The 72089-nt window shown below is 37.2% G+C and overlaps 1 protein-coding gene across 1 annotated transcript; it reads right to left on the bottom strand.

Moving 5' to 3' along the window:
• Positions 1-24593: 24593 nt before the first annotated feature.
• LOC126817109 (ankyrin repeat domain-containing protein 13C-A) lies at positions 24594-50165 on the bottom strand. The gene is made up of 13 exons (XM_050543922.2): positions 50048-50165; positions 48535-48576; positions 47237-47341; positions 45979-46110; positions 45289-45355; positions 44520-44664; positions 43723-43854; positions 40485-40552; positions 39118-39202; positions 37307-37456; positions 36159-36187; positions 34651-34751; positions 24594-33891 (listed from the first exon to the last, which is right to left on the bottom strand). Exons 1-13 carry the CDS (start codon positions 50163-50165, stop codon positions 33758-33760), a joined length of 1308 nt encoding a protein of 435 aa, XP_050399879.1. The 3' UTR covers positions 24594-33757.
• Positions 50166-72089: the final 21924 nt, after the last annotated feature.

Raw genomic sequence — 72089 nt, 5'->3', positions numbered from 1 at the left:
AATATGCAATTTAGGTGCATGGATTGACGCAAATACATTATTTAAGATTTTTCCCTTCTATACTCAGCCAAATTAAAAACTTGACACTGATGAATTTCAACAATTTTTTTTCTGGTAAGTCAAATGAATTTTAAAGTGTTTCTAACGATAGTAAGTAGTAAGAAGCCTTTAATTTCATAAAATTGTGGATCACGTGACTTTTGAGCATATAAAGATGAAGACCCTGACAAACACGTGCAAACACAAACTCGTGAGGTCAATCGATGCAAATTATCTTAAACTGAACACGCACACGTAACTTGAACTGGAAAAGCAAATTAAAATTATTTTCATCTTTGTTAGAAAATGCCGCGCCTTTCAAATGTAGAACGTCTACGTGCTATAGGTAGGCTCTATGCTGGTCAGTCTGTGGTCACTGTTGCAAGAACCTTTAATTGTTCACGCCAGACAATAATTAATCTTAGAATGAGAGTGCTTTAAACTGGAACTATTGCCGACCGCCCAAGGGCGGGAGCGCCGACGTGTGACGTAACTCCAGGATGATCAAGCAATACGATTACGTCATCTTAGAAAAAGATTTGTCACTGCAACCTCCACAAGTAGAGAGATGTTTGGTGGAAGGGTAACTGCACAAACTGTTCGAAATTGCTTGCAGGCTGCTGGTCTTCGAACTCGGAGGCCCTATAATGGACCAATATTGACACCTCTTCATCGCCGTAACCGACATGTGTGGGCCACAAGACACATTAGATTTACTCCAAGACAGTGGAATTCGGTTGTCTTTAGTGACGAATCTCGATTCACTTGCCGATGGCAGGGTCAGAGTGTACCGCAGACGAGGTGAACGTTACGCTCAAGTATGTGTCAGAGAAGTTGACCGATTTGGTGGCGGCAGCTTCATGGTTTGGGGTTCTTTTTGTGCACATGGACGTTCTCCTCTTGTTGTTGTCCAAGGGAACTTAAATGCTGTCCAGTACAGGATCAGATTTTGCAACCTGTTCTTCCGTTTATGCAGAGACAAGGGCCTGGACTAACGTTTCAACAAGACAATGCTCGACCCCATACAGCAATTGCTACCTAGAATTTTTTTAAGAAATGCCGGTGTCCAAGTCCTGGATTGGCCGTCGCTTAGCCCCGACCTTAATCCTATTGAACACATCTGGGACGAACTGGGTCGACGTGTTCGTCAGCAAGTGAATCCACCACTGACGTTGCAGGACCTTCAACATGCCCTTGCTGAGCAGTGGCGACGTCTTCCTCGGGTAGTGTTTAATAATGTTCTGAGATCCATGAGAAGACGTTGTGTGGCAGTACGAGACGCTAGAGGAGGCCACAACCGTTACTAAACACTTTATTCCGATTGTTCTCCAAGTCTGTGAATTTCATTTTGGGGGGTACTGTGACATCACGAACGTTATCAATGTCAAGGACTTTCGGCGAGACGTATTCTTGCTTTCTGTTGATATCAAGGTCGTCTGTGCACAACATAACACTAAAATAGTTGCCTTAAACCAAATATTAAAAATCTAGTCCCAAAAATCCCGAGTGTCAAGTTTTTAATTTGGCTGAGTATATTTTGGCACTGTTTGTTTATGTCATTCATTCATTTAATCGCCGATGCATAATTGTGAGACCGACTGTACCTAATTTACGACTGACTGCACTTATTTTGTGACTATCTTTTTCCCAGGGGTTTTCACACACCCCCCCCCCCCACACATTTACGCCCCTGGCTAAAAGAAATATCAGTTACATAATGCATCTTTAAGTATTATAATAAGGGTTTCAAATTACCTGGGTCTGTTATCATTAACACAACTACAGACGATGTTACTAACATGAACATGGTCACCATAATCTGAAACAGAAGTTTTGTTTGATGTCACCGAAATTGTTGTCTTTTCGTTCGTAATTGGGAAGTTGGGTGGCCGAATGGTTAGCGCGTGGGTGTTGTATCATAAGGTCTGTCATTGAGTCAACTGGCGTGGTTTCGATTTCCCGGTTGTACGTGACATGGGGTGTGTTTTCTCCGGTTTCCTCCCACTGCTAAAGAGCCCTACGCAAGGTCATTTCGGGACTAACACATGGTTCAATTTTATTTCAATCATTCGATTGCGGTCTTTATCAGTGGGAGGAAACCGGAGGACCCGGAGAAAACCCATGAGGTTGGACAGGCGACCTTACTCCTTGTCACGTACAACCGGGGAATCGATGACAGACCGTATGATACAGCGCGCGCGTGCTAACCATTCGGCGGTCCAACCCCCCCGTGTAAACCATTCGGCCATCCAACCCCCCCCGTGTATGGCGTGTCAATAATCAGATAATGTGTTTCAAGCACCAAGTGACTGCCGAAGATCCAACACACCAAGATTCAGATCAGTTAAAATGTCTGACAGAACTTATTAGGATGGTTGTGGGGAAACAAATTCTGACATACATCTGATTAAAACACAGATCCTATTTCGTTTCATTTTTTATAGTTCAAAATTTCGTTTTACTTGTCTTCACTACACTGCAATCTGGAAGAGCTGTTATATAATCCGCGTTCTGGATGATGGTAGGAATTAGCCAATGAAACGGTCTGTTACGGCGAGCTTTTGGGTGATGTTCTCTGAACTGTGCGTAACCCACTAGAAACATCAACGCTTATTGGTTAATCAAATCCCTGACGTCATAGGGTCAAAAACCGCTCGTATGACTTCTGACGCGGACTTCTGCTACAACTGGCCAGATCTTCATGCAGTGTAGGCCATTGAAAGTATAAAAAAAAAACGAAACGAAAATCAATCTTAATCAGATTGAATTTTTTTTTATATAAGGACACGTCAATTTGAATTTCTTCCATTCCTAACATTTGTTCAAACTTTGCTTACTAATTTCTTCAGTAAATTTAAAAACCAAAAATACTTTATGGCACTTTTCAAAATCTTTTATGTCCACATTTTAAACAAAACATTTCATGCTACGGCCTAAAGTAATTTTCTTATAATATATATCGATAGGACTATAAGAGAACTGAAAACATTAGCCAAAAATACGTATTTGTTTCGTTTTCTTTTCAACGTAAATATTCATATATTTTTTTAAAATTTAAACTATATACCTACCTACGGCAAACAACATATCTAAGCGATATACCTACCCTCGTCACACAACAGGCCTGTTTATATTTAGATAATATACTCACCAACGTTAAACACCAGTCTCGTTTATATTTTAAAATGACACAAAACTATTTGACTTTCTTAACGCAACTCAAATTATGATAGTGGTATGACGATCCAAGGGGGATAATGGATCATTTAAAATATGTTGATTTCAATATGAAAAGAAAACTTACCAATATAGCTCTAAAGGTTACCTATTACTTTCGTATCATATATAAATTTGATGCTGTTCAAATCTGAGCTTTTAAATCATATTACTGATGCAAATATTATAGATTTTAACATGAAATAAAATATGCTCTATTCATATAGATCTAACGGATATTACTTTAATATCATATATATTGGATGTTTGTTACATTCATGTTTTTTATAACCACTTTTTATCCCCTCAAATAGATCTAACGGATATTATTTGAATATGTATATTGGATGGTTTTTTTTACATTCATGTTTTTTATACCCACTTTCATCCCCTCATGAGCATCGTGTTCATGTTAACCGTTATTAAATTCAAATTTCAAATGTAATAAGGGTACTCCGATTTTGATTAATAATATATGACAAAAGTGGACATCTCTCCACCTCGTACAAATGTCCGTTTCGTTAAGTTTCGCAGATAATATGATGCAATCCGATGAGTAAATAGGTTATTATTCCATATTATTGATGCAGATATTATTTATTTTACAATATCAACCGTGGAGGCTCGATGGGGGCAGACATAAACAGATTTTAACATCAACTCGGCACAAACTTAGTCATTTCGAGACTGGCACAAATGTGTTCAAAACATCTAATCGCATCTGTTACATGGCAGATGTTATTGATAGTTATCGTGCCATCTTGACACATGGTAGCAGAATTGATTTCAAATATCCTTATGGTGGCTATTGTCATCATGGGTGTCCTGATTGCACTCATTACCATAATATAAACTGATAGCAGTCTGTGTTATGTAATGCCCTTTGTCTTGCAAAGCAATCTGAACGTTTAATCTGTTATATGATGCAATATATAGCCAGCTACATAATCTCTTCGATTATCCTTTGCCTAGAAAGGGTTTAACGTCAATTCGACACAAACTAGGTCATTTTGGAACTAACACATGGTTTAATTTTATTTCAATAATTTGCTTGGAATCGAAACCACCCCAGTTTACTCAATGACAGACATTCTTATACAGCGCGCACATGCTAACCATTCGGCCTTCCACACCCCCACCTCCCGGGGGTTTAAAAGCAGGAATCAAAAGTAGATAGTTCAGAGAAGGGTTAAGGCTAGAACAAGGGCATGCAAGTCGGTTGGAATGGGGATGACGCCGAGCTGGAAACGGGGCGGCTACAAGCCAGGGAACCTGGTAACTAAGTATTATTCAAGAAGTCGTGTACATTTTACGGATATTATTCACATTAGGCGAAAGACCGAAGACATTTATCGTTCAAGTTCGTTGCAACAACCTCTGTGGGGGATTTTAATTTTATAAATTACACGTCTCTTTGTACTAATTTAAAAAACATGATCTCCACACATTCGGCATGTGCCAGTATTTAATAATTCTATTTTAAAAATGGAATTCTTTTTAACCTAATCACCTAAAAAATAAACATTACACGCGTAGGAATACACGCGAAGTTTGTTGCCGAGTGCCATTTTGGCCAATCAAAATAAAGAAAACGTTTAGCCCCGATCCTTCAATCATGGCGTATTATAGTCAACAAGGACACGTTTTTCTGGCATTCTGACCAGAAAAATGAAGTGCCTTATTCATCAGAATGCTACACACCTGGAGGCATTGTGTGGAATATTCAAAACAGTGGCAGACTTTGGATGGAGAAGAAAAAAACATTGCAATCGCGTATCGAGATGTGTTCGAAGGTATGTTTGTATGTTATTATTAGTTTATTTTATTTTATTATTATTATTTTCTTAGTCTTAGTTAGTCTAAGCCGTAAAAAGATCTGCAAAGATTATTGATCCTACAGGCGGAAATGCTATTTAAATAAGCAATTTTAGATTTTGATTTCATTTAGAGATTGCATTGCTCAAAATAAAATTCACACATGTGACATACAATTATGTTTTTTCTATCATATTTCCTATTTTCTTTAGGAACAAAGGAAGAAGCTTCAAAGGTGAATCAAAAAGATGTTCCTGTAAAGTTGCTGCTCTTTCCTGTACAGATCTATGTGGATGTAAAGACTGTCAAACTTCCACACCTACACCCATAGAGATGGCTATGGATGATAATGATGATCATAATGATGATGAAGAAGAATGTTGAATGTAAAAACTATATATTGTTACAAAGATAATAATCAATACATTCTCAATAAAAAAAATAAATATATATATTTTCATTATTACATCAACAAATATTTGTTTTAAAAGTATTGTTATTTTTTCCTTTTCTTTAAAATGATTTTCTATCCCCAATTCTTTGTACACCTTTAACCTGGCATTACTAAAATTAAAGCAATATATGGGAGCATGGATTTTATCCTCAGTTGAATGCTACATTCTCACATAGTTTATAACTCTTACATCAGGGGTTTTTTTGTGTCTGTCCCTTATGATCGGCTGAAGTTTAGTGATTTTTTTTTCTCTTAATTTCTGATGTTTTTAAAATCAAGTTATTCCATCGGATTATAATTTTGTTTTATCTTATAGTAAAACTAATGTTTTAAATCTGTATCATTAGTCGAGTTTAAATTTTGAACAGTTTTACAATTCAAGTAATCTTTGTTAATATTGAACCTATCATTGAACTCGCTATAACATATATTAACCATAACAAATTCATTATGCATATTTTGTACACTTTAGTCCATGAATGATTTAGTATAATTATAAAATCAAAATCAACATGTTTTATTAAATTTTAAAATGACTTTGTATATATGTTTTTACATACCTATTGTATGCTGATTCAAGCCTATAAATTCATATCTTATCAACAGAGCTTGTACATACTGTTTTTTTCCATATTCATTTTCATTAAAATCAGAACTTTTGTCAATTAAAGTCATTACAGTAATATTTAAAGGAGCTAAATCGCTAACACTTGAGACCTAGAAATTGACAAAAGTGGGTCGCAACGCATATAATACTGTAGTATGAATGTATATAAACTGATTTACATTCAATGGTTTCCGTTTTTACTCCAATTTCAAATCATCTATGTTCGGCGAAATAAGCCAGCAGTCTCAGGCGAGTGCAAATTTCTAGCGTCTGGTTATTCCAGTCTATATACGCCGTTTGATTTGGTGCAATGTGTCTAGCCTCATCTCTCGAGTCTCTTGATACAACTGGGGCTGAAGCGCATTATGGTACACGATTCGTGTACAAATGGTAAAATGTTTTTGTCTTAAATATTGGATATCAAAAACCCATCTTTTTTCCGGTAAGATCACAACATGAATGTTGATTTAATTTGACAAATAAATCGTGTTTTCAATGTTGAAGATTTTGGATGATATTGAGTTAGAGACTTAGCTACTTTAATGTTTAAATTTTGAACTACATGTATTAAAAATCTTAACTATTTCTTTATATATCAGACATGTGCAGCATACATATTTATTTTAGTTATTATGGTACATTTTTTCTCAGTTGTTTGATGTTAATTATCAATGAATTAGTGTATGTGTAGTGTGTACATGTGTGTGTGAGTGTATGTAATATATATATATATGTGTTTATTTATGTATTTGATTTATTATTGTAATTTCATTATGTTTTGATTGTAATATTTATATCTGTTTGTATTTTTTTTTTTTTTTTTTTTTTTGGAGAGTGGGGTTGCCTGCTCTATAATCCAATTATCTTTAATAAATAATGTTAAAAAAAATAAACTCCCATAGACCGCTCCTTTGAGCAAGACCAAGTAGTCTATATATATTTTTTAAAATAGGGGAATGAACAAACAAGGGGCATTTTAGCCAGTTGTTAGAACACAACCTGTATTATACCTATGCATTAATTTCAAAAAGTCATAATTTAGCAAACACAAATAACTGTCCACAAAACATCAGTTAATTGTCATTACATCGTCAAACCTTATTAGGGGTGCTTTTGTGGGTATATTGATATTAAAAGGTATTTCCAACCTTATATGGAGGGTTCGGGGATTAAGCAGTGTATGATTTATGCATAGTTATATTATTTGGATGCTACAGTGTCGAATTTATTAAAGATGAGAAAGGGTGGGCTTAGGGGATCTATTCTAACCAGTTAATATTAGGGTGAATTCGACAATGCAAAGTATGTATGTCTACACACGCAAAGACTACAGTAGGAAGAGAGCCTCTAATAAAATATAGCTTCGCACACCTTGATTGATTTTGATATTTGGCAATTATCTATATTTATATTCGAGTATATATAGGCTTATATCATTGCTATGAAACAACATTTCCAACCCTTCTCAAATTATCTTAATACTCGGAGCTGTGGTGGGACTTTAAACACGATCCATGCAAAAATTAATTCCACAGTGTCGTGTAGGCCTACTTTCTTAAGAATAATAAATTGATTCATCACATTTACACAGGCTACAAACAGCTTAAAATTTGTTGAGAGAGGACAAGCCCGTCAGGTATTACCGACAGCGGCTTCACAGCTTAGTTGGACTCAGAATTGTTTGGAACAAGTATATGTAGACACTGAACCAGTTCACTGCCAATAAATCTGTTTGTTTGGAACACTGCTATTAATAAATGTTTAGGGAAGGTTATGTATAACATCTTTTTGTTTGTAAAATTATAAATTTTGTCATCCAAAACATGGTTATTGAGAATTCCATTTGACAAACCGTCAAATCCCACCAGGTTCACATTAATATTAATATAAGGGAGAAGGGTTTAATATAGGCTATGTCTGTTCCGTAATGCCTATTCAGATGCATATCCGAATAAAAATATTGTTTATAAAAAATATTATTTTTAACTTCGGTTATTTCCCTCTCCTTATAGCTGGGCGCTTTGTAAATTTACTGTCCTCTTCCACCATAAAATCTTCCAGCAAATCCACCACACACCAATCCAGGGTTGTTTTTTTTTGTACGCTGTCTAAAATATCTTCGATGTACTAGAGCTATAGTATGAATTAGTATTGGGTTATTTTCCCTAAAATTTCTGTTGAAACTGGATGAATCGCTGCCTCACTTAGCCATGACCATGACATTTCCTGTATATTATAAATACAGCGCTTGTTAAACTTAGCCATCTTATTTTATTTCCAAAGCCAAACTCAGAACCTCTGCTTGAGGAAGAGAACGCGAAAAGGCGGGTTTCTGACTATGCCAAATATTATCTAGAGAGGAACGAAATTAGACAGAACTAGTCATTAGGAGTGCAATGATCCGGAATCCTAAAATTTCCCCAATCACAGAATTGACAAAGGAGTAATTAGTATCGGAATTCAAAGACCCACTGTACTTAACGACAGAAGAGCGGGACGAAATGCAATGGAGTTTAAAGTCCTGTTCTGCTCCGAAGAGCATACGCCATACAGTGTGCTATGAAGGAAATTTTGCCCGGACAGCGGCACTACGGCCTACTCTTATATCGAATTCCAACAGTCAAGGGATATTTTACGTGCACGTCAATGTGTACAAGGGACCTCGGGTTTTTTTTTTTATCCCATCCTATTATGCCAGCCCTCGACATCATTGTTGGTTGGTACTGACCGCATTAATACGGACCAACTCTCAACATCGATCACTCGGTTAAAGTACCTAAGTCTCTAACTCAGTATCATCGAAAACCTTCGACATTGAAAACACGAATTATTTGTCAATTTTAATCAACACTGGTGTTGTGGTCTTACCGGAAAGACGTCTGTGGCGAATAATAAATGTCGGCTGTGGTTGTTCCAAATATCAAATATTTAAGACAAAATAAACTTTTTACGATTGGTACACGAATCGTGTACCATAATGGGAACAAGCGACCCGAGGAACGAGGTTAGGCATACATGTATTCCACAAGCCATGTCAAACGGTGACCCCCCATATTCTTATCTGGAGAGCATGCGCAATAAATACTATCGGTGTAGACTGGAATAACCAGTCGATAGAGATTGCCATTCGATTGAGACTTCGAACATAACTGCTTTGAAATTAGAGTAAAAACGGAAACGATTGAATGTAAATCAGTTTATTTACATTCATATTACATTATTATATACGTTGCGACCCATTTGTGTCAATTTGTAGGTCCAAAATATTAGCGATTTAGCTCCTTTAAAGATCCACTGCCTTTGGATGTAGTCCATAACACTGCATACTTTGTCGTCTGTGGATAATCTTGAAAGTTGGTGAAAACTTCTGACGATGTGTTCCTTCGGAAGGAAGGGTAAGGCCATCACTCGTCGCAGGAAATTGTAAGCTTCACCTCTGGAGTTGTAAGCCTACTAAAAAGAATAAATTATACATATCAATAATAGTATTTAATGTAATACATGTTAATTTACAATAATAAGCAAATCTTTTTTTATTATTTGAAAAACATAGTTGATGTTTTAATGTTATATTATTTTATAGAAATAGAGAGCATACACATACCTGCAAACCATTTACCTGTATTTTCCGGAATACCACTTGCGACCAATGAAAGACACAACCTTTAATCGCAACATCGGGGAATACCTCCTTCAATGCCTGCCATGTGGCCACCTCAAAGTCGGCTACAAATTCCACGGTTTCCAAACTTGGTACCAAATCTTTTATAGCTTGAAAAATCTATAAAGAAAGAGAAAAAAAAAGAGTACGAATATTTTAATTGTCTAAATTTATGATCGAACATATACAATCGAAATAAATTCGCCAAATTAAAAGGAAGATTAATGACAAGAATTTTATTTTTTTAACATACCTGACAGTAGTCGGCTTTGCTCCTGTTGGACATGAGGCAAAAGACCAACGGAACCTGCTTAGCCAAGGAGCCACTGGAAATAAATCCATGAACTGGAAACAGTTGAGCAAAAGGCTTCTTTACTATACGAAAGGTGTCACCGACATACAAAATCTTGCATTTTTTCATCAGTTGTAGCTGAAAGTCTGTGGCGAATAATAAATGTCGGCTGTTGTTGTTCCGAATCTCTTTTCTTAAGAAGTTCGGAGTGTTTAACTCAAGGAAATCTTCGTAAATCTAAAATAAAAACAAAATCATTTAATGTATTTATTGTATAACATTTATTGTATAACATTAATTGTATAACTTATTGTATAACATTTATATATATTAATAATATTTCGTACCTCGCTTTCTAGCTCAGTCAGATCTTCGGGCCTTGATTTCTGTCTATATATATTAACACATCGTACCAGGTTGGAATTTTTGGTCGGCTGTGGAAAGGAGCTGTTTCTGTTGCCACGACATTAGGGGCCGAGGAGATAAAAACATCTTTGTCGGAATTCTTCCGTACCTGTAAGGGGGATCACGGTGGGTAAGGCGCTGGCTCCCTAGCCTGGAGGTCGGGTGTTCGATCCCTGCATTGGCCGAGAAAGTTCATCCAGATTTTCCGGCGTGGTTCCCCCTTGTCAGTGATGCAGGACGGAGGGCCTGACAAGGACAGCTGTCTAGTCATTCGGATGAGACGAAAAACCGAGGTCCCGTGTACACATTGGCGTGCACGTAATAGATCCCTTGACAGTTGGAATTCGATATAAGAGTAGGCCGTAGTGCCGCTGTCCGGGCAAAATTACCCTCATAGCACACTGTATGGCGTATGCCCGTCTTCATTAGCCCAGTTCGGAGCAAAACAGTAGGACGTTAAACCCCATTTCATTTCATTTCATTTCCGTACCTGTAAATTATGAATGAATTATGAATAAACCTTTAAATTATGAATAAACTTTTAAGTTATAAATTATGAATGAGATTAGATTAAGATCAGATTAAGATCAGATTAAGCCTCTCTCAGGAGAGATGAAGTTGTTTTGTGTCGCTCTCGCATAGGTCATACTTTTTTAACTCCATATTTTCATTTTAAAGCAAGAGCCTCAACCAGTATGTGAACATTGTCATGTTCCTTTGACAGTTAAGCACATTTTGATTGCGTGCAAGCATCTCGGAAATATTAGATCAAAATATTACCGTTGTCAGACATTACATCAATTATTTGCTCAATCGGAGCTATATTGTAAGATGCTGAATTTTTCAAAAGAGACAAATTTTTATTACAAGTTTTAATTGTATATATGTTACAAGAAACAAGCATAATCAGGTATTATGTATAACAACTGATTCACTCAGTAATTATGTCTAATTATGTCTAAATTCCTGAAATTTTCAGGAATTAAGCATATTTACTGAAATGAGCCAGCAATAATTATACTTGTTTACTGAAAATATAAAATAACAGAAAGAAACGCGTGCAGTGGGCACAATCTTTATTTTCATCACTCCACATTACAAAATATATGTATTCCTTTAAAAGGATTAGAATATGATAATACATATCAAATCAAATAATACTTTTACATGACATATCATATCATGACGAAATTATAACAAATAAAAATGAATATTTACATGACATCAATTCTAATGACATATCTGTCAAAAGCATATGATACATATTTATGACAATGAAGAAATCATGGCATTTAAGAATGTTTATTTTTACAAGAAAGATTTGAATGACATCTAGAAATCATGGCATCTAGAATTACATGCCATTTTTGCTTTGAAACACTTGCAGCGGTTAGATTCGCATCGTTTGGTACCAGAACAATTGCATCTTACAAATCCTTGACCTCCACACACTGAATCCATTTGAACAGCTTGGCGTAGAGAGACTCTTTGATCAGTGTTAAAGTCATCTACTTCATAGAGCTTTGTAACACAAACATCAAACTGGTTACGGGAATATTTCCCGTTCAGCACTCCACCCTTAACTGCAATTGTGAACATGTCATTGTCACTGATTTCAGTTACAACACCGATGAGGTTGCGTAGATCACCTCTTCCTCTGTCGACATGCGGGATAGGAACAGTCACATTGTCTCCAACACTCACAGGACCAAATACACGTTTGCTGCGTTTTACCATACGTTGAGCTTGTTCCTCTTGAGCTTCTCTGGCACTTTTCCTGTTCTCCATGATGCTGTCATGTTGAAGAGAAACTGGATCTTGTGAGACAAGCAATGGATCAGAGTCATCATCAGCAGCTGTTGCAATGGGTAGTTCACCGGATGCGGCTATAGAGTCACTGGTATTGGATGGATAGAGATTCAGTGGCAGCCAAAAGCTCGTCTTCTGATTGGAGTTTCACGTGGAAGGGTGTAAGAAGATAGTCCAATTCGGGCATCTGATCCAAACAAAGCTGCAAATGGTGATCTCTTGATGCCACTGTGGAGGCTGGAATTCTTTTGGAACTGAACGAATTTGAGTCCTACTGTCCAGTCACTGGTGTTGTTGTCACCAAGCCATGCAACTAACATATCTTTAATTTCGCAATTGGCTCTCTCTACAGAACCTTGGCTTTGGGGATGTCTAGGTTTGCCATGCACAATGACCAATTCAGGCCACAAAAGTTTTAAGTTCATTTACAACTTGTGCTGTGAATTCTGATCCATTATCAGATTGAAGTACACTGGGGGCACCCATCAACAAGAATATGTCCAAAAGTTGATAAGCAACTTCTGCAGCACGCTTGGAAGTAAGGGGACGCAGGACACAAAACTTGGTAAGATGGTCTTGGTATACCATGATCAACTTGTACTGACCTTGACTCATAGACTGCATATCGATGAGGTCAACTTGAGCTCTGAAATTTATTGGGAAAAAATCAGCATGACATAAATGGCTGGTAAATATGATATTTGTGTTTAGAAATTCAAAGTAATACAAAATAATATATAACAAATTACCTGGAATTGAAATCTTTGGAAAGGATTGGTTTGACGACTGTTCCTTTGTTGGTTGGTCGTTTTCTTTTCCGCTGACACTCCATACACATGGATTTGAAGAGGGAAATGGCATCTACAGTGATGTTGGCGTACTTCTTATTCAGCTCATGGATCATCTTGTCTCTTCCACCATGACCAGTAGCAATGTGGGCGCGCTTAATGGTGTCGTAGGTGTCTTCAATCGTGACAAAATACAATGGTGGTTCTTCTGATGACTGTCGTCGCTTAATCAGCTTGTCAATGTCGCCGCACTGCAGTACTTCATACTTCTTCAGTAGGTAGTATTGATGTGGTGTCTTAGTGGAACTGGAAGCTTCAAGCATGGCATTGATGGATTGCATGTAAATCTCCTTCGGGATAAAGACACGCTTGTTTTCTGCATACATCTTATACAAGGCATTTGTGAAGGTGTTTTTTGGGGGTTTTTTCTTTTTAAGTTGATATCACTTTATTGTTTTCACGTTACACTTTACAAGTAATTAATATTTCAATACACCTAAACAGTTCTAAAGACATGACAATAAAACTTGGCATTATATACTATTCAAAATAAGTAGGGGATATTTGATTTTTAAGTGTTATTAAAGTCACCTAATGAAACTGACGAAGAAACAAATGACAAAATGAAATGAAGTTCACATTCATCGATTTATTCCAAATGATCGTTAGACTAAGTATGGCACAGACTGACCATTATAAGGGTAAAATGATACCCGGGGTCAAACAGCAAAGTTACCACAGCATCACAACTAAGTCAGTAACGGGTAAATCCTCCTCTGTTTGCCAAACAAGCATTGATCCGACGTGGCATACTCCTAATGAGACGTCTAAGGTCATTTTGGTCCAGATTGCCCCATTCCTGTTGCAACGCAGCAGCAAGTTCTTGGACATTGGCAGGACGTTGTTGACGTTGACGTAACCTCTGTCCAAGCATGTCCCAGACATGCTCGATGGGGGAGAGGTCGGGACTCAGTGGTGGCCAAGGTAATGTGGTGATGTTCTGTTGTTGGATGTAACCTGTAACGATCCTGGCCCTGTGACATCTTGCGTTGTCATCCTGGAAGATGAAACGGCGGCCATGATGTCGTGCGAACGGCACAACATGAACTGCCAAGATGTTGTCCCGATAGTACTGGCCTGTAACACGCCCTGCAACAACATGTAAAGCCGTTCTTCCAGCAACAGTGATGCCTCCCCACACCATAACAGAACCACCCCCAAATCGATCATGTCTGATGACGTTAACGTCTTGGAAGCGCTCGTTTCGACGACGCCACACCCTCCTACGTCTGTCCAAAAAAATCAACAGTGAACCTTGACTCATCTGAAAACATCACATTGCTCCAGCGTCGATTATCCCAGTGTTGACGATCCCTACACCAACGACGTCTTGCCTGAATGTGATGATTTCTCAAACAAGGGATCACGCGAGGACGTCGGGCCCGAAGGTGACCCCTATGCAGTCGATTCCGAATCGTCTGGCCACTCACTCTCACACCAGTGTCTGTTTGAAGACGAGCGCTGATCTGATTTGCTGTGATGACACGATTTCTCAAGGCCAAGGTACGGATAAATCGATCCTGGGCTTGAGTTGTCACCCTTGGTCGACCTGAGCGTGGTTTGTCCTGTACAGATTGTGTATCACGGTATCTGGACCATAGCCTGCTTATGACAGACTGAGAAACATTCATCGTCCGCGCCACAACCGCCTGTGTTGTGCCGATCTGTAGCATGCCAAGGGCACGTAACCTTTCATTTTGGGTAAGCCGACGCATATCAAAATTTGTTTTCTGGTCACTAAAACAATTAAACTGATGTTTCCACCCTGGAATTCAATGCCACACTGACTGTAACATTCAAAGTCAGAGTCGTGCAAATCTTGGGTTGGACCCCCATGATGATCCCAAGCATCACCTGCATTCCATGCGGTAGCTATTGGTGCGTTTGGGCGTCACATGTAACTGGAAATGTTTCTTCTGTTAGGTTCTATAGTGACTTTTTTCGTAGTCATTTGCATATTTTAGTATTATGCCCCCAAAATCAAATATCCCCTACTTTTTTTGAATAGTATACATATATACAATAGAATACAAAATATGTTGTCAAAATATCTTAACAAGCAGTCTATAATATTCAATATAAAGAACTAATTTAAACAAACATTAACACAATTAATGATGTAATTATGCGTTATGTGACCCGATTTTTTTTTTCTTTTCTTCTTTTTAAACGTCGAACAGGATTTTTTTTTTTTTTTTTTTTTTTTTTAATCTAACATACATTTGATAAACAAGTAAATGCAGTATTACACAATCTGAAAGTATAAAATACACCAAACTCAAACGTTTTTACATATGTAGAAAAATTCAGAAATAAAAAAAATCTAGTATTGCGAAGTAATGTCATGGTAAAATTGAAATATTAAGTCATCCGAAACCAAAAGTTTGTCTTTATTTTCCCACACAGTATAAAAGTAATAGAAAAGAAATATACTATTCAAAAAAAGTAGGGGATATTTGATTTTTAAGTGTTATTAAAGTCACCTAATGAAACTGACGAAGAAACAAATGACAAAATGAAATGAAGTTCACATTCATCGATTTATTCCAAATGATCGTTAGACTAAGTAAGGCACAGACTGACCATTATAAGGGTAAAATGATACCCGGGGTCAAACAGCAAAGTTACCACAGCATCACAACCAAGTCAGTAACGGGTAAATCCTCCTCTGTTTGCCAAACAAGCATTGATCCGACGTGGCATACTCCTAATGAGACGTCTAAGGTCATTTTGGTCCAGATTGTCCCATTCCTGTTGCAACGCAGCAGCAAGTTCTTGGACATTGGCAGGACGTTGTTGACGTTGACGTAACCTCTGTCCAAGCATGTCCCAGACATGCTCGATGGGGGAGAGGTCGGGACTCAGTGCTGGCCAAGGTAATGTGGTGATGTTCTGTTGTTGGAGGTAACCTGTAACGATCCTGGCCCTGTGACATCTTGCGTTGTCATCCTGGAAGATGAAACGGCGGCCATGACGTCGTGCGAACGGCACAACATGGACTGCCAAGATGTTGTCCCGGTAGTACTGGCCTGTAACACGCCCTGCAACAACATGTAAAGCCGTTCTTCCAGCAACAGTGATGCCTCCCCACACCATAACAGAACCACCCCCAAATCGATCATGTCTGATGACGTTAACGTCTTGGAAGCGCTCGTTTCGACGACGCCACACCCTCCTACGTCTGTCCAAAAAATCAACAGTGAACCTTGACTCATCTGAAAACATCACATTGCTCCAGCGTCGATTATCCCAGTGTTGACGATCCCTACACCAACGACGTCTTGCCTGAATGTGATGATCTCTCAAACAAGGGATCACGCGAGGACGTCGGGAGCGAAGGTGACCCCTATGCAGTCGATTCCGAATCGTCTGGCCACTCACTCTCACACCAGTGTCTGTTTGAAGACGAGCGCTGATCTGATTTGCTGTGATGACACGATTTCTCAAGGCCAAGGTACGGATAAATCGATCCTGGGCTTGAGTTTTCGCCCTTGGTCGACCTGAGCGTGGTCTGTCCTGTACAGATTGTGTATCACGGTATCTGGACCATAGCCTGCTTATGACAGACTGAGAAACATTCATCGTCCGCGCCACAACCGCCTGTGTTGTGCCGATCTGTAGCATGCCAAGGGCACGTAACCTTTCATTTTGGGTAAGCCGACGCATATCAAAATTTGTTTTCTGGTCACTAAAACAATTAAACTGATGTTTCCACCCTGGAATTCAATGCCACAATGACTGTAACATTCAAAGTCAGAGTCGTGCAAATCTTGGGTTGGACCCCCATGATGATCCCAAGCATCACCTGCATTCCATGCGGTAGCTATTGGTGCGTTTGGGCGTCACATGTAACTGGACATTTTTCTTCTGTTAGGTTCTATAGTGACTTTTTTCGTAGTCATTTGCATATTTTAGTATTATGCCCCCAAAATCAAATATCCCCTACTTTTTTTGAATAGTATAGTATAGTTTGGTTATTACAAGATGTCAAATTAAAGTATGGTTTAGGTAATTGGAAGGATTTGTTATCGGAGATGTTTTGTATATGTGTTGTAGTGAACTTACGATAATAATATAAATACGGACAGTTTTCAAACAAGTGAGTAAGTGTCTCTTCTTTAATTTTGCAATAATTACAAGTTATATCAATTCTATGGAAAGTACGTGATTGTAAAAGTTGCTTTGTTTTAAGTGCAGAATGAACAATAAACTACAGAAAATCTCGTTGTCTACTCAGTAGAAATTTGTTTTGTTGGAAATGAAATACGTTTTGAAGATTTAGCCCCTTGTTATTGGAAATTACATTAGGTGTATGTTTTATCTTTAATAAAAGTTCTGTATAAATCGTCTTTGTTTCATTTTTTAATTTCCAGTTGATGAGTGCCGAGTGATTAAAATAAGTATCTTTTATTTCAGAGATAGTTGATGGTGTTGTTAGGCTCCATGGTTAGAAGTGTTGGGTAGTTGCCCAATGTGATTATTTATAGTAAAGTGTTAATCTGATTGACTCAATTTTGGAGATGCACAGTCCTGTTTTTTAAGAGAAGGATGTTGTTTTTGCATCATTATGGATCAGCATTGAAGCCTAGTCAAAACATATTATGATATTGGGATTGCTAATCTGTGTCTAATTGAAGCCAGTTAGAACCCTCTCAGATGTTTCATGTGAGAAGGTTTTTTGATCTTATAATCCCATTGTTAATGTAATTCATGTTGTGATGTCATTCACTTTGATCATTATCGAGGTACGTTACTCAGTTACTCTGGGATAAGTTTTATCATACGCAGGAACATGTAGAAGGTTTCAGTAAACAAGTACAATTTTCCTTGGCCCATTTCAGTAAATATGCTTAATTCCTGAATATTTCAGTAATTAGACATAATTACTGAGTGAATCAGTTGTTATACATAATACCTGAAAATTTCAGTAATTATACATAATTACTGATTATGCTTGTTTCCTGTAACATATATATAGCCTTTTTCTCTTTCATTTTACTTGTTTATATCCATAAAGTATTTGATATTTATTTTTAATTTTATACCTTATCTGTGATACTTGTTTTTATTTATGGATATAAATATTTTTTTGTGATTTCGTTTTTTTGTTTTTGTCTCGAATAATTCATATGTTTGGCGCAATATAGCCCGGTTGGAGCTGATGTGCCATAAAACCACATTTCATTTCATTTCTACTTGAAAAGAGTGTTGAATTATTATAAATTTGTGTCAAATATAGTGAGAAGTGATTCTTTTTGGGGGAGAATCGTGGTGAAAAATAGGTTAGGGTTCTAAAACAGCCCGAGAACAGAGGTGGGGAAGAGCGGTATTTTACCGTATTTTCATATTGCTGTGATATAAGGCCGGATAGGAACTGTTAGTGGACATCGTCCGCGCAAAGACAGTTCCAAAAGGAACTAACACCAATCTGATTAATATACAGATCTATATTTCGTTGGGTTTTTTTTATACTTTCGATGGCCTACATTACATAAAGATATGGCCGGTTGTAGTAACGGGTCAGGGGATCACGTGGCTAAGTAGGTAAGACGCTGGCTCGCTAGCCTGGAGGTCGGGTGTTCGATCCCTGCATTGGCCGAGATAGTTCACCCAGATTTTCCGGCGCGGTTCCCCCTTGTCGGTGATGCAGGACGGAGGGCCTGACAAGGACAGCTGTCTAGAGCTTCAGATGAGACGAAAAACTGAGGTCCCGTGTATACATTGGAATGCACGTAAAAGATCCCTTGGCAGTTGGAATTCGATATAAGAGGAGGCGATAGTGCCGCTTCCCGGGCAAAATTTCCCTGATAGCACACTGTATGGCGTATGCCAGTCTTCATTAGCCCAGCATAGGAGCAGAACAGTAGGACGTTAAACCCCATTTCATTTCAGTAAAGGGTCACGTCAGAGGTGTAGGAACGGCTTCTGACCCTATGACGTCAGACATTGATTAATCAATCAGCGTTGACGTTTCTAGTGGTTTACCCTTTTCATTGGCTAATTCCTCAGAGCAAACTGGCTGAAAATGGAAAATATACCTATGAAAGTGTTCTTTCTGTAACTGTGAAATTGTGCTCGCAGCAAGTGAAGCTGCTAATAAAGTGGACCAGGAGAGTGTTCGCGCACCCCCCCCCCCCATTCTTAATAGTATAATCACCAGAATTCTTCCCTTTACCCCCCCCCCCGGGGTGTAGGGGGTGATAAGAATATACCCTTCGTATGTCCTGCGTGTCGCAAAAGGCGACTAAAAGGACCCCTGTAATGGGGCAACGTGTTTGCCGTGCGTTGGAGAGTGGAATCCTGGTAATTGAGTGGGGATTTGGCTTGCGAGCCCTTTCTTTGCAACACATTGCTTCGGCCCACAATTCACCAAGACGGGAGGTTAGAGTGGCCCACTCTGATCAATCGGCTTTGGTCGTGTTTAGCTGACGAGTAGGCGCATCTTTCCCATAAGTCTGTAATGTATTTATTGCAGCTCTACCTTTGTGTCCTGAGTGCCTACTCTAATGCAGCGGCTTGGGTCAACTGGATAAAGTAAAAATATTTAATCTTTACTTTGTCTAGGTATATCCTTGTCTGTCCTCTTAGGGCGTATGCGCGGGATATCCGCGCAGTAGCCTGCATGGATATTGTAACCCTTTGGTGGTTGGAGAGCAGGCAGGGATGACTCTTTTAAAATTACTCATGGCTTCCCAGTCAAAGAAGACTCGTTTGAAACGTATGTCGACCGAGGATACGGAACCTAATACTGTACCAAATAAAACATCTCGAACCTGGCCTAGATTTCTGGTTATACAGAGTACGAATGATACTAATTTAGCAAAAACCTCTTCTTTCTTGATTGCTAAAGGTCTTGCTTGCTTGGCCGGTGAGCCCAAAAGCGTCAAGAAAATGAGAAATGGTACTCTGTTAGTGGAATTTGCTAGAGTCACATGCATCATCTTTATTAAAATCTACGACTTTAGCCAACATTCCAATCAAAGTTGCACCGCATAACTCTCTTAATTCTTCAAGAGGTGTTATACGGTCTCAGGATTTAGAGAGCAGCTGTGAGGAAAAGATGCTTGAAAATCTCGCCTCACAAGGTGTTACCTACGTCAAACGTATTTCTATCAGACGTAATGGTAATATTATCCAAACCAACACCTACATCCTGACCTTTAATAGACCAGATCTACCTAGGATGATCAAAGCTGGTTTTCTTGCCATTCCAGTTACCCTTACATCCCAAATCCATTGCGTTGCTTTCATTGCCAGCGCTTTGGGCACAGTAAAACCGTTTGTAAGGGGAAAGCAACGTGTGTTCGATGTGGACAAGATGGTCACAAAAGTACATCTTGTCAACTCGACCACCATTGTATTAACTAAAAAGGGCCTCATTTTGCTTATTCCAGAGAGTGCCCTATATGGAAGAAAGAAAAACAAGTTCAGCAGGTCAAAACAGAAAAAAACATACCATATCCAGAAGCAAGGAAGTTGGTTTAGGCTGCAACCCCAACATTTGCAATGTCTTTTGCAAATGCAGTCAAGCCGAAGACTACTTCCATTGCTTGTCAGACACCTGCTAAATTCCCAGCTTCGACGGAATCCTCGTCACAGAATAAACCTCCCATACCTCCAAAACCTGTAAATGTTTCTCTCAGCTCCCAGACTGCTAATTAGTCTGGGGAGTCTGAGATTGAGGAGATCGTGCCCCCCACTCCTCAACCAACTGGTGGAGATCCACCCAAAAACACTAACAAGGATCGTTCTGGTAAGGGCGTTCCTAAAAGTTCAAAATTAAATACCTTCCGTAGTAGGAAGGTTGACGAGGATCCTGTCGGAACCTTTAACAGGTTCGGGATTCAGGACAATCTCATGGATGTTGTTGTAGAAATACATGACCCCAAACAACATCATAGAAGTCCTGTTAAACCTCCCTGAAAATGGCTAATTCCATAATTCAATGGAATTGTCGTGGTCTTAAACCCAATTTTAATGAAGTTCAAATATTAATTCAAAAATTTAACCCCTTAGCTATTTGTTTGCAAGAAACTTTTTTAAAGAGTTCAGATGTCTTGACACTCAGACATTTTGTTGCCTATCATCATTTTGGTGTTTCCTTTTTCCTGAATGGAAATATTCCGCAGAGTAAAGTCACCCTCAATTCGCCTTTACAGGCAGTTGCAGTGAGGGTGACTTTACATATTCCTATCACACTCTGCTCTGTATATTTACCACCTAGTTTACATCTGAACCCCAGAGATCTTGATGACCTTGTTGCAGAACTTCCTCTCCCGTTTATAATTACGGGAGATTTCAATGGTCATCATTCACTCTGGGGTAGTCCAGATGATAACAACAGAGGTAAATAAATAGCGGACTTCATTAATATTAATAATTTGTGTTTATTAAATGATGACTCGCCTACTTTTCTACATCCTGCCACAGCTTATTTTTCTTCTCTTGATCTAACCATTTGCTCTCCGGTCCTGTTTCAGGATTTTACATGGAGAGTAAATGAAGATCTGTGTGGTAGTGACCATTTTCCTATCTTGATAGATAATAATGGTCCCTCTCCGGATCTTTATAACCGGATTTGGGTTGATGAGAATTTTCCCCCTTCATGGCGTGAAGCCACAATAATTCCCATCCCTAAACCGGGTAAAGATCCTACGAATCCTACCAATTATCGTCCAATCGCTTTGACTAGCTGCATTTGCAAAACCATGGAGAGATTGATCAATCGAAGGCTTGTTTGGTACCTTGAGTCCAACAACCTCATTACAGACCTCCAATGTGGATTTCGGTCCCAAAGGAGCACTCTTGATCATCTCGTTCGATTTGAAACGTTTGTCAGGGAAGCTTTCATCCAGAAACAACATTTAGTTGCTATATTTTTTGATCTGGAGAAAGCTTATGATACCACATGGAAATATGGTATCATGCGCGACCTGCATAACCTCGGTCTGCGGGGTCGCTTACCTGTCTTCATTAAAAATTTCTTAGAAGATAGGTAGTTTAAGGTACGCTTGGGATCAATATTCTCTGATCCATTTCCTCAAGAAATGGGAGTCCCTCAGGGAAGTATACTATCTCCCACTCTTTTTTCCATCAAGATAAATACCATACCATCGTGCCTTAAACGTGGGGTCGACGGCTCTCTTTATGTTGATGAAATTTTTGGGTTTGATATTTGATAAGAAATTATCATTTATCCCACATATCAAAACCCTCAAGAAGGAATGTCTGAAAGCCCTCTACATTTTGAGAGTCTTATCAAACACTGACTGGGAAGCAGACCGTAAGGTCTTGCTCAGATTATATCGAGCTTTAATAAGATCTAAACTCGATTATGGGTGTATTGTGTATGGGTATGCCCGTGAGTCTTATCTCAAAGAGCTTGACACCATACACAACCAAGGACTTAGAATTAGTTTAGGAGCATTTCGAACATCTCCAGTGCAGAGTTTATACGTCGAGGCGCACGAGCCCTCATTGCACGATAGACGTGATAAACTTGCACTGCAGTATGCTACAAAAATTGCATCTCTGCCTCATCATATTTCTTATAAAACCATATTTAGACCATTTCACGAACATCTGTATTTACTGAAAACTAACGTTATTCCATCATTCGGTATTCGCATCCAACCCCTTTTGTCAGAGGCTGGGATCAGTCATGACAGTATTGAGAATACCCCTTTGTTTAGTACACCACCCTGGACTATATCGCCTCCAAAGATCGATTTAGATCTAACGAAAAACAAAAAGAGAGATACTAGTTCCACGTTTTTTCAGACTCTCTTTCCAGAGCTGAGGTCTAAATATGGTGATTATGCTCCCATTTACACAGATGGTTCCAAAGATGGTGATCGGGTAGCTTCGGCTACCGTCACGCCATCTGGAACCATGTCTGTCAGACTTCCACCTGCTGCTTCCATATTTCCTGCTGAGCTCCAGGCAATCTTTCAGGCATTGGAGTTCATTCAATCATCTTCTAATTTAAAACACGTTATATTTACTGATTCTTTGTCCTCTTTGCAAGCAATAAACAATAAGCAGCTTGTACACCCATTAGTAGCAGACATTTATCATCTGCTACTATCACACGAGTTTAACAGCAAGGAGATTGTCCTTTGCTGGCTCCCCAGTCATGTTGATATTAAAGGGAACGATCAAGCAGACTTAGCTGCCAAGTCTGCTTTAGATCTTCCCATATCAAAATTTCTTTTACCTTTCACAGATTTTAAATCTTCTATTAACTCTTTTATTTATGACCGCTGGCAACGGTCTTGGGATCTTGCAGGCACAAATAAACTTCATCACATTAAGCCTCTCTTAGGAGACTGGCCAAGTTCCTGTAGAACCAACAGGAGGGATGAAGTTGTTTTGTGTCGCTCTCGTATGGGTCATACTTTTTTAACACACATTTTCATATTAAAGCGAGAGCCTCAACCAGAATGTGAACACTGTCATGTTCCTTTGAAAGTTAAGCACATTTTGATTGAGTGCAAGCATTTCAAGGATATTAGAGAGAGGGAGAGAGAAATGGGGTTTAACGTCCACTCGACACAAACTAGGTCATTTCGGGACTAACATATGGTTTAATTTTATTTCAATAATTCGTTTGCGCATAGGGGTCTTTAGCAGTGGGAGGAAACCGGAGGACCCGGAAAAAACCCACGAGGTTGGACAGGTGACCCTACTCCTTGTCACGTACAACCGGGGATTCGAAACCACGCCAGTCGACTCAATGACAGACTTTATGATACAACGCGCGCACGCTAACCAAGGATATTAGATCAAATTTTTACCGTTGTCAGTCATTACATCACATGTTTGCCCAACCGGGTTTATATGGTAAGGTGTTAGACTTTTTAAAGGAGACAGGATTTTATCATAAATTTTAGTTGTATATATATATATATCATTTCATTTTTGTATTTAATATTTATATGCATAAAAGTTGTATTTTATTTTTAATTTTACTAACTGTGATATTGTTTTTTTTATGCATATAATGTTTTTCTGTGATATAATTTAGCCTGTCTTGTAATATTCACCATATGTTTGGCGCAATATAGCCCGGTTGGAGCTGACGTGCCATAAAACCACATTTCATTTCATTCGTAGGGCTTAACGTTGGTTTCCATCGAGGATGATATCGCAGACAAGAAGCGCCAGTCGTAACGAGAGGCTAGATGTTGGGGATAGAGGGGCGATTAAGAAATTAAATCTAATAAATGAGGGCGCAATGGTGTCCAAGTACGTCATCATTCGTTCGTCCATGTTCCTACGATATACACAATGGTCGGACAGGTGACCTTACTCTTTGTCACGCACAACTGTCGAATCGAAACCACGCCAGTTGACTCAACCACGAGATCGAACCCGGGGCCTCCAGGGGAGCAAGTCAGTGCCTAACACACTGAGCCACACAAATAACACTACATTATATATTTTCATGTAGTTCGGCCATTACGGTTTTTATTGACATGGTACATAAATAAACTACACAATAAACAAAATGTCTGAAAAGATAAAAATATGAGAGAATGAGATATGAGGTTCCTAAGACAATATTTACACAATGTTGATAAAATGGCTAAAAAAATCTACAATCATTATACACAAATAAATAATATATAGACCATGGACATGTTTTGTAAAGTCGGCATTAGTTGACTCTTTAAACGGCATTTAGTAGGCCTAATTGAACACGTCAAAATAAACACAACAAATCTATGGAAAACAATTAGGCCCATTTTTGCCGGTTACATAGAAACGGTTCCGTTTCATTTTCATTAGACCGACTTTTTCGCTAGCGAAAATGCGTACATGGAAAGCAGGCCTTACTTTATTTTAAAATACAGATGTGACGTCATCCTTTGATGTTGGCGTATCATTATTTCCAATAATGTACAGGCAATTTGCCAATCGATATTAGATGAAATATTGGACTCATGTGACTTATTTCATTCAAAAGCATGTGCGGAATCGTGTCTGTATTTTAAGTTGTTTAATGGTCTCGAGCTAAAGACATTGCGTAATATATTGAAACAACACTCGGTTAACACCTCGTGCAGTATCAATATATTACTTAATGCCCCGCGCTTGACCATTAAACCATCGGAGCAAATGACAGAGAATCATCGTAAAAAAGTATACAGGTCACAATTCTATGGAATATAATTACTGTTAGGCTTCTCTAGACATTATCAAGAAATGAAATGAAATGAAATGGAGTTTAACGTCCTACTGTTCTGCTCCTAACCTGGGCTAATGAAGACGGGCATACGCCATACAGTGTGCTATGAGGGAAATTTTGCCCGGACAGCGGTACTATGGCCTACTCTTGTATCAAATTCCAACTGCTAAGGGATCTTTTACGTGCACGCCAATGTGTACACGGGACCTCGGTTTTTCGTACCATCCGAACGACTAGACAGCTTTCCTTGTCAGCCCCTCCGTCCTGCATCACTGACAAGGGAGAACCACGCCGGAAAATCTGGATGAACTTTTTCGGCCAATGCAGGGATCGAACACCCTACCTCCAGGCTAGCGAGCTAGTGTCTTACCCACTTAGCCACGTGATCCCCCGTTATCAAGAAACGTCGGTCAGTAATAAGCAGTAATTGTATTCCATAGAATTGTGACCTGTGATTTTCGGTTCAATTACTAAATGCCATATAAACAATTGATCGTAGTAATTGTTTTCCATTGAACAGTTGTGTTTATTTTGGACATGGTACAACAAGGACAGGATCTACACGGTATATACAGTATATATATTTTAGATAATAAGTGACCAGGGTTTTACGATCGGAACAACACCCATAACACATGTTTAATAAATGTGGGACTTGGACCCGGTTTGATGAAGAGTATGTTAGTTACAAGTACTTGGTGTGTAGGCTAGTTACAAGTACTTGATGTGTACGTCAGTTACACACATCCCCGGTGAGCTACCGGCAGATTACAAAAAAAGTACACAGGTATTGAACATTATCTAAGGAAAGTACACCCAATAGGCATCAAAATTATCAAGAAATGAAAATCGCCTAAAGAGGGCTTTTTCCATGGTGAGGCAATAACTATTTTTTGATAATTTTGATGTCTGATGGGTGTACTTTCCTTACCCGTGTCCTTTTTTTTAATACCCTGCTGGCAACTCACCTGTGAGTACAGGTACTTGATGTGTACGTCAGTTACAGGTCCATATAATATTACACCTGATGACGTGTAACACCATATACATACACTTGCATTAACACATACATAGGTTACCACAGTTTAATGCTAAATGATAAGGCCAGCTCAATTTTTCCTCATAGGTCACAAGCTGTAAACAGGGCTAGCACTAGTCCCAACCCTAAAACTAACCCAGGACCCAGCCCCAACGCTTACCCTAACCCTACAATCTCGCCAACAATCACGTCCCCTAACCTTATTTAAATCTCAACGACCTTGACAAATATTGAGCTGGCCTTAACAAATAGATTTAGCCTATTATATATAGTATACCTCTGTTTAGTTAGGCCCTAGTGACTGGTCTAGGTTTTAAAGCTACTGCTTTATAAACAATAGATAGAATTTAAATGGATGCCGTACAAACGAATGGTGGGAATGCTGTACAATATAAATTGTTTATCATAATCACCGGTAACAATTCTACAATACATAGGTTATCGTAATGGTATCAACAGACTGGGTATCAATTCTACCATATAATGTATAGTATATTTTACTGATAATATTAATAATAGTATGATGGTGATTATTGCACGCTAAAGACCAGGGCCCTGTTTCTCGAAATCTTAACTAAAGAAAAAATCTAAATTTTGGTAGATACTTCAATTTTGATTGGCTAAGCACTAAAATCAATCTAATATTATCAAATTACTAAAATTTGGATTTTATCTTAGTTAAAATTTTGTGAAACAGGACCCAGGTATCTAAAGCAATGGTACAAGTAGTATCAGACTATTCACCATGGCAACATCACGGATCGACTATATTAAACTTGTGTTTGTGAAAAGTTATCTGCCCCTGGTTCTGTTTGGAGGTAGGCTAACCCATCTTAAACGGAGCAATACCACTGGGGATATCGAGGGTCGGGCAAAACTAGAAAACAGGCTTTCTTTCGGAAATGAAATGAAATAAAATGGAGTTTAACGTCAAACTGTTCTGCACCAACTGGGCTAATGAAGACAGGCCTCCTCTAAAAACTGAGTCCACATTTGTTACAACTTGATAGACAGGACTAGAGATTTTAACCCACAATTTATCTGCAACTGCGACTTGGTATTGCAATGGAACTCCAAACCGATAAACTCAATTGATGGTCGTCAGCAGAGGTTTTGAACTCTAGTCTAATGCTAACCAGTCAGCTCCTATTTGAGCTCTATTGCCTAAAGCTAACCAGTTAACTCCTATTTGAGCTCTGTTGCCAAAGGCTAACCAGTTCGCTCCTATTTGAGCTCTGTTGACAAATATTCGATCTACTGAGTGAGGTATATAAGTTTAATAGGCATAATTTTTGATCAATCCACAAGTGTAAACTATAATTCAACGGTCGTGTAGCAATGTCTAAAAAAAGCTGATTATGCTTGTTACCACTGCTTCGAGAAAATGATTAAAGGCCAACTCACATTATAGATTAACTGTCAGATAACTAAACAGAACTCTTAGTTACAATAACAAAGGAAATCGTATTGCCTAGGTTTTTTCTCAACAGATTTCATCGTCAATAAATCTTTGATTTGAGTTGGCCTTATAAGCAATTTATAAATGACGTGAAATGGAATGGGGTATAATGTTCTACCTTTCTGCACCTACCGGGCTAATGATGATGGGCATACACTATTAGAGGTGATATTGTCCGTACAGTGACGCTTATATCGAATTCTAACTGTCATGGGTGCTTTTACATACTAGCTAAGCCAACGTGCAGTACACAGGACCTTGGTCTTTCATCGGAATGACTCGACAAGGTGCTTTCATACCCTCTTGGCCAGCACTACAGTCATGGGAAACAACGCTGAAAAATCCTGGGGGATTCTTTCGACCGACAACGAAATCGAAACCTGACCTCCTGGTTCATGGGCCTGCGCCTTACCCATTACAGATCTTTAGATGATGTGGGATATAATACAAAATGAACAATTCGTTGAAAATGACCATTCTAGTCTCCATAACACGGACTATAAATGGATATTGCATGTGAATTCATCACTTCACGAGAGAAATGAAATGAAATGGGGTTTAATGTCCTACTGTTCTCTCCGCCTACTGGGTTAATGAAGATGGCAACACCATACAGTCTGCTATGATGGAAATTTTGTCTGGCTCTCTGTCCAGCACCACTGACAAGGGGGAAACAAGTCGATAACCTTTCTCAGCCAACACCGGGAATGAACACAGGACCTCCAGATTAGCAAGCAAATGTCTGAGCCACTGCACCTCCACTTTACGTGAGATTACGATTGATTGCGAATTTTGAACAAGAACCAATTGAATATGATTATTTTTTTTAAATGTTTGATTCCTTCATGATTCAACAGAACTGTGGCTAGATTGCAATTTGGCAGAACATAGAATGTACCGAGCTGACAATTGAGCGACCTGATCAGAAATGAAATGAAATGAAATGAAATGGGGTTTAACGTCCAACTGTTTTGCTCTGACTGGGCTAATGAAGACGGGCATACACCATACAGTGTGCTATGAAGAAAATTTTGCCCGGACAGCAGCACTACGGCCTACTCTTATATCGAATTCCAACTGTCAAGGGATCTTTTACGTGCACACCAATGTGTTGATGATGAAGCATCACATGAATCACAAAGATAATATCTGAGCAAAAATATACATACAATTGTAAAAGTGGATTTCTATGGTAATGAGTTTCCAGAGTTAAAGGATTTTTTTCAAACCGTGAAATTATTCCCAATACAGAGAGCGAAACAGGTTTCAACGTCAACTCGACACAAACTATGTCATTTCTGGACAAAAATGTTTCTATTTTATTTCAATAATTCGTTTGCGCGCAGGAGTCTTTAGCAGTGGGAGGAAACCAGAGGACCCAGAGAAAACCCACAAGGCTGGACAGGCTACCCTACTCCTTGACTCAATGACAGATCTTGTGATCAAATGCGCACCTGTTAACCATTCGGCCACCCAACTCCCCCACTGTTCCCAATAGAGAGAGAGAGAGAGAAATGGGGTTTAACATCCACTCGACACAAACTTGGTCATTTCGGGACTAACATATGGTTCGATTTTATTTCCATAATTCACTTGCAAGTAGGGGTCTTTAGCAGTAGGAGGAAACCAGAGGACCCAGAGAAAACCCACAAGGTTGGACAGGCGACCCTAGTCCTTGTCACGTACAACCGGGGAATCGAAACTACGCCAGTTGACTTAATGACACAGTATGATACAGGGTGCGCACATGTGTTAACCATTCGGCGACCCAACCCCACTGTTTCCAATAGAATATATATATATATATGATAAATGTTGATGTAGTGTGAATATATACCTTTACATAAATAGAGAGGTACCAAATCCTTCTTTTTTTTTTTAAATTTACACTTCTCAAAAGCCTCTTAAACAAAACATCGCTTATGTGAGGATCTTCAAATTGATTTAGACCTCAGCATAGATTTTATCCAATAAATTAAGTTTACATAACTTTGACTAGAAAATTATTAAAATCAAAATAAAAAATATATATGCACTTCTTCTGAAATATACATTTACAAATCCTGAAGATAACCAGATGTATCTTCTGTAGGAACGGATGATTTTTTTAAAATACAAGGTATCTAATTATATTCATAAGGTTTCTACAAAAGGAAGCGATGAACACAAAAGGAAAACATAAGTTAAGCAGTGGACACATTAGCCGAATCATTCGGCCGAATGAATCGGTGCCGAATTTTATTCGGCCGAATGGGTGGACATACTAGGCGAATGCTTCGCCCGATTCACCAGTCGATTGCATCACCTTTCACGTCTCATGATTAAACATGGCGCCGTCTATGTCTTCAAACTATCCCATGACTTGACGATATGAGTGGTGATTGGCTAATGAATTCTACATTCGGACGAATGATTTCCTTTTGTGTTCGTCACTTCCTTTTGTAGAAACTACATCTACTCATCTATCGTAGCAATGATCTCTGTGTTAAAATTATATTTGGAACATGCTTAACCAGTTCTATCACATTATGTGATAATGACTGACGCCAATATTGTCCTTTAAGAATGAATGATTTCTTTAAATACAATGCATCTAAAGATACATTAGTTAAGAGTATTATAAAGAGTTGGCCATTCTTGGTATAATAATTCAAAAATAGATGATAATAAAAGAATATGTGGAAAATTTCAGTCAAATTACTTTGTTCTGAACAGAATTGTCACTGTTGGAAGTTTGGACTAGAAATAGGCATCAATTGTGTCTGCACCGTCTATTAGAATTGGTGATCGTTTTATTGATTAACGATAACTCCAACGACATATTCTCGATTATCAAGTAACGTGCTCAATGGCTATGATAGCCTCGCTTGACAGGCCTTTCATCACCAATTTCCAGTAGTAACATCAGCGACTAACGGTAAACGTAAGCTTGGTCCGCCATTTATTAATTTAAATCCAAACTGTATCCAAGTGATCCGTGGGTCTACAGAGATGATTTTGAGCTTGTCGTGTAAATAAAGGTCTAATTAATAATTTATATTTTCAATGAAATCTGAACTATGACTAAGAAAAAGATGAGATTCTATTAAACGATAATTGATGTAGATATTATAAACAACTTCTAACCCTTACCCATAAAACCACATCCTCTCATTATGTTAAGATATTGTTACATGCATCTGTTGTCATGGAGAATTAGTTAAATATATGTTGCATAGAGATATTTTCACACACATATTTTGCTGGTGCCAATTCTTTTTTTTTAGTTGAAATACCATGGAGCAGAATCAATGGAGTGACTCCTCATGGTGTTAATGCCAACCATACTGTTTATCACCGTCGATCATTCCTCAGCATTGGTTCATTCAACGACATATTGATATAGAACTATATAATTCAAAATGTTTTACCTATCTGACATACTATACAGAGAGAGATAGAGAGAGAGATTAAAGTCCACTCTACACAAAATAGGTCATTTCAGGACTAACACATGGTTCAATTTTATTTCAATCATTCGATGGCGCGTAGGGGTCTTTAGCAGTAGGAGGAAAACAGAGGACCCGGAGAAAACCCACGAGGTTGGACAGGCAACCCTACTCCTTGTAATGTACAACCAGGGAATCAAAACCACGCTAGTTGACTCAATTACAGACCTTATGATACACAGGCCCATAACTAGGGGGGTGCAAAAAGTTTCGCCCCCCCCCTCCCAGTGAAAAAATGTTCGACCATAAAATAAATAGATATACATTGTCCGTCAATTTTACAGCACCCCTGAGAACACTTCCCGCCCCCCTCGTTGCTCTGATCTACTTACGACCCTGATGATACAGCGCACACGTGCTAACCATTCGGCCATCCAACCCCCACGCCAGACACATGTTACAATATCTTGACATTTGTGAGGATGACAGAAAACTTTTCTTCACTAAGAGAGAATAAATATAAACAAATAGGTCAACTTGTACCTTGTTATAATTCTAAAATAAAATAAAATAAAATATCACCATGGTAACGTCTTATCATACTTAAAGTCCCTGACCCCTTTTAGAAGAGTGTAACACATAAACGCTACCGACATGTATCCCTGACCCTTATTAGAAGAGTGTAACAGATAAAATTACAAAATAAGAAGTGTCTTAAAGGGACAATAACACTCTTGCTGGCTTAAAAGCTCCAGAAAATAAATAATATCTCTATCTAAGTACTAGATGTTTAAGTGTCCTACCTGTTGTGTAAATTATCCATTACATCCTATTTTACTTGTCCAGAGGGTTCGAAAATATTTTTAAATCGAAGTTTCATTTGAAAAGGTTTACGTTAGACGTTTCAAACCATTATGTTGACTTTTTCAAAATGTTTAAATAAGGTGTGTTAAGATGAAATTTGTATCATCAATTAATTGAAATATTCTAAAATAGTACAGATGTTAAGATGAAATTTGTATCATCAATTAATTGAAATATTCTAAAAGAGTACAATTTGTTGACCAGAATAAAGATTGGGACATATTATTCAGTTACAACAAGAGTGGTATTGAGCCTTTAATCAACGACCAGATCTCGATGATAATCAATCTGATTATAAGAAATAATCAGTCAATATCGTCGCTTGTCTGGCGAACCGACTAATCTGAAATATTTAAGTATTGAGAATTAGGCGTTAGCAATTTGCGATTCTGTTGTTATCTCTTTAGCCATCAAATATTAACATTTTTTTATGATTTAATATTTCATACATATACATCAGGACACGGTACGTCATTTACATAAACGTTATTATTTGATGGACATAGAGATAACAACAGAGCGCAAATTTCAAACTCATAATTCTCAATACTTAAATATTTCAGATTTGTCGGTTCGCCAGACAAGCGACGAATTATTGTCAATTCAAACCACAGCCATTACAAACATGAACACCAAAACAAATATGGCTGAATGATAAGATACAATCAAACATCGAACTTCTGTTGATAAAAGACAGAATGTGAATTGGCCTTGATGATTTACCATACTTCCATTAAGCACCATAACCCATTTCAATTACAAAAAGTAAAAATGGCAACAATTGTCTACAGCAGATGGCGATTGTTGTAGATGCATAAAATCATTCGTAAGTTTTATCATATTAAAAACATTAGAGAAATTCGCAACTTTACATTTACACTAACATTTACATTTAGACAGTTAAACGTCATCGGTTTTGTGACGTATTATGACGTGAATCATGTGTCATAAATGTGTGTTCGAAAAGATAGCAGCCCCCCATACCTGTAAGTTCACAACACTTAGTTAAACCTTGTTTAATTTCTATAATCCAGTCCATAATTTTTCTCTGAATCGTGGTTTTCATGGAATTAATCCACAGAGAAGACTTTCTCCTTCATGTAAACAAAATAAGAAAAGGCTGAGACAAAACATGTGCATGCTTTAGTAATCTCATCTTCGACGATCTATCCGTGATGAAGGTCCAAGTTCGTGTCACCACCTATTAAGTCTAACTGTGAATTTTGCGAAACTTAACAGTTACACTTATCTAAATGTAAATGTAGGTGTAACTGTTAAGTTGCGAAACCTCTCTATTGGCCTTATACGGATTCGAGATTTAATTTCAGAGTGAGATCTGCACTAGAATTTCCTAATTTGGTCATTGGCAAGTCCAGTTTTATGATTCTAAAAATCATGCCCTTATAAGGTCTCAAGATTCAGTTCCGTCAAAACAACAAAGTGAGTTCTGTACTAGAATTTCCTAAATTGGTCATCGGCAAGTCCAGACCGACTGATAAAAACTGACCATCAGCTTCTACGTTGCTGTTAATCTCATCGTCGGTGTCGTAGAAAACCTCAGCCGCCGGGACGATTGGTGGAATTTCCTTTAAACTCATTAAGATATGGTAGAAATTAATTTCCGTGTAGAGTCATAAATCTGGAAATCTGTTTGGATCTTCACGATAATCGTCAGGTAGTTGGAATAAATAGTCTTCTAAGTCGTTTCGCCATTCGAAGAACGTAAAGGTTACTTTAGCGGAGACAGTCGGAAACACAGGGATTTCTAAAAAATTAACACAAAATTATATATTTAAGTACATCTTTATAATATATTTTGTAACATTGTTTCAAGATTTAGAATAATTTGGTGCAATTCTTGCATTAAACTCAAATATTATTATACTGACTACTTACAAATCCTGTTTTTAACTAAAAATCAATACTTTGAATCAAAACTGAATCCTCTTGCAGACCTTCATCTTGCAACAAAAAATATCTTTTAGTTTTACACACAAATCAAATACAGAATTTGAGAGAGACAGAGAGAGAGAGAAATGGGGATTAACGTCCACTTGACACAAACTAGTTCATTTCAGGACTATATATAGTTCAATTTTATTTCAATAATTCGGGTATTTTTATAAATGGGAAAAAAAAGTAGGACCTGGAACAAACCCATGAGGTTGGACAAGCGACCCTACTCCTTGTCATGTACAAGTGGTGAATGGAAACCACGTCACTTGACTCAACAAAAGATCTTCTGATCCAATGGGCATGTGTTAACCATTCAGACACCCACCCCCCCACTACAGGATTTGAGAGAGAGAGAGAAAGAAATGGGGTTTAACGTCCACTCGACACAAACTAGGTCATTTCGGGACTAACATATGGTTTAATTTTATTTACATAATTCGCTTGCGCGTAGGGGTCTTTAGCAGTGGGAGGAAACCGGAGGCCCCGGAGAAAACCCACAAGGTTGGAAAGGCGACCCTACTCCTTGCCAAGTACAACCGGGGATTCGAAGCAACACGCTAAAACTGACCTATTTTGACAGGAAAACCAGTGGGTAATTTTGAGGTCATAAATTCACGGAGCTTCTGAAACTGTTTAAAAGGTGCTACAACCTCTAACACATCCAATAACCTGAAGAAAAAATACATGGACAAAAATGTTAAAAAGGTAGTGCTAAATGATAAGGCCAGCTCAATTTTTCGTCATATGTCACGAGATGTAAACAGAGCTAGCGCTAATCCCAACCCTAACCCTGGACCTACCCCCAATGCTTACCCTAACCCTAACCTACTATCTCCCCAACAATCATGTGCCCTAACCTTATTTACATCTCAATGACCTTGACAAAAATTGAGTTGGCCTTAACAAATAGATTTAGCCATGTTAATATCATTCCAGGGTACAAACTAAAGCATAAATTTGTTAAACGATTTTTTAAACAAAGATTTGACATTGAATGAATGTGAAAGAAATTAGTGCTAAATGCACAAGATTAAATGATACCTGGGTTACAGTGGTTATATAAGTGCATTACTTTATTGGTCATAATAAGAACTTATTCATCGCAAAAGAGATATTATGATTATTATGTAACATACTAAGAACCTAACTACATTTTTGGGGCACCAACCACCACCGCCCCCCCAGTAAAAAATTTCCCGTACGCCTATGATACTCGCTAGGTTTGATATTGAACGAATGTGAAAGAAATTAGTGCTAAATGCACAAGATTAAATGATACCCGGGTTACAGTGAATATACGTCCACTGAAAATGTGGACGTATAAAGAGGAAAGTGTGCATGGTTGTTCGGAAGGATAGGAAAAACAGAGGTCCACCGTCAACACATTGGGGTGCCCATAAAAGAAATGAGAATGAAATGAAATAGGGTTTAATGTCCGACTGTTCTGCTCCGACTGGGCTAATGAAGAAGGGCCCATAAAAGAACCGATGACTATCTGAAATATCCCTATCATTGCACACATGACCACAAAATAAATTAACCATTTGTTAGTCTCAAAATGATCATGTATTGTGTTGAAGAGATGTTAAACCCCATTCCATTCCATTACAAAATTACAGAATCATTAAAAGTTTGTCTAAAAACAAGAGATAAGCAATTGGGGGGTATTACTAAAATGGGGAACTAACTCTGTCATCTACCCATATTATCTCCCCTTAGACCACAATCAAAATTTGTTTAAGAAAAACAAGTCCACTGAACACAACTAAAGTCATTTCATTATTTTGACTGCTGGAGTGCTGGAGTGAGAAAAATTGTTCCCAACATTTTCAAAAACAATCCAACATGCAACTACCATGGTAACCAGGTCTGGGAACAGTGAATATGGTTATACCCTGACTGAATGTCTGGAATTGATGAAGTCAAGTCTTACTTTGTGCAAGACATGGATCAATAATATTCCTAAAATAGAGAAAATAGACAAATCGGTATCCGGCATTGTCTTTGACAGATGCCTTAGTTCTAGGTTTGCTGGTAACATCCCCACGATCCCCATGGCAACTATTTTATACTTACACCTCGACTGTCATCGGAAAATCTTCACTCTATAAAGAAAAATGTCATAGATATTCACCAATACACCCATAGAGAGAGAAATGGGGTTTAACGTACACTCAACACAAACCAGGTAATTTCGGGAATAAAATATGGGAGGAATCAGGAGAACCCAGAGAAAACCCACGAGGTTGGACAGGCGACCCTACTTCTTGTCACATACAACCAGGGAATCGAGAACCATGCCGGTGGACTCAATGACAGACCTTATGATACAGCGTGGACGTGCTAACCATTCGGCCATCCACCCCCTCCCCCAATACACCTATAACTTATTCTGCTTCCTGTTTACATTCAAATATTAGTCTATTCTGGACTCTTATTTAGAGAAGGTTTATGCTCCATTCAACAAGGCTTGAATCTTTAGAACACATAAAAAATAAACTGTCTGCAGTGTCTAGTTACGAGTAATTTAGGATACCTTAAATGGTTTTAATAAATTCAAAACTGGTTTTCTAATGTTTTACGTATTTCAAGGATATGTTCGGATATACAATGAAGTTTGAAAATGGTGTGATTGTCAATTTCCTCAGAATTTCTTGAAGATTTTTATCAATGAAGTTTTTTATCAATGAAGCATTAAAATGAAGAAAAATATAGATGGCAATTTTTATACAAATTAGTTGGAATCAGAGGTTGCAGTCACCCAAAAATCTGCGTTTTTCACCCAAAAATCTGCGTTTTTCACACATTTTTTTCAAAATAAACACAAATATTGATGGAGGCTGCGTAATTTACACGCAGAAAATTTCCCCGACGTGAGAATAATTAGATTATTCTATTTCGTAGTTTGTACACTACGTTATTAATTACCGAGCTTCACGCGGCATTTACACACCGCTACTGTACGTAGTCTCCATAGGTTTTTATATTTCCTCTTATTTCGTTCATAATCTTTAAGTTCATGGCAGTAAGCTTTCTATACATAGCTATTCTGGGACCCCCTATTTTGCCGCACTGGAAGCAATAAAGCACATTTCATACAAGACTTTGGATTAGCTAGAACAATTGATCCACTGCGACCTCTGGTTGGAATATGTTTAAACGTTGGAAGGCATCTTTAAAGGAAACAGAAATTGAAGAAAAAGCAGTTGATTAAATCTACTTACCATAGCAATAGTTGCACGAAAACCTTTCGAGTTCTCTTTAGCGATAGGTGTACGACCTAACGTGGGCGGATTACCTGGGTTAAAACTGATATAGTCTTCCCAAGATACATTAGGTACTGGTGGAGGAGGTAGAGACTGGCGCCGGTCAAACTACAACAAAACATAACATATAATTAACAACCAGCAGTTGCCTGGCAAGATACACCCACATTCTGCAAGAGATGTATAGCAATCAGGGGCCATAATCCAGAAAGTTATGGTCTGAAATGCGCAAATATCAAAAGGGATCGAGATCTCTGGGATATAAACATATATTTTAGGTTTCATCAAAATCGGATAAAAATTGTGACCTCTAGAGGGTCAACAACCTCCGTATTACATATTTTACACAATTTGCGTACAAAGAGCGGCCATTTTCCTGAAATTCAAATTAGGCCTTCATTATGGTGGAACAGAGATATATTGAAATGTTTTTTTAAATCGGATAAAAATTGTGACCGCTAGAGGGACCACAAGCTAAAAACATGATTTTTCGTACAATTAGAGGCCATAATTCAGAAAGTTACAATCCGAGGCAAATATCGAAAGGAACCAAGATCTTTGGGTTATAAATATGCATTTCAAAATTCATCAAAATCGGATGAGAATTTGTGACCTCTAGAGGGTCCACAAGCTAAAGGGGCCTTAATACATGCCAATATCGAATGGAACCGAGATCTTTGTAATATAAACCTATATTTTATGTTTCGTCATAATTGGATAAAAATTGTGACCTGTAGAGTGTCCACAAACAAATTGTGGATGGACAGATTTTCGGACAGGGGCTATGACAATATACGTCCACATGAAAATATAGCCATATATAAATACTAAATATATACTCACATAGTTACAAAAATGTCCAAAAACCATAAAACAAAATGAAATGGTGTTAAAGTCCTACTGTTTTGCTCCGACTGGGATAATGGAGACGGGTATATGTCATACCGTATGCTATGAGAGAAATTTCGATCGGACAGCAGCACTACAGCTTACTCTTATATCAAATTCCAACTGTCAAGGGATCTTTTACATGCATGCCAATGTGTATACAGGACCCTTTTTCCTCCCATCCGAAAGACTAGACAGCTGTCCTTGTCAGGCCCTCCATCCTGCACCACTGACAAGGGGAAATCACACTGGAAAGTCTCAAACTTTCTCGGCCAGCATGGGAGCAAACCCGTGACATCCAGACTAGCGAGCCAGCGTCTTACCTTCTTAGCCACCGTGGCTCCCCATAAAACAAACATAGAACAGAGAGTGAGAGAGAGGTTTAACAACCACTCGACACATGTCATTTCGGAACTATCGTGGTACAATTCTATTTCTATTATTTGCTTGGGTAGACGACCAGCCTCCTTGTCACTGACAGTCAGACAAGCGAGGGATCGAAACCACGCCACTTGACTCAATGACACACGTCAGTCCACACGACCACCCAACCCTCATTATAAACAAGCTGGTTTTGTTAATGGTAATTGATTTACAATTTGGGACCATATTAACATTTATTGCCCATTTCGGGACTAACATATGTCTAGTGTTATCTATGGTCAGGTATGCAATGACAGGGAAGATAATTTTGCCCAGACAGCTGCGTTTTACATTAATCAGGTGCATAATCTGGAGACCTCGGCTTTCATATCATCAAGCATCACTTCCAGGACGTGAATTTGATAATTTGATAAATGCTACCCGCGTCAGAACTGAAACAATGTTAAAATATATCGGAAGAACCATGATCCATTATGAATAATAGTAGATTTATTTACCTCGCAATTATCCCAGCCACCTTTACTTATATTTTCTATTATTGCCTTATTTTTCTGTATATCTTCCGATGATAAATGCTCACGTCTAAAATAAAATTTAAAAATCTATATAGTATTATGTAATCTATATAGTATTATGTAATCTATATAGTATTATGTAATCTATATAGTATTATGGAATCTATATAGTATTATGTAATCTATATAGTATTATGGAATCTATATAGTATTATGTCATCTATATAGTATTATGTCATCTATATAGTATTATGTCATCTATATAGTATTATGGAATCTATATAGTATTATGTCATCTATATAGTATTATGTCATCTATATAGTATTATGTAATCTATATAGTATTATGTCATCTATATAGTATTATGGAATCTATATAGTATTATGTAATCTATATAGTATTATGGAATCTATATAGTATTATGTAATCTATATAGTATTATGGAATCTATATAGTATTATGTCATCTATATAGTATTATGTCATCTATATAGTATTATGTCATCTATATAGTATTATGTCATCTATATAGTATTATGGAATCTATATAGTATTATGTAATCTATATAGTATTATGTCATCTATATAGTATTATGTAATCTATATAGTATTATGGAATCTATATAGTATTATGGAATCTATATAGTATTATGGAATCTATATAGTATTATTTAATCTATATAGTATTATGTCATCTATATAGTATTATGTAATCTATATAGTATTATGTAATCTATATAGTATTATGTAATCTATATAGTATTATGTAATCTATATAGTATTATGAAATCTATATAGTATTATGTCATCTTTATAGTATTATGTCATCTATATAGTATTATGTAATCTATATAGTATTATGTAATCTATATAGTATTATGTAATCTATATAGTATTATGTAATCTACATAGTTTTATGGAATCTATATAGTATTATGGAATCTATATAGTATTATGTCATCTATATAGTATTATGTAATCTATATAGTATTATGTAATCTATATAGTATTATGGAATCTATATAGTATTATGCAATATCATTACTTTTCACCTGATGGCAGGTGAGTTTATTTGGGTGCACGAAAGGTAGATTTCGGGCTATGACGCATGCGTCGACTGAATAAGTAAATATCTCAACCAACCATGCAGCCGAAACATATTCCGTGTGTTTAATTACGTCACGATTCTACTCACACCACCTACGTTTCTGGGACCGACAGAACTGTGACAGAACTGAATTCCGCGTTACTTGATTGTAAATTCTGGACATTCTGGACTGTGAATCGAGCATCCCCTATGACATAATCAAGGTCAATAACTCTGTAAGTAGTTTCAAATAATGTTTCACCTTTTACGAGATTCCAAGGTCATGTTATTTACAGCATAAAAATCAGCTTTAAAATTACCCACCATTTCCTGCGAAAAAAACAAACATCATCGTTTTTAAAATGGCATCATCAATTTCACTAAGATAATTTTTTTTTAATGGGGTTTAATGTCCTATTTTTCTACAACAATCGTGCCAAGGAAAACGGGTATACCCCATACAGCGAACTATGAGGGAAATTTTTCCCAGACAGCGATGTTTTGGCCTATTCTTTGTCGAATTCCAACTGTCATAGGTTCTTTTATGTGCACGCCAACGTGTACACAGGACCTCGCTTTTTCGTACCATCCGATGCCCGATGCTGTTCTTTGCCAGACGCTCCATTCTGTACCACTGACAAGCGGGAAACCACACCAGAATATCTCTCCTAGTTAAGGCAGGACACTACCTTATAAAACACTCTGTATAGATTGATCTGTCAAATTTTGATATCAGCTAAAATTGCCAAAAATAGTTAAAATTGTTGATTTTTCAAGTCGTGTTCAGCCTTTATATTATATAGTGTTAAATATTTAGTCATTTGTATAGGTAAATCAAATTTTTAACTTTTAACTTGCTTTTTTCCGTCCTCAATTTTTCACCCATATCAGGTCTTAGAAAATCAAATTCTCAAAATCTATGAGAGATAATGGTCTCATCTTTGGAATACGATTAGTGCTATAGCTACTGTGTGCAATAAGGTGATTTTCAAAGTGTTTGTTATACATTTGGACATTTTATTGTACAAAATCCTTTTAGTGGTGTGTTCGGCCACACCCACTTGTTTTATGTGGGATGCATAATGTTCTTTATTAACATTCAAATAGTAAAATTTATGCCTTATTGCACTCTTTAATGCCTATATATGTTATTCCAAATCACAAATAGTTTGTTTCAATAAAATTGTTGAAGATTTTGATTTCCTAACATAGCCACCGTGAATATATAAAAAAAATCCAATATGGCCACCATTTCCATGACAACAAATAAACATTTTGCGCTCAAATTATCAAATCTGATTTGGGACATCATATACTAATATTACACTAAATGGCAAGTTTCTGTTATCAATGTAAAATTCTTAGGTAGTGTCCTGCCTTAATAAAAAGTCAAAGCAGTCACCTACTTAGGGTAAGGTACTATTTGTATGATTTGTAAATTGAAAGTGTTTGTAGCACTAACATGGTGTATTTGTCTCAGGTGCGATATAGCCCAATTGGAGCTGACATGCCATCAAACAATATTCCATACATTCATATTCGTCTCAGATTTTTCACCTATTCTAATTTTAATCATTTAAATGAAACTGTTCATCGAAACTGACAAAATTTAAAAAGGTGAAATTAAATAAATGTTTTAGCATCATTTTATGTTTAGAGATATTTTTTGTAAGCTTGTAAAAATTTTCTTTTCCTCTAAGTCTTCGAGATCAATCACTTACACATAGACACTAACTTGAACATCACAAAAATAACCGTGTATCTATAGCAGTGATTCTCAACCAGTGTGCCGCTGCACACAAGTGTGTCGCGAGATCTTCCTAAGTGTGCCGCAATATTTTGAACAGCACACTAAGAAAACGCGATCCCAATTGAGTATACACTGGTTTATTTAGTTTGAGTCATTCTATGTGTCTATGACTAGTGTGTGTCTATGGTGGTATGCCGTCTAAGGATGATTCAAATATTTTTCGTATATATTTAGCCAGGTGTGTCACTATTTTTCATGTGTTCCAAGGTTGAGAAAGACTGATTTATAGCATAACCAGCGGCTGCCAGGCAGATATGCCCACATTTTCGAGAGATGGATAGAGAACAAGCTAAAAAGAAAGTGATTTTTCGTACAATCAGAGGCCATAATTCAGGAAGTTAAAGGTCCGATATGCGCGAATATCGAAAGGAACCGAGATCTTTGGGTTATAAACTTACATTTCAAGTTTCAACAAAATTGGATAAAAATTGTGACCTCTATAGGTTCCACAACCTTGATATACCATATTTTTACGCTATTTGAGAACGAAGGGCGACCATTTTGTCTGTCAGTTTTGGACCGATTTTCGAACTCGAAATTCGAACTCAGTCGTCCTCAAGGTCTAACGGTGATATAATAATACGTTTTTTTAAATCGGATAAAAATTATGACCTCTATGGGGTCCACAAGCTAAAATCGCGATTTTTCGTACAATCAGGGGCCATAATTCAGGAAGTTACATTCTGAATATCGAAAGGAACCAAGATCTTTGGGTTATAAACTTACATTTCAAGTTTCATCAAAATAGGATTAAAATTGTGACCTCTATAGGGTTCACAACCTTGATATACCATATTTTTAAGCTATTTGAGAACGGAGGGCGGCCATTTTGTCTGTCAGTTTTGGGCCGATTCTCAAGAAATTCGAACTTAACCGTCCTTAGGGTGTAACGGTGTTATAATAATACATTTTTTTAAATCGGATAAAGTTATGACCTCTATAGGGTCCACAAGCTAAAAACACAATTTTTCGTTCAATCAGGGGCCATAATTCAGAAAGTTACGGTCTAATATGCGCGAATAACGAGAGGAACCACGATCTTTGGGTTATAAACTTACATTTCAAGTTTCAAAAACATCGGATAAAAATTATGACCTCTATAGGGTCCACAACCTTGATATACCATATTTTTACGCTATTTGAGAACGAGGGGCGGCGATTTTGTCTGTCAGTTTTGGGCCGAATTTCACGAAATTCGAACTCAGTCGTCCTTAGGGTGTAACGATGATATAATACTACGTTTTTTTAAATCGGATAAAAATTATGACCTCTATAGGGTCCACAAGCTAAAAACGCAATTTTTCGTACATTCAGGGGCCATAATTCAGGAAGTTATGTTCAGATATGCGCGAATATTGAAAGGAACCAAGATCTTTGGGTTATAATCATACATTTCAAGTTTAAAATAAATCGGATAAAAATTGTGACCTCTACAGTGTTCACAAGCTAAAAACGTGATTTTTTGTACAATCAGGGGCCATAATCCATGAAGTTACAGTCCGATACATGCCAATATCGAAAGGAACCGAGATCTTAGGGTGATAAACCTATATTTTAAGTTTCATTGAAATCGGATAAAAATTGTGACCTGTAGACTGTTCACAAACAATTGTGGACGGACGGACGGACAGGGGCGACGACAATATACGTCCACATGAAAATGTGGGCGTATAATAAAAATCTATCTTACTGTTTTATCCTCCCGGAATAACCAGCCGCTCTGAGCTCGAGAAAACGTTATATTCTTCGTAGACATCTGAGCGGCCATAATATCACTACACATTAAAATATCAACTTCATCCTCTAATTCCATTTCACTTTCCTGATAAAAATAACATACATGTAATTATATAGAGAGAAATGGGGTTTAACATCCACTCAACACAAACTTGGTCATTTCGGGACTAAAATGTAATTAGAACTACAGTATTCAGACCTGAAAAGATAACTGATGAGGAATGAACATGTCTCGGTTGGACAGTAATGTCAGACTCCAAGTACTACTAACATTTTTGGAATGTTGGAATGGATTATGGTAATAGAGCAACTGGAATATGCAACTTTCAGAAGAGAGAGAGAGAGAGAGAGAGAGAGAGAGAGAGAGAGAGATGGGGTTTACTAGGTCATTCAGGACTAACATATGGTTCAATTTTATTTCAATAATTCGGTTGTGCGTAGAGGTCTTTAGCAGTGGGAGGAAACTGGAGGACCCGGAGAAAACCCATGAGGTTGGACAGGCAACCATACTCCTTGTCACGTACAACCGGGGAATCAAAACAATGCCACTTGACTCAATGACAGATCTTATGATACAACGTGCATTGACTAACCATTCGGCTATCCAACCCCTGTATCACTGACAAGGGGGAACCACGCCGGAAAATCTAGATGTACTTTCTCGGCCAAAGCAGGGATCGAACACCCGACCTCCAGGCTAGCTAGCCACCGTAACCCCCTAGTTTTAAATAAACAATTAGACAGACTTACCTGATATCTTATTCGTTGAAAAACTTTCTGTTTATTATCTAATACTGTTAAGGACTGTTTTGGCGGTGCGTCTCCGTTAAATACAAAAGTTATATCCCCTCTTTCCCAGTGCATATCATTAAAATCAACTAGCGTTGTATCCAAGCTAGAAACAAACATTATAAATAAATATACATTATAATCTCGGAACTTTTGGTAGTGGTCCCCACCATACATAAATATCACCAAATATATCAATAATTATTCCCAAAAAAATTCTTAGTTTCTCCCATTTAAAGTCACTAATTAAATTGTCATGTTGTATTTAACAAGTTATAAACATTTAAAGTACAATAAAAAAAATTGACTGAAATCGTAAATGACAAGCCAACATCACATTCAGCCATTTTTAGTGCAAAATAAGTCATGTGCCATTAGTTTGAAATTAGTCTTGCCAAACCAATCTACACACCTATATCCAACAGGGTACACTTTATATACAAAGAGAGAGGGAGAGAAATGGGATTTTAACATTCACTCAACACAAACTCAGTCATTTCGGGACTAACACATGGTTCAATTTTATTTCAATAATTAAATTTGTTTGTGTGTACAGGTCTTTAGCTGTGGGAAGAAAAACTACGAGGTTGGACAGGCGACTCTAAACCTTCGACTCACGTACAAGAGGGGAATCGAAACCACGCCACTTGATTCAATGACCTAATGGATGATCCAACACCCCTATATACTAAAAACAAAATACATAAGTCAAAAACTTAAATATACATACCGTATACATGGTCCACGTTTGTGTATTTTACATACATCAGACGGTAATATCCGCGACACTAGAGGAACTGAAAATAATAAAAAGACAAATTTATATAGCGCATAGCTTCCACGGTTAGGTGCCCATATGTGCTGTACAAAAGTAAATGAAACATAAATTTTAGAAAAAAAGCTTTAATAAACGTCAAATCAAGACATAGAATGACAAAACATAGCATACATAACAAAATATTAAAACAAAAACCATGTTTAAATACATTATAAGATATATTCAAAAATGTGAAAACTTTACATAAAAGCTTCTTTAAAAAGATGTGTCTTTAAGTGTTTTTAGAGAGAGAGAAAAGGGGTTTAACGTCCATTCAACACAAACTAGGTCATTTCGGGACTAACATTACTTGATTCAATTTTACTTCAATAATTTGTTTGCGCGTAGGGGTCTTTAGCAGTGGGAGGAAACCAGAAGACCCAGAGAAAACCCACAAGATTGGACAGGCGACCTTACTCTCTATCACGCCACTTGACTCAATGACAAACCTTCTGATCCAACGTGCAGGCATTAAACATTCGGCTACCCAATCCTCCATATTAGAACAAGAATAAGGTTTACATACAATATATAAAAATGTAAAACATTTCCTTAAAATGGAACTGAATCCTGTAAATTTAAATAACGTAAGACAACTCTTACCCCAACTATGAAAATCCCATTTTAACTCTAAATAAAAGTCATCAATATTTTTCAGAGCTCGTATTAAGGCTGGTCGTCGATCTTCTAAAACATCACGAGATTGTTTCTTCAACTTTCGTAATAAACTTAAAACTGAAACAATTTTAATAAATCATGTAGATGTAAAGTAATAAATCATGCAGCAAACAAATCCGATTTAGAAATGAATTCAAAATGAAGAGCCCCGGGGAAGAACGATCTAAGTCACTTTTTCAACGAACACCAATTAATGGCGCCATCTAGTAGCAAATAGTATAACCTTTCTGTGGAACAATCATACCCTTTATTAGACCTTAATCTGGCACAAAAGTGGAAGTCAGTTGTTGTACTGGTAATTATGATTCGTATTAAACATCATTTTGAAGTTGTACTTAAACCCACTCGTTGTTCTGTTCGCGTCAAGCATTCTCGTCCAAAAGTCTGTTTTGCCTTTTATGCGAAAAGACCAAATTGTTCTTCCCCTGAACTCTTCAAATATAATGTGGTTTAATGTCCTACTTTTCTCAACCAATTGGTCCAATGAAAATGGGCTTACGCCATACAATGTGCTACGAGGGAAATTTTGCTATACCCTCTGTTCTGCAGCACTGACAAATAGAAACAGGGTAACTATCTCCACCAACACAGGGATCGAACCCACCAGATTCAGACAGAACTTGAAAAAACTAGATCATTTTGGGAGTATGACATAGCTAGGTATATTTTTATTTCATAAAATCGTAGATTGACTGGACTCTAAAACCACCACATTCCTGAAGCAATGGCCTGAGAAATCCCTCTCTGCCCATTGCTGGATTGGCTTCTGATACCCGAGCTTTAGAGGGAGTGCGTCTATTCTTCCCATTCAATCAAATATAACAACATTGACAGCCCTTCTTCAATATTCTGCTATGCATTGGTTAATTGGGCATAATAAAATTGTGAATCATGACGTAACATTATGCAAACATATTTGGTTCAATTTGGAGCTTTGTTTAAAGCATAATGACATTGTAACACAGTTAGCTATTGGTTGTCAATCGCACCATTGACCAGTCATAATTTGGAACAGAAATTTGCTTCCATTCCAGCAGTGTTTAGTAGGATTAGCTCTAATCAAACGAAAAACACTGCGAGGAGTATGTAAACCACTAGCCCATGCATCCCTCTTCAAAGTACAGTATAGGGCATGTTTATTTCTAAAAATTTGACGTGTTCAATAGTTACACTGGTATCTTACTTGTTTGTCTGTCACCATAACTGATAGCTTCAGCTAATGGAGTCCAACCCTGAAGATTTTTTACTTTAACCGGAGCACCATGCACCAATAAAAGCTGGATACATTCTATAATAAAATAAATCATTCATTTCATCAATTCAATAAATAAAACTATTATATTTTACACTCAAAACCTGACCTTTCACTAAAATTGTGCCAGATGGTTTATTGTCCATGCATTGTATTTTTTTTTTTTTACCCCGAGATCAGTAAGGTATTTTTTCCAAAAAATATGGTAATTTTTTGCTTTATCCAAATTTATATATTTTTTTATTAAAGTGTTTTTACACATAAGAAATGTAAATACAACCAAAACCACACGGATGACGAACCAAAGACCCAGTGAAGACTTGGAAATCCAACCTCCTTAATAGTTTAAGGAAGAAATTTTAAAATAAAATGTCAACAAACTCTAGTCATTGCTTTTTTCACAAGCTCCATAGTTATTCTGCTGACGACACCAGAATTAATATAACAAACTCGTGTATGATTCATCTAATCTAGGGATTTAACCATTATTTCTAGACTGAACCTATTAAACATAAATTATGCAAGAGCTAAATCTGCCTATTTCAGGTCTTTCTTTAGGCCTGAAATGTTATCTAAATTATTAATTAGACATTAATTAACCTATCCAGGCCATAATCAACTCTAGATGGCAGCGCTAGCCTGCGATCTTTAGTGGATTGTAAGCCGATTTACTGCATAACTTTCCTTCTCGTTTAAACGATTAAATGGATAATCGAGACTATGCTGTTTATCGTACTGACTTAAGTAATGATGACCGAGGCTTATGGGAATTTCAGTCACTTAGTTCTCGGTTCATAGTGGATCAATTTGAATGAAATTTTCACCAAATTGCCTTTACATTATCTAGTTTTTAACTATTATAGTGAGAACTGCCAACTCGTTACCGAATCTCCCATAATGTATCTTTAATATTTTACTGTTTCTTTACAGGGGCATAATAGTTCTCGCTATAATAGTTCAAAAACCGAGATATTAGCTTTTGAATTTTTGGCCAACCTCGATCATCATTACTAAAGCCGGTACAATAAAAAACAAAGTCTTGATTATCTTCTTTTACATTCAATTATTTTTCAAAAAATGTACATTTGTATGCCAATCCACTAAATATCGCATGTTAGCAATGGCATCAAGAGTTGATTATGGCCTGGATAAGTTAATTAATGTCTAATTAATAATTTAGATAACATTTCAGACAGAATTAGCTCTTGCATAATGTATGTTTAACTTACCATTCCGTCCCAGCATGACAGCAAGATGTAATGGTGTATTACCTGAAATTAACAAGAAAATATTGACAATTGAATGCTCACTGTACATGTATATGGCCACTGTCCAGGCAAAATTTCCTTTATCACACAGTATCGCGTAACCCATCTTCATTAGCCCAATCGGAGCAGAACAGTAGGACATTAAACCCCATTTCATTTCAATTCTCACTGACATTTGTTATTTAGACTTCAATTCTCACTGATATAAAATAAATCTTTATAATATCTGTTATTGTATTATTTTATGGGTAGGAACTATGAATAACAAAATTAAATGGACAGTTAGTCGATGACAAATGGTATACAAAATGATTGAATGTCTAGTTGACGTAGTTCCTTGGGGAATGTTCTCTGATCAGACGCTGTTCTCTGTCTCACAGTTCCTGTTTATATCTATTGAACTGCAATATGAAAATTCCGCTCTACCGCTGAAATCCTTACTTTTTATTTTTCACTGTGATACTTCGTTTTACGTCAAAAGGAACCATTTCCTACCACATTTCGTACTGGAGGACCAATTCAAACGTATTTTGTATATATTTTTGAATCGCAAAATTCTACTTGCAAATAGTGTTGAATTACTATAAGTCTGTGTCAAATGTGGCGAGAAATGATTCCTTTTGGCGAAAAAAGGAGAATCACCATGAAAAATAATAGGCAAGGATTCCAAATTTACCTTAGAACAGAGATGAGAGTAGAGCGGTATTTCATATTGCAGCTCAATAGAGATGAACAGGAACAGTCAGAGGACAATGTCCAATCAGAGACTGATAGTTGTCAGTAGTTGTACTAGATTATTACAATTCACAATGAGTGAATGAGGAGACACTTTGATTTGGGATAAAAGTTAAATTGTAGGCTAGATTGAATTTAATGTGTGATGAAAGGTTGTCTTTGTCAATAATTTTACATATGTAGACACAATACACTCGGTTTTGTGTTGTACAGTTGACATTTTACTAGTACGGTAAGTAAAAAAAATAAGTTAAAATTTTGTAAATAAAATAGGCCGACTTCGGCCATCTCTATAAATTTATAGTATAAATTAACTATGTTATTCGTATTTTATTAAATTTAATTTTAAAGCAAAACCAATCAAATTAAGATAATTGCAAAATAGCTTTTTGGAACTCATGGTCTCAAAAACAAATTCACATACACCCCCCCCCCCCCCCGCCACACCTTTTATTAATAAAAAGTGACATGTCCTTAGCTATGTCAACAAAAGAAAACGGTTAGAATTTTGGAGGTGTATTCTTTTTACTCAGATAGCTATGGAACACAACATGTTGCAGTCGGAATTAATTCAATGGGCATGATTCTTTACAGTTGCTCTTCCGAAATTTAATTAGGGAAATCCGAAGTCTGACTGAATAACGAAATCAAATCTAAAATGAAGGAACAAAAGAAGCCAAACATAACCACGTTCGTTTCATCCGCTGTTCGACAATCATAGATTCGAATATTTCCATACCATGAATATCTTTTAGAGAGACATCGTGTGTTCTTATGAGTTGTGACAATCGTCTGTAATCGTCTTTAAACACGCATTGATGTAATGGATATTCTCCAAACTCAACATCGTCGGCCATCTTTATTTACTAAATTACGTCAGTAGGGACCGGTCATTTTGTTATAAAATAATTATAGAATTTCTGATAAAAACTCAGTTACTGACTCTAAATCTACACCTTTCTGACCTTATAAATTAAAAAAATATTCTTTTCGCATATGTATCTAACAAGAAATAATGCTTATATCGAAGGATATTTCAAAACTGCTCCCTGAACAATAAATAAAGGGGGATAAGTCATTGTAAGAATTTCACAGAGCCAGAAATCCAGCTTGGCCACCATTTGAAATATCTTTGATAATTTAGAAATGAATATTAAATTTATTGTGATATTTGGTTCTTTAGTGTTCCCTCTACCTATTTGTATATTAAATTTCCATAATAACATCAAGATTGGAATCAAAACTGAAATGGTGGCCCACAACATGTCAAGAATTACATAACATTGATGTTAATTAAGAATTTATTTTCAAATACATCAAGGATTTGAAATATTATGAATGGAATTGTGATTTGAATTAAATTGATGTATTCAGTCACCCAAAATAATGCGAGTTGAATTGGCTGGGGTACCAAGGTGGTGCTGTAAGATGCTCGCTCACTAACCAGGAAGCTATCCCTGGTTCCCACTCAGTGTTGGCTGAGAAAATTCAGCATATTCCGGCATCGTTTCCTCTGGTCAGTTGTGATTGATGGAAGGCCATCTAGTTGTTAGTATTTCAAACAATAGGCTATAGCACCATTGTCTTAGCCAAATTGTACTCTGCAGGGCATAGACCCATCTTTAATACTCCAGTTGTGTGCAGGAAAGTAGGCTGTAAAATCCATTTTATTTCGTGTGGGCTTCCCAACAGTTTAAAGGACAATATTGGGGTCAGTCATAATTACATATGTGATAGAACTGATTAAATACATTCCAAATATAATTTTAAAACAGAGATCATTGCTACAGGAGATGTGTAACAAGCACGTGAAGAAACGGGAAGTGACGCCAAACATGACAAACACGACATATCCTTCTATATATCTGACTGAAGTAACAAGAGATAACAGAAAAACGATTGAATTTGATTTCAATGATAATTCCGTTGAAGTTGAAAAGTTATTATATGGGACGGTGAGAGTTTATCTCACAATTCAAAAATAGAATTGGCTGTCACTAGATAAGGGAAAATGAGAAAAATAGAAAAATCCTGTGCATTCCCCCATTTTTATTCATTCTGTTCTTAGTAAAAACATGGTAATGCACTGACTTTTTCTAATTTGTTCGTTATCTTTTATCTAATAACAGCCAATTCTTTTTTTGAATTGTCAGATATCCTCTCACCGTCTCGTATAAGAAAATTTCATCTTCAACCGAATTATCAGTTATATAGTAGGATAACTCGTGTTTGACATGTTTGTCGTCACTTCTCGTGCTTGTTACACATCTCCCGTAGCAATGATCTGTGTTAAAATTATATTTGGGATGTATTTAAAGGGACAATAACACTCTTGCTGGCTTGACAGCTCCAGAAAATAAAAAAAACAGCCTTATTCTAAGTACTAGATGTGTTAGTGTCCTACCTGTTGTGTAAATTATCCATTAAATCCTATTTTACTTGTCCAAAGGGTTCAAAAATATTTTTAAATCCAAGTCACATTTGAAAAGCTTTACATCAGGCTTTTCAAATCATTTAATTGAATTTTTTAAATTAGGTGTGTTAAGAAATTTGTATCATCAATTAATTGGAATATTGTAAAATAGTACAATTTGTTGTCCAGAATAAAGATTGGGACATATTATTCAGTTACAACAAGAGTGGTATTGAGCCTTTAACCAGTTTGACAAAAAATAAAATTCAATCAAAATTTAATGATTCTTTTTTTTTTTTTTTTAGAGCAAACTGTGTATAGCCATGTCTAATAAAAAGTTCTCTGCCAGTTACATGTACAATCCCCCTCCCAGCTGCTTATATATTACAGCTACATCTATCACAGCTCCTGCCAGCTACATGTATTACCAGATTTTTTGGTGTATTAGGCGCACTTTTTTTTACCAGATATTTTTATTTATAGAAGGGGTGTGGCCAATACATAGTAATAAGCAAATCCAGGCTTGTCCCCGCGTCAACATCGAAGTCTGAAGTTGATGTCGACATTTTTCGTGCAATAAAGATGGCGGCCATTTCAGCTACCGTTGTTCTGTAAACTACAAACGACAGTGCTAACAACATGGGCCGATATTGGTTCAGCGTTGACGGATTTTAAAATATCTGCAAAATTATTGTAAATATTTCTTATTCCAATGTAATGGATGACATATTTCTGCTATCCCGTATGTGTACCGGTACTGTTGGAAATTACCGGCAATTCAAACAGTGTCCCGTCAATGGTGTTGTCAGTCAAGTTGACGAAATGGCCCCTTCCAGCTATGTGTATCACAGCCCCTGGCAGCAATCTGATTAAATACAGTTCTATATTTCATTTCGTCTTTTTTATACTTTCGATGGCCTACACTACATGAAGATCTAACCAGTTGTACTAGGAGGTCGAATCAGGGGTCATACAAGCGGCTTTTGACCCTATGACTTTAGTAATTGATTAATCAACCAGCGTTGACGTTTCTAAATTAATTGCTAAAACAAGACGTATAGTTTTTATTAGTTTTTTTTTATTTCTACATGAAGTAGTTTATTTGAGTGGGATAAATCTTGAAGAATGTGTGGCACCAATACCAGGTCGACCGTGCTTTACTGGTTTATATGTGATACTGAATTCTCCCAAATAATGGCCGGTCATCTCAGGCTGCAAATAGACAAAAAAAGTGGTTTAATTCTATTTATACACAGGTGCTATTCATTGCTCAAAAACACTGTTTATTCAGAGAGAAATGGGGTTCAACGTCCACTCAACAAACATATTGGGACTAACATTACATTTTTATCTTGATTTTCTTTTATGTAGGGGTTTTCAGCAATGGGAGGAATCATAACCCAGAGAAAACCTATTTCTAGTCATGTATAAGTGTGTCATTGAAAACAATGCCAGATGACTGAATGATTTAAAAGTGCAGAAATAAAGTTGACTCCGCCACCCTATTTATTGTGACCAGCATGACGACTAACACCACAAATATATGAATGAAATAGGGTTTAACATCCTACTGTTTTGCACCGATAGGGCTGAGGAGATAGAAATGGAATTTAACTTCTGTAGGGCACAAACCAATCATTGCGGGACTAACATGGTTAAATTTTATTTGAATAATTTGCCTTAATGTAGGGGTCTTAAGTGGAAAGAAACTAGACAGAGACATGGGGTCTAACATCCACTCAAAACAAACTAGGTCATTTCGGGACTAAGGGAGGAAACTAGAGGACGTAGAGAAAACCCATGAGGTTGGACAAGTGACCTTTCTCCTTGTAAGTACAACTGGGGATCGAAACTATGCCACTTGACTCGATGACAGGCTTTACATGCACGCATTAACCCATTCAGCAACCCTATGATGAATGTCATTATTTGTGTAATGCTCAGAAAGGGTTCCACGTATTAAAATCATTATTGGTCATTCAAACGGTTCTTTCATCACAGCATTAATCAATTCTAAATACAGGCAGTCTTTATTATAAGCAAATATAAGATAAACTGCAGAGTACATTCAAAAACTTCTTAGGTCAGTAAATCTGAGCATAAAAATGTCTGTTCTACTAATGTGGATATATGAAGCTGGGCATATGCCATGCACTTTTTGGGAGTTCCATCCATGGACTACCACTGTCAAGGGTGAACCATTCCGGGGAAAAACTTTCTCGGCAAACATTGGGATCAAACACAGTAGATTCAGGTTTGCGAACCAATGCCTTACTTAGCCACCTGCCCCTCAACAATAGATATTGATGGTGTGCAGCATGACGACCTATCTTACACCCAAACAAATGAAATGTGGTTATAAATACGGAGAGAAATTTACCTTGATTTCCACCTGATTGTAAGTTTTACCATTATATACACCCACGATACTACCAATCATTTCAGGTACAATAATCATATCACGAAGATGGGTCTTCACTACCTGTAATCAGAGATAAACAATAATCATATCATGAAGATAGGTCTTCACTACTTGTAATTAGATATCATTACTTGTATAATTTCAATTGAGGAGGGAAAGAGCGAAAATATCACAGAGATGGGTCTTTGACTGTCTGAAATCAGATAAAGATAATTACACATTTCACAGCTTAATCTTGGGGAAGGTGTGTAGCACAAAAATGATATAGTGTAAACATCCTACTTTTAGGTAAAAACTGATTAAGATAAATAATGGAGAAACACCAGAAAATTCGACAGGACAGTGTTTCTGACTATGCCTACATGGACATCAAAAGTGTACACACAGAACCTTCTTTTTGTTCCATCTCAACTAGATGCAGTTCCTTTTCAAGTCTGAGAAAAATTTAATCAAACACAGGACAAACAAAAGAATGCTTACTTCTGGTTTTTCAAATGGACCGGCCCTTTTCTTTGATTTCCTCAATTTCTTCATGAAGTGCATTGGTTTGCGTTTTAAACCTCTGGAGAATCGTCGACGTGGACCAGTTCCAAGAAGTTCAACCAGTTGATCACTGAAAACACAAATTTAAACATTTTAATTTTTAAAATAGAAAACCTCAATCTGTTTTACATGTAATAAATCTGGATGCTCAGAAAGGGTTCCACATTATAGAATCATTCAAGGTCATTTCAATGGTTCTTTCATCATGGCATATTTTATTTTGCTTAAACATACATTATGCAAGAGCTAAATCTGCCTATTGCAAGTCTTTATTAAGGTTTCAGATGTTATAGAAATTATTAATTAGACCTTTATTTACACGACAAGCTCAAAATCAACTCTGGAATGGCTTAGATACAGTTTGGATTTAAACAGTCGTCCAATAAATGGTGGACCAAGTTAACGTTTACCGTTAGTCATTACCGGAAACTGGAGATGAAAGGCCTGCCACGTGAGGCTACCATAGCCATTAAGCATGTTACTTTATAATCAAGAATATGTGGGTGGAGTTATCGCCTGTTAATCAAACGATCGCCAATTCTCATAGACGGTGCAGACACAATTGATGCCTATTTCTAGTCCAAACTTCCAACAGTGACAATTCTGTTCAGAACAAAGCAAGTTAAGGCCGTCGTTCGCACTTCATATATTGAATTTCATAATAAAAATCGTTTTTGAGGTTTCATGATTTTCTGTCACATACACTATCTAAGAACACATCTCAGTCATTTTTTTCAAAAAATTCTTGTATATTTCCACAAAATTTGGTTCTGAATGATCTCTCTCCTTTCTATTTCACCCGATTTCCATAAAAATTATTGATATAAGTTTAAAAACAATAGGCACTTCACACGAGAAATACTCGGCTTCCGAATTGTAAACATCCGCCATGTTTGATACCGTTATAAAGCTTGGGACTTCCCGTATTGAAAGGAAATGACGTTTTTTGGGGTACCTCGAAACCTTTCCCTCACAGAGATAAAAATAGCATACCATCCTTTACCTGTCAGAACTGGTTTTGAATACCTAATAAGGTTATTTTTAGACCACGTTATTTGATTGGTCAGTCAGGAAGGTCGGGTGTTGGTTTGTCCAATCAGAAACCAGCAACCCTCCAGGTCAGGCCATCACGCATGCGCATTAAGCCAATGCCCTAGATATCCGTCCTCGTGGCTATCACTATATTATTGATCACTTTACGTGATTGTTTATCGATATTTCTACAGAATTTCATATAAAATGCCTTTGAAAAAATTTAGATCACTAAATAAATTTGGTAGACGGCGTCGGAGAACATCTACAGTGTCACAAGGAAGGCCAAATGACACAGTTTCATTCATAAATAATAATATACTGAATGATGATGAAAATTCGTCTGCTAGTGCTACTGCTAGATCTACACCTAGTACCAGCACAGGTAGTAATACTATTAATAGTTCACGTGTAAATTTACACACTGCGACGAATTTAAATATAAATAATAATCAGGTTGATAATAACAATATTGTTATATCGCCTACTGCCAAAAAAATTAGTCACTTTGATTTTGATACCAGTTCATCTGTAGATGATGTTTCTACTAGTACTACTAGTAGTACTATAACTAGGGCTATGCCTGGTTCATTTGGATTCAGGATTGTAAGCACTGACTTCTTGCAGTCCTTAATTTCAAACTTACATGTATGCTGTCCTACATGTCACAGCAGTAATGTTGTTTTACATGAGGATAATTTTATTGGCCTTTCAAGCATATTTAATTTATATTGCAGTATTTGCGAGCAATCGCTGGGTCAAGCACCCACTTCCCCTAAAACTGAAAAGAAGGGTGCTCCTCTTGTCAACAGGAGAGCTGTTCTCGCCATGAAGGAGATGGGGCTTGGGAAGAGCTCTCTTGACACATTTGCCAAAGTCATGGATTTTCCATCTTCTTTGGAGAAAGAAGCTTTTAGTAAGCATACTAAAGCCATAGGGGAAGCTAGCCTCTCCACCCTTGCCCATCATCTTGAAGATGTGAAACAAAAAATACATCTTGCATATGGTCAATCTGATCCTTGTATACATGTAGCTCATGATAAAATTAAAAATATTGCCGTTTCAAGTGACGGCACGTGGCACAAAAGAGGTTTCAGTTCTCATTACGGAGTAGTGGCTATTGTTGATTTATTAACAAATTTAGTTATCGATTCTGAGGTTATGTCAAATTTCTGCACATTATGTTCACAAAACAAAATGGACAGATCTTCCGAGGAATATGTAATTTGGTATACCGCTCACAGACCAGTCTGTCAAATAAATCATCATGGCTCCGCAAAGAGTATGGAAACTGCTGCCACCTTGAAAATGTTTCAAAGATCTATTGAGAAGTTTGGTTTTAGATACACAACACTTTTAAATGATGGCGATAGCTCAGTTTTCAATCAGTTGTGCAAACTGAATGAAAATAATGGACCGTATGGTGCTGAATATCCAGTCGAAAACGAGGACTGTATTAACCATGTTAGTAAACGAATGAGGAACAATTTGGAAAATATTGTCCAAAAAAATAAAGCCAAAGGTTGCCCAATTGATGGTAAGGGAAGACTTACTAAGGAAAGAGTAGTTGCCATGCAAAATTATTATGGTAGAGCCATAAAAGATCATGTACACGATTTGTCCGGTATGATAAATGGCACATGGTCGATATTTTTTCATTATCTCGATGATGGTAAGCCACATCACAATCACTGTCCAAAGGGCAGTGATTCGTGGTGTTGGTATAACCGTCAGATCGCAGATGGTATTGCAGTTCCTGTAAGAGGTGAGCATACAACACCACTTCCTTTATATGTACTGGAAGCCATCAAGCCAGTCTTTGAGCGGTTATGTTCACCTCAGCTTCTAAAGAGGTGTTTACTGGGTGGCACACAGAATAACAATGAATGTTTAAATTCTGTGATTTGGACAAGGGCCCCCAAACACAAGAACGCTTCACTAATATCTATTCAAAATGCTGTGGCTAGAGGAATTTTAGAATTCAATAAGGGGTCAACCACTATAATTGATATTATGGATAGGGCTTTGCTCAGTCCTGGCCCTAATGCAAAACGTTTTTGCCAAAAAAAGGACCAGCGACTTAAAAAATCTGCTCATGAATCTTCTGAAAGATTCAAAAACATCAGAAAACAAAAAGAAAAAGAATCCTTGCGAAAATCAATTGAAAATAAAAAGAAAGAAGGCAAAACCTATGGAGCTGGCATGAGCTAAATAGTAACCTACATGTACAAACCAATTATAGACAATGGAAATGGGTCAAATTAATTCAAATATTGTATATTTATAAAAAATACTCATAGAAAATATAGGTAATAAAAGATAACTTATTAAAATAAAATATATGAATTGATTAAATTGGTGTTGGTTGTTCTAATAAAATACTTTAAACTTTGGTTGTCGATTTCTCAAAACGAGTTTTTTCTACCATTAACAATTTTAGTCATGCACTATCTCAGAAAGTTACATGTATGGTAAGATTTTATTCAAATTTGGAACAGAGCTTCATATATGATTACTTTTTGCAATAAGAGAATTTGATTGAAATCTGCTAAATGGTTGCGGACATATAGTTGCCATAGCAACCACGACACTTGGAAAAAATTATACATTGACACTAAAATGTTCATTACTTTCTCTCTAATTATTATTTTGTAATGAAACTTTCCTATTGCACAAAGTAGCCTCTCTGCAAAATTTGAATATATTCTGTTGACTAGTTCCTGAGAAATAGGATGACTAAAATAATAACCAGAAATCCAAGATGGCCACCGTTTCCATAGCAACAGGTACCCCCAGGAAAATTTTTCGACCATTTTTGTATACTTCACATGATGTATTCTTAGATGTGTAAATATAGTAACATTACCCCAATTTTTAAAAAAAATGAAATTTTCTACTGTCCACCCCCTTAACTGAAATTTTCAACATTTTCTATTATCTATTTTTGAATTATTATAGCAAGAATGGCCAACTCTTTATAATACTCTTAACTAATGTATCTTTTAACTTCTTTAGGGCTTTTTTTTTTATTACCAGAGAGATATCATTGGATGGTGGCATACTTATATTTTACTGATAGTTACATGTACATATCTTATTATCAACTCATAATTTACAGTTGTAGTAGTCCCAAGTTGAATAGCAGTCACATAAAATTAAATTGGGGGGTTTTAACGTCCTACTGTTCTTCTCCGACTGGGCTAACGAACACTTGCATACGCCATACAGCGTGCTATGAGGGGAAAATTTTGCCCCGACAGCGACACTATGGCCTACTCTTATAGCTAATTCCAACTGCCAAAGTTTTTTTTTTTATATTGCATGTCAATGTGTATATGGATCTCTTCTGAACCATTATATATTGTCCCTTGTCGCAACCTCTGTCCTCTACCACTGACAAGGGAAACCACGCAGGGAAATCTTAATCAACTTTCTCGGTTAACAAAGATCAACCATGGGACCTCCAGGTTAGCTAGCCAAATTTCTTACTACATGTAAGCCACCCAGCAGTCTTAAACAGTGTAAGCAGATTCTTCGAATAAAATCGTACCGAGTGAAAGATGGGAATTAAATAGACATAGGTTATTTTGGGACTTACATATGGTACAATTTTATTTCAATAATTTGCTTGTGGGTAGGGATCTTTAGCAGTGGGAGAAGCAGACCTTATTCTGGGTCACGTGTAAGTGAGGGATAGAAACAACGCCACTTGGCTCCGGTGACAGGCCTTTTGATCTAAATCTGACACGTTAGGACAATTCAATCACCTAATGAATGTCATTATTTGTGTAATGCTCAGAAAGGGTTCCACGTATTAAAATCATTATTGGTCATTAAAACGGTTCTTTCATCATAGCATTTATAAATTATAAATACCCACATTCTTTTAGTACAGAGAGAGAGAGAGAAATGGGGTTTAACGTCCACTCGACACAAACTAGGTCATTTCGGGACTAACATATGGTTTAATTTTATTTCAATAATTCGCTTGCGCGTAGGGGTCTTTAGCAGTGGGAGGAAACCGGAGGACCCGGAGAAAACCCACGAGGTTGCTTTTAGTACAGGCAAATTTTCTGCAGAATATATTCAAAAACTTCTTAGGTCAGTAAATCTGAGCATAAAATGTCTGTTCTAGTAATCTAGATATATGAAACTAATGCCGTTATTTCTCTGCAGATCCCCTAAAACCACCTTGTCATGGATAGGAACACCAGCTTCTTAGATAAATGAAATGGGGTTTAACGTCCTACTCCTATACTTGGCTAATGAAGACGGGCATACGCCATACAGTGTGCTATGAGGGAAATTTTGCCCCGGGCAGCGGCACTATAGCCTACTCTTATATCGAATTCCAACTGCCAGGGGATCTTTTACGTGCATGCCAATGTGTACACGGGACCTTGGTTTTTAGTCCCATCCGAACGACTGGACAGCTGTCCTTGTCAGGCCCTCCGTCCTGCATCACTGACAAGGGGGAACCACGCCGGAAAATCTGAATGAACTTTCTCGGCCAATGCAGGGATCGAACACCCGACCACCAGGCTAGCGAGCCAGCATCTTAGCCACTTGATCCCCGCTTCTTAGATAAGTTCCCTTGTCAAAATCCATGTAGGCCTATTACAATATTTTAGCACTTTTATATTACAAGTAGAAGACATTAAATTTCTTCAGGTTTTAGAATTAGACAACTACTCATGCTTTTTATATTACTGGTACAATGAACCTTGGGTAAGAAAGAAGAGAGCGAAATGGGGTTTAACGTCCACTCAGACACAAACTAGGTCATTTCAGGACGAACACATGGTTCAATTTTATTTCAATAGTTTGTTTGCGATTAGGGGTCTTTAGCAGTGGGAGGAAACCGGAGGACCCTTAGAAAACCCACGAGGTTGGACAGGCGACCTTACCCCTCATCACATACAACCGGGTATTCGAAATCACGCCAGTTGACTCAATGACAGACCTTACAATACAGAATGCACGTGCTAACCATTCGGCCATCCAACCCCCCAAATTATTTCCAGACTTGGCTTGTGTTTTTATAATGCTCAGAAAGGGTTCCACGTATTAAAATCATTATTGGTCATTCAAACGGTTCTTTCATCATGGCAGTTAAATTAAATTTTATATACTGTCAAGGCTGAACGATTCCATGAAAATAAGATTAATTTCAATTTGTCTATGTTTTGCATTTGAATCATCAACATTTTATATTCATCAACATTTTATATTTTTCCATGGGGTTTAACGTCCTACTGTTTTGCTCCTATTACATGTAGAAAGATGAACATACGCCATACAGTGTGCTATGGGGGAAATTTTGCCCAGACAGTAGCACTACGACCCACTCTTATTTCGAAAATGAAATAGGAGTTCAACGTCCTACTGTTCTGCTCCGAAATGGGCTAATGAAGACGGGTATACGCCATACAGTTTGCTATTCAGGGAAATTTTGCCCAGACAGTGGCACTATGACCTACTCTTATTTCGAATTCCAACAGTCAAGAGTTCTTTTATGTGCACGCCAATGTGTAGATCGGCCTTCGGCTTTCCCTCCCATCCAAACAACTATACATTATTCCTTGCAGGCCCTCTGTCCCACATCAGAGGGGAACCACGCTGGAAAATCCTGATGAGAGAAATGGGGTTTAACGTCCACTCGACACAAACTAGGTCATTTCGGGACTAATAATATATGGTTTTAATTTTGGAGAAAACCCACGAGGTTGGACAGGCGACCCTACTCCTTGTCACGTACAACTGGCGAATCGAAACCACACCAGTCGACTCAATGACAGACTTTATGATACAGCGCGCACGTTATCCATTCAGCCATCCACCCCCCCCCCCCCCCAAAAAATCCTGATGAACTTTCTCGGCCAAAGCAGGGATCGAACATGGGGCGTCCAGGTTAGTGAGCCAACATCTTACCCACTGAGTCACCAAGCATGCTTTAATGTGTATGCCTACATGGGGAACCTCAGTTTTCTTTCTTTCAAAAATAGAAATCTAAGGAAGATAACTTTTGTCTATGTGAAAACGTAATAGAAAATTTAATTCATACTTTGTCATGTCAAGCAGTTGATCCAAATCAACGCCACGATAGGTGTACTTCCTAAATGTTCTTCGTTTTTTCTTTTCGGCCAACTCCTTAAGTTCGGCTTCGGTCTAAAATGTAAGATAACAGAATTAATTATTGGGACTGGGAGAAAAAGAGCTAAAATATTTGCGTCATTAAGTAAGGAAGTGGATAAACGACCGGATTCGGTTCCTTACGAAAATTTACTACAAAACCAGATATCGTCTCTGATTGGCCAATTTCATCAAGTGGTTATTTTATCGCGATAGGTTCGGTTCCAACCCTAACCCTCATTTTCTTGCATTTTCTAATGTCCGCGTATCTCTTGGCCAATATGTCACTTTATTCTTAAATTCAAATTGTTTCATCGCCTCTAAAAGTGAATTTAGAGTCATAAATTCAGCACCAACAAGGATGTCTGTAGAGGCTGCCATATTGGAAAAGACCGCTAATAACCATGTGATAAAATTGGCCAATCAGAGACGATATCTGGTTTCGTAGTAAATTTTCGTCAGGAACCGAATCCGGTCGTTTATCCACTTCCATTAAATAATGTGTTATTTACACACATTTTTAACCAGTCAATTTTGACATTTTGATGTAGGTTTACACTATCATCTGCAGTCTCTGCCAAATTTTCATAAATTTGTAAACACTTGACTTGTTGTACATGTAGGAATAAAACTGTTTGGACAATAACTTTTAGAGACTCGTCTTACAATTTCGTTTGCAAGGCCAGGGTTTCAAAATCCCTCAAATGACAATTAGCGACATTAATCTTTATATAATAGGTGTTTTTATCGAAGTCCCTACTGATTAGCCAAAGTGATGCATTCAATCAAATTTTCATCTTTAACATCCGCCTAATTCAAATTGGTTACCCTAATCAACGAATTTATCGACACCGATTTCCAAATGGATTACATCAAATTGCCAAATCACTTCAGGGTGCGAATTGACGATTTGATCGGGTGATCACATGTTTTTTTCAACTGTGTCCAGCCACAACAATTGTTTACAGCTAATCAGAGCATTTATCGAACTCCCCAAAGTACTTTGAAATCGACTATACAGTCACATGACATCTCCACTAAATTAAAATCGATTTGGCAAGTCGATAAAAAAACCCTAATATTTAGTCTGTGGCCATAAACTAGCAGAAAGGTACATGTACATCTAATACATATGTAGATCATCTAGAAAATTATCAATATTTGACATAGGCCTAGCCGTATAAAATATTCAATCAACCATCATTTTCACCTAGGAGCAAGGATTTCGGTGTTTGCTTCAACTAGTAATTGGGTTAATTTGATGCAAGTTATTTTAATCATAACTATGAATTTATTTTCATCAGTTATTGAACTTATTTCACTCGATGAAGCAAGAAATTTCTCACAGACAGGCCCTGAATTAATTACTGCATCTAACTAACATGCCGATAAATTCAAGCAAAGATATAATGAATTCCAGAAAGATATATATTCATTCGATTATTCTCCATCACTGCAGTTGTCAAAAAATATATCGGTGATGTGGATTTATTTGGATTTAAAGTGTAGAGGTATTCTCATCACATACCGCCATGTTGATGGTTTAACAGGAAAAGGAAGTGCTTGGTAAAGTTGCTAACGACGCATGCGTCTCCGGGCAGGTGCGCGCCGCCTCACGTCAAGTGAAGAAAGTCAATGAAAGTTTTGACAAGTCGAATGGATAATTACTGCAGATAATTCGCTGGATTTTAATAATTCACTTGTGAAAATAATTTTAACAGTTTATTTTAAATGTCTGCCTTTTATCTCTCTATTTTATTTTTAAATGGGGCATTCAGGTAAACCGTGTTACAACTTTATTAGACTTCGTTGTTTATCAGTTCAAGTTTTCAGTTCGGTTCTTGTGAATGAATCCATTGAACGCAAGCTGGAGTTATCTAACGTGGCGCGGATTTTAATTGTTTATTTTTGAGAAAAGTGAATAATGTCTCGACGATTCCGACTGTCTCGACTTCTACCCAGATTTTTGAGAGGTGACAAAGACAAGAGGTTTGTTGACAAGAATGGAGAAGGGGCATGTACCGTATTATTTTTAGATGACACCGAATTACCGATTACTATCAAGGTGAGTTAATTATAGCGTACGTGTTAGACCCCTTACCGGTAATGTAATGTATACGTTTACATTAAAATTTTAAGAGTGCCAGGTACGGCATGGTTAATTCTTTTGTGTTTTAAACGGGTCAAACATAAACGTGCCGCGCCGATTTGACCCACTGAAGTGATGCGGTCTCGGCACGGTGCTAGGCACGGCAAGGTTAAATTTTCGTAGTGTAAACGCTATCAGGTCTGAGAACGGCACTCAGTATGGGTTACTTACTGCAGATGGGCCAAATGAACCTTGACCTTTTTCCCCGCGAGGCTTGATAGTTCTGGCTGCACAAACTAAATCAACCGCAATAATAGTATACGGACTGAAATTAGAAAATATGAAATTCTCGCTTTAAAAAATGAACTTTGAAGACGGCCTACGCATTACAATGTGCCATTAGGGGAATTTTGCCGGAAATCGGCGCTACGGCCAGTCCTATCAAATTCAGACTGTTGTGTTGAGGATTCATTTACAAATTAATACAAATACATGTACATGTAAATGCATGCCAATGTGTAGTGTACTAGTACTACACACTTTTACACTTTGTAAAACAGATGAACAGTTTTCGTCCCATCAGAACAACTAGAGTAGACACTGTCCTTGCCAGACACTCAGTCCTGCACCACTGACAAGGGGAAACCTTAGGACCTTTCTCTGAGTTGACAACACTGGGAGCGAAGCTGGGACCTCCTATTCCTGGTTAGCAAGCCAGTGTCAGTGTCTTACTCACCCCAAGAACAAAAGGTAATATCCACATCAAAGTAATATATGCCTATAGCATAAATGTCCTTTCAATCAAGTCATTAAAGGGTATATAAAAAAATAACAGGCCTCATGGTTTTTACATCTTGGTGACATTCCATTGTTAGCACATCTGAATCAATCTGTTAATCTGTAGGCCTATAGCATGAATGTCCTTTCAATAAAGTCATTAAAGGATATACATGTATAGAAAAAAAGGCCTCATGGTTTTTATGTTAATCTGTAGGCCTATAGCATACATGTCCTTCAATAAAGTCATTAAAGGATATAGAAAAAAAACAGGCCTCATGGTTTTTAAATCTTGGTGACAGTCCATTGTAAGCACATCTTAATCAATCTGTGGTTTACACCCCACTGTTAATCTATGAATTACATCCATTTAAACATCTCAACCAATTAGTGGTTTACAATTAAATCAGTGGTTGATCGATGTGTTGATTATAGAGTGGGAAGAGGAGGCTTAATTATTTCATTACACGCATTTGATTGCTACCAAAAAATCCACTGAAAATAATTTAAGATTTACTACATGTACATGAATATATGTATTCGTATTCATGTTCACACAGTTAAGGCTGACCTTAAAAATATCTTTGTTTCACCAAACCCGACCCACAATCGAGGAGAAGGGTCGGTAGGTCGGGGTTTTTTTTTCAGATTTTTTTTTAAGAGCTAATTTGACAGCTTGATAATTTTCTGGGTGCAAACATTCGTCTTCTTTTATTGTCAAACAAATCAATGACATCGGGATTTTTCGTGATGCACGACTCGCACACGAATTGCCAGAAACTGACGTTTGAAACTCCCTCAACACGTTTTTTAACGATCGTGCGGGTTGTGCCTTCATTTTTCTCGAAAACGGATATTCAATATCCGTTTTCGAGAAAAATAGAGGCAGAATCATTTCGTGGGAATGGACGTGCTTTCGTCTACAACCATTTTGTTGAGAAGCGACACCTATGATGCCTTCGTCTTGATCAACCAGTTTCAATAATGAATCAAACCATAGCCATAGTAAAGGGAAATAACTCTCGTGATATATTTCAGGTTGACACACAAAATAAAATAAAAAGATCGCGGAAAAGTGCAAAAAAATAATTTAAGTCGGGGGTGGTTTTAGTTAGTCGGTCGCGTTAGGCGAAACAAAGATATTTTTAAGGTCAGCCTAAACACATGTACATTATGCAAGAGCTAAATCTGCAGATCTTTCTTTAGGCCTGAAATCTGAAATATTATATACATGTAGATTATTAATTAGACATTTATTAACATAACAAGACCATGATCAACTCACAATGTCATCTAATGGGTCCAATTTTCAACAGATTTGAATCCAATCTGCGGATCAGCAGTGGTTGGTGATTAACCATAAAAATGGATTATTGAGACTCTTATTATCGTAACAGCGGTAACAATGACAATCAAAGCTACAGTGTTAACTGTTATTAAAATGAAGGTTTCTACATGTACGTTCAAAGTGAAGTATTTCAGCATATTCTCTTTACATTATCTATTTTTGAACTACTTGTATTATACTATAGTGAGAACTGTCAGCTCTTTATCTAATCAGGGGGTTGGGTGGCAGAATGGTTAGCACGTTCGCGCTGTATTTTAAGGCCTGTCATTGAGTCAACTGGCGTGGTTTCGAATCCCCGGTTGTACGTGACAAGGAGTAGGGTCGCCTGTCCAATCTCATGGATTTCCTCCCATTGCTAAAGACCCTTACTCGTAAGTGAATTACTGAAATAAAATAGAACCATATGTTAGTCCAGAAATGACATAGTTTGTGTCGAGTGGACGTTAAACCCCATCTCTCTCTCTCTCTCTCTCTCTCTCTCTCTCTCTCACTGACCTCTAACTCAATGAATCAAATGGAATAAGAGTAGGTTGTTATCTTATTATGTCACAGATGTTTTCATTGTCAAAGTTGTTTGTTTTGGTTTTTATGTCATTAAAACCCCTGAAGGACGCTAAAAATCACAAAGGAAAGAAATCCAAGAAAAGCATTAAATAAATAGATTTAAGCAATATCAAATGAACAGGAACAGTATTGTGAATTCTAAACTGGAGGTGTTGAGCTCCTAATTGGATACCGTACATGTATTTGTTAATTTGTTTCCCTGAATTTAATTTTATTGTTGACATGACATGAAGAAAAGAAATGAAATGGGTTTGAATGTCCTACATGTACTTCACAGCAACACCAGTGTGCTGTGAAGGGAATTTTGCCTGTACTGTGGCAATTCCACCTACTGTTTATTGAACCACCACTGTCATTAGTCCTTTTACATGTATTGGTGACCGTAGTAGCCTACACATGGGAGCCACGCTGGCTCAGTGGGTAAGATGTTGGCTCGTTAACCTGTACTGGCTGAGGAAGTTCAAGATTTTCTAGCTGGGTTCCACCTTGTCAGTGGTGCAGGACAGAAGGCCTGGCAAGGACAATGTCTAGTTATTAGGATGGGATGAAAAAACGATGTCCTGTGTACACATTGACATGCACATAGAAGATGCCTTGGTAGTTGGATTTTGATGGAAGAGAGGCTGTAGTGCCACTGTCTGGGAAAAATTTCCCTCATAGCACACTGCAAGGCGTATGCCCGTCTTCATTAGCCCAGTCGGAGCAGAATAGTAGAACGTTAACCTCAATTTCATTTACACACACACACTTGTTATTTTGAAAGTAATCTGGTCAGTTGAAGAATGTTGCTAGAATACACTTGTAAATTTTAATTATGAAAACATTTTAAGTGAACAACTACTATACATGTACAGTACGGCCGTCACGATGGTTTGACGGGACACGATATTACCGTGTTTTTTATCGTGGAATTCCGTGATTTACCGAGTGAACACCGAGCGAATATCGAGTGACACGATAGCACTGCCTCGGTGTTGGAAACACGGTGTGACTCGGTGTTTTAATTAAACCATGCCTCTGATCGTTTATTTTAGGATGAAGTACATGTGAGCTATACATTGTTATTATAGATCACTTAATGTGTTGGTAGCTACGTGTGAAGATTGGCGTACGCGTTTCTTTGATCTGTTATATCATGGACCGTATATAGGGTTATATCACAGGGTAATTCTGTTATTTAAACCCGGGTATTGTCATCTTTTAAACAGAAATATGCTTATACCGATACATTATTACTTCATTAATATGTTCGACATTTGTAAGACTTGCATCGATGGACCATCACAAATTCAATCAAATTACTGAAAAATTATAACATGACACCAATATATGCTAGTCTTACCGGGGGCGTAGATTTATCCATCTAAATAGTAATTCACATACTGATAAATAATTCTGGTTTAAATCACAAATAAATTAAAAGCCTTTGTCTCCTGATATGTAATCACACAAAGTCAGAATTCACCGTCAACAAGTTTATGGAACTTTGCTGAACACATGTACATTGACACGTATCAGTCCGATAATACCTTGCTGTCGTTTTCATTTCGGCACCATAGAGTCTGGTGGATGCATACTGTCAATCAAGGTTCCACAATGAGAACTGACACGTGACATGAAAGGAAATCGACTGACAGAACATAGACGCCCCTTTAACAACAAACTATTACCTTGTTGTAGTCTTGTGCTCGTGGACAATATGACTTTTATTGTTAATTGTCAGTAGTAATAATTACATATTTTCAAAAGAGATGTCGATTTCTTTTTGATTATACATGTAGCTTCAGTCCATTCAATTACCTGTATTTATTACTCAAATGGTTTCTTAATTAGCAGAATGTGAAAATAAAGAAAACAAAGTTACACTTAAAATATGACTACGGTAACCAAGAAGTTATTCGTCGCGATTTCACGGGATTGTTAGGATTCGACCGGACCCCCACCCAATCCGCTACATGTAATACCAATTTGTAACGAGTAATTGTGATTACTCTGTTACGGTAAAACTCGTATTTTTTTTTTTAAATCGGTACAGGCTTAAGGTTCACGCACGCAGGGCGGCTTATGAACAAAATGATGTTTAGTCATTTGCAGTTGACATATTCTGCCTTACACCGGTGGAAATCATTTCATTATATTGTGCACAAACGTCATTCCTTAAATAGCCCCACGCCCCTTTAACAACTGAATTTTCTGTTAGACCATTTATTCTACACTCTTTGATGTGCTTTCTAGATTAATTAATTTCATAACTATTGAAGAGGACCAGTTGGTTGTTTATATTGTTTTATTTACCTAACGATCAACGATAAGTTCACCAATGTTTTTGTAATAAAGTAGACCCGTATTGTTTGCTGATTGACTTTATCCCATGATTTAAAAAATTGGCGATGGTTAATATTGGGTCAACAATAATTCCTTAAATTGCGCCGGAGCCCCTTTTACATAAACGGAATTCGCATTTTATAAGACGGCGATTATTCGTACATGTATGTCGGGCCAAAAGGTCATTTCTTAAATAGTACGAACCTCCCTTTAACACTCCCTTTAACAAGAGAAATTGGAATGATATGTTTCGGCATGATAAATAATGTTAAAACTAATCGTTAATCTATTTTCCGTACACGAAACTAAACAACTCCAAATATAATGAAACATTGTCGTGAATTTATCAGTTAGATTTTCGGCTGATATCTTTTACCGCTTACATACATGTAATGTACATTATTAAAAATTTACGCAATATGTAAAAAGTATTTACCTTACCTTTTATACTCATATTGTAGATGTTAAATATCCTTAATAATTATCACAGGCAAATATAAAAATAATACCAATCCAAATTAATATCCTTTTGCATATAAACTTGCATATATAATCAACTTGGAATACCAAAATTTAAATCGTAACGCATTGTGGTCTAAACGGTATCATAAATTATAAAATAAACCATAAATCAATGGACCTGTTGTAAGGTGAACACTGCATGGTTTCTGGCAACTTTGGGTCTTTGCGGCATAATGTAGTCTTAACCAATAAAAACAACAAAGTGGCTACGTGCGATTTTATTCTTTGATCTTGGATCCAAGGGACATTTCTGTTATTCAAACCAATCTGCACGAGAATGACAACATACAAGTTGACAGTTATCATTGATTTGGGGTTCATGTGGAATAGATTCTTCCATCGAAATACAGTTATTCTTTTCTAAAATAAAACGAGTGCCTTGGATTTTTGCGTGGATTTGATAGCGGTTATAATTAACTAATATTCTCTTACATCGGAGACTTGTGTCGCGTTCATTTCATTTTTACGGTAAGTACGAACTTATGTCTGATTTGAAAGCGCTTTCGAACCCCGTTGCAAGTTCTATTTGTCTTATTTCTATTTGTAAGACCGGTAACCCAAATACCGTTATAGTTTGCAATTTAGAAGTCTATCTTTGCCGTGATTCGAGAGTAGTTCTTAACTATAAACTCATAATATAGTAAATATGCAAAACAATTTGAACACGGCATAAATATCTAAACTGTGTAATACATGTATAGTCTTATGCATACGTGTCCTTCAAAGTGTACTAGACATGCAGCTTTACATGACTGGTTGGAAATGTAACTGCATATATCGTGCAGAATATGTGAGCACGCATGTTCTAACTATACAACGTGACCTAATGCGTCCGTATTATTAACGAAAATATTCAACATTCATAACATCGTGGCTGTATATCGTTTTGACATCGATTGTTTATGACAAATAAATACCGTTAATTTTGCATGTAAAATTACACCGAGGCCTATCGTGTCGCACGACTATCGTGGCACACGATAGCGACTGCTACACCGAGTTATTTATCGTGGCAATATCGTGGCGTTATCGTGGCAATTTTCAACAAAAAACGACACGATAATCGTGTTTCATCAAAGCGTCGCGGCGGGCGTACTGTACATACCGGTATACAGTATACACATACAGCATGTACATGTACAAGATAGTTGGGATTGAGATAAAAATCTAATATACATGTACGATATTTCGAGTTTATATTTGTTTTTCTTGATATCATGATTTTAAATCTGTTTAACTTAAATCTTTAAGTCAAGATATAATACCGGTACACTTTAATTATGTAAACAAATACAGTCATCTTATCTTGTATTATCTCTCTTTAAGCAGCCATTCAGATTGTTTAAATTCTTGAATATTATTGATGGGCTCAATTTTTTGTCTAGGTCGCTGAGATGTACATGTAAATAAGGTTAGGGCACGTGATTGTTGGCTAGGGTTAGGTTAAGCATTGTGGCTAGGTCCAGGCATTAGGATTAGGGTTGGGATTAGTGCTAGCCCTGGTTTACATATCGTGACCTATGACGAAAAATTGAGCTGGCCTTATCATTTAGCACTAACCATTATTGATAGCTTTATCAAGCGAAAAAGACATTTTATTTTATGCAACCGTTTATTTATCTTCATTTTATTTTGTGACATATGCTAAACTTGTTTAATACTAAAACCAATTCGCATACTCTGCCTTATGTATGATACATTTATTATCAGTGCTGGGGGATTGCACTACATGCAAATAAAACCGAAAAGACAAACCTTTGGACAAGACACAAGCTACACAGATATTGTAAGCAATAAACAGCAAAAAAATGAAATGACTTGTGGTTTAACATCCTACTGTTCTGCTAATGAAGTCTGGACGTCATACAGTGTGTTATGAGGTAAATTTCGCCCAGAGAGCGACGCTACGCTCTACTCTTACATGTGTATATCGAATTTCAATTGCCAAGGGATCTTTTACATGCATGTCGACGTGTACACAGGACCTTTGTTTTTCATCCCATCCGAACGACTAGACGGCGCTACTTGTAAGGCCCTCCGTCTAGCGCCACTCCGTCTAGCGCCACTTAAAAGGGAAAACCACATTGGAAAATCCTGGTGAGTGAACCCTTGACCTCCAGACTAGCCCACGACAGACTGAGAGAGAGAAAGAGTGAAACAGAGTTTAACGTCCACTTCACACAAACTAGGTCATTTCAGGACTAACATATACATGTAGTTCAATTTTATTTCAATAATTCGTTTGCGCATAGGGGTCTTTAGCAGTGGGTGGAAACCGAAGGACCTGGAGGAAACCCACAAGGTTGGACAGGTGACTCTACTCCTTGTCACATACAACCGGGGAATCGAAACCACGCCATTTGACTCAGTGACAGACCTTATGATACAGCAAGCACGTGCTAACCATTCAGCCATCTACCCCCGACCGGCACCCCCATCGACAGAGTACATGTATGTATACGATGTACATGTATACTATACATGTACATGTATGTAAAAGGTTGTTCATCATGGTCTAAGTAATTATATGGTCGGTGTAAATTTAATGTATTCTATGTTTATTAGGTGATGTATCTTTACACCAAGAATGTAAGTAAACTGGAGGAGAGACTCA

Source organism: Patella vulgata, chromosome 4, assembly GCF_932274485.2.
Source record: "Patella vulgata chromosome 4, xgPatVulg1.2, whole genome shotgun sequence".
NCBI lineage: Eukaryota > Metazoa > Mollusca > Gastropoda > Patellidae > Patella > Patella vulgata.
Note: the sequence above shows the minus strand (reverse complement) of the source record. Positions and strands in the feature narration are given on the sequence as shown.

Excerpts from the sequence above, each read along its gene's own strand:
- LOC126817109 (XM_050543922.2), bottom strand. The coding sequence starts at position 50,165 with ATGGCCGACGATGTTGAGTTTGGAGAATATCCATTACATCAATGCGTG. Across the intron at positions 45,356-45,978 it reads ATGGGATTTTCATAGTTGGG|TTCCTCTAGTGTCGCGGATA; the intron begins GTAAGAGTTGTC and ends TATTATTTTCAG. Across the intron at positions 34,752-36,158 it reads TTTCCGATGACAGTCGAGGT|GTTATTGGATGTGTTAGAGG; the intron begins GTAAGTATAAAA and ends TTTTTTCTTCAG.